Source organism: Suncus etruscus, chromosome 4, assembly GCF_024139225.1.
Source record: "Suncus etruscus isolate mSunEtr1 chromosome 4, mSunEtr1.pri.cur, whole genome shotgun sequence".
NCBI classification, from domain to species: domain Eukaryota; kingdom Metazoa; phylum Chordata; class Mammalia; order Eulipotyphla; family Soricidae; genus Suncus; species Suncus etruscus.
This window is the reverse complement of record NC_064851.1, coordinates 53,094,473-53,166,561: the sequence shown is the minus strand read 5'-3', so window position 1 is coordinate 53,166,561 and position 72,089 is coordinate 53,094,473. Positions and strand designations below refer to the sequence as shown.

Sequence of the window (72,089 nt, the reverse complement as noted above, 5' to 3'; positions counted from 1 at the left end):
CCCAATAAGGGGAGTAATGGTTCTGTTCTAACTTAAGTAAGAAAATGCATATTTACTCAACATCAGACTAAAGGGAAATAAATTGTGACTTAAATAATAAATGTTGGCATATGAATATGCATTAAAATATAAAATAAAAATAACTGGTAGTTTTAAAATTATCTACAAGCATTTTCAGATAGGTTAACCTTAAGATGAAAATGGATAGGTGCAATTGTATTTATAACCATCTTGTAAATCTATAATAATTCCCATTCTCTAAGAACTGATATTTAAAAACCTAAATTATTGTCAAGAGAGTTATATGGAGGGCTTTCTTTTATAATTACATTGAATTATTTTAAAGTATTTTTTAAAGAAATTAAGAATTTTCTGCCATTCTTGTCTCTGACAGGGAAATTGTATTTCTTGTATTTTGTCACCAGGGTCTACTGATTTGACCTGATCTTGAGTATTCTTACTTTTGGCTTCTGAGATATCTTCTTTTTAGAATACAAACTCTCTGGGGTTTTGTTTTCTTCCTGTTTGAGTGTTAGCATTTTCTAAATATAATCTGGAGATGCCAAATCTGAAGTAATCCAGGTATATTGTGAGGCCTAGTTGCAAACTATTCTTTGCAACTGATTTGCTCTTTGGGCTTCAAGCAGTTCATCTCTCTTCCATGTATTCATCTCTGAGGTGGGGATAATAGCAGCATTCTCTCTTACAGAACTGTTTTTTTTTTTTTTTGGACATTAAATATCTATTAAGCTTTCATGCACATGACACAAAGTTGAAAATGGAAAGACTAAAACCAACAGATGCTATCCCTGGCTTTGGAGAACGTCAATGATGCAAAAGTTCTGTGGATTATAGGCACATTAGTACAAGTATGAGTGCAAAATATATGAATGTGTGCTGATAAAAATAAAGTGGCAAAGACATTTAATCTTTTTTACTGTAATCTTATCTTAATTCTAGGTTGTCTTTCTTTAACCATTAATAAATGAAAATATACTTTGCTTTACAAAAATATTGAATCTCTCACTGCAATCCAAGTTGTAGAGAATGGAATTATTTTGTGGTAAAATGTCTTTACCTATGAAGCACCATCCCATCCCATTAGCTTTATAATACTCCATATTATTAGGAGACAATGAAAGCAGTATTGGAAATTTTTTATCTGGGACATAACTTCACTTCTCTTGTTTGAATAATCAAGGTTCTCAGTCTTCCTGAAGATGAAAGGTTGCCATTATAATCTCAGTTCCTCTTTTCCTGTACATTAATTCACCACTGCCTCATTATTTATTAATGTCAAGTTATTTTACCGAATGGAGTAGGGGGTGAAGTCACAACAGTGACAGATATTGCAGCTTATCCACTTATATAATAAGATGTTTGGGCAAATTTGCCTAGAAAAGTGTTTTTTCAAAAAGTACATTCACTTAAAAGAAAGGAGACGTGGCCGGTGCAACATCTACAGAGCAGTGCCAATGGAGGCGAGAGAGTCTGCAGCTAAACTGTATGAATCCTGTGATGACCGGACTTAGCAGTCGAGTGACTGGAACATCTGGACTGCAGCAAGTTGGCCAAAACATTTTCAAAGAGCTCCTACAGTGCCTCAGACTTTGATTTTACAGAAATGTGGGGAAAGAAACATGCTACACTCAAAAGCTCGTGTGTTTCGGCCAACATCCTTTGTCCCAGGGCGACTATGAAACCCTGCTCTTCTGGGAAACTGAAGAGTGCTCTTAGACACTCCTTCTCTGTCTACTCGCTAGCTTTGTTGGGCTGTGCTGGGATTTATAAGTTTATAAGTTATTTTATCTCTAGAAAAGGTTTGCAATTAGAAATGGCCTCTCACTAATCCATGAATGTTACACTTATTCTTTCTCAGCAAGAAACTCACAAGGGATACATTTGTGTAAAAACAACTATCATTTGGTTTTAGGTATACCGGATGCTCGTTGGAAAGTTAAATGGGGATGCGCACAAACATAGAGAGTGAGAAAGTGAGGAGACTATATCCCACAACTGAAAAAAGAATATTTCCATTATCCCAGCATCCATTTCCAGCATAGCAGACACTTAGAAAACTTTCCTCCTTGTCCCTTACTAGAACACCAATTAACAAATGTTATTGTGAAGCTGTCATGTTATGACAAAAGTAGGAAGAGTTCGGATCATAGACAAGACCTGAGTCTGCATGCCAGCTTTCTAGCTGCGAGTTCCACAAGCCTCACTTGTTGCTCAGATAGATGTCTTAAAAAGCATTTATAAAGTTTTCTGGAAACTCTGAAGTCATCAGGAACATAGGTTACAGAATCTCAGTAGATATCTAAAGAACATAATTTCTGAAGTCAGAAATGTTGGGCCCCAATGATTTGGTAATTTAGCAATTGTATGATCTTGAGTATATTACTTAATTTCTTTTTTTACTCTGTCCACATTTATAGAAGCAAGTATTAATTGAAATACTTATTTCAGAAGCACTACTCTTAGGATCAAATGTGTCAACATAAGCTTCATTTAGAATTTTAATTAGCATATAGAATGTATTGCATATGAATTTGCTACCTTAAAAGACACATGTAGATGCACAAGAAAGATGTTATTTTGGAAGTGAACCCATTAGATATGAAAATTAAAACTTTTCTCTCTTATTTCTTTCTTTCTGTTTCAGCCCTCAGTCCTCCTAGACTTCCTTATTATCATATATATATATATATATATATATATATATATATATTTGGCCCACACCCGGTTATGCTCAGGGGTTACTCCTGGCTATGTACTCAGAAATCATTCTCCTGGCTTGGAGGACCATATGGGATGCCAGAGATCAAACCACGGTTCATCCTAGGTTAGTACATACAAGGCAAATGTCCTACCATTTGCACCACCTCTCCAGCCCCTTACCTTATAATTTTAAATGGTGTGTCTTTTAATTAGTTTCAGCTTTCTCTCCTATGTTATCATGTACTTCAAATTTTGGGAGTTTTTTTTTTACTTCTGAAATACAAGTGGCAGTAGAACTCAGAGGATATGTTGTTCATATAAATAAGAAAATGTAAAGAAATTATGGGCATGAAGAGAACACTAATAAGAAGAAGGCACTTGTGTTGAGGAACCCAAAATTTAACTCTTTAACTTGTACCTATTATTATGTAAGAACACTTTTAGAGAAGAAACCAACAAGATAGATCAAAAAGATAAAGTATATGGAGAACATGTTCTAGGCCTTGGATTTCATTCTCCTTGTTCTCATACCCTCAGTGAGTGTAGCCCTGGTGGCCCTGTACTGCAAATACGGAAAGCCATATGACTGAAATAAGCACCCAAGTTTGTACTTGTCAGCAGAGTACTTCCAGAAGTGACTGGAGGCTCTTGAGCACCATTGAGGATCTCTCAACTTTTCTGAAAGAACACTTGATAAAAATGACGTCAGCATGAGCCTAGTCCTGACGGAGTATTCACAAAATGTTTTACTTTGATAAATTATATAACCTTATGTAGTTTTACTTTCAGTATCTACTCAATGAGGATAATATTACTTGTCTCTGAACATACCTACATTGATTGCATGATAAAACCAGATAAAGCTTAACAGCTTTAAGATTATCTAAATCACAGCAAGAGCACAATAAAATGCAATTGTAATTATTATTACTAACTTTCCAGTGGCACCATCATCATTCTATGCTTATCCCTTCTCTTCTTTCTCTTCCTTCCCCTTTCTGATTTAATCTAGTATTCACAGCGGCACAACAAATGTGGCAGTCTTTAATTGACTCACAACTTGACAGAACAGGGAACAGGGTAACAAAATACTGCACTATAAAGAAGGATGATGAAGGCAGAGCTCTCTGCTCTTTGTTATTCTTCATCTTAGACCACAGTTCTTAAAAAACATTTTACTCTTTGTGTTGTAGGAAAGATGACTTCTAAAGAGAAAACTAAAATTTATTTACTTAGAAAGCAGGGACTTATAATGGAATCAACATGAAGACCAAATTTTACTTCAGATTACAATTTATTTTCCTAAAATGTCTATGATTGAAGTGCTTTATTCTGGGTTCAAGATGGTTTAAATAATAATTTAAGATGATTTTACTCTCCATAAGAAACTTGACATGTTCTAAACTATAAAAGTGAGACTTACTCTGGTAAGATCAGTCCAGCTTCCCATATTTCAAGAATATATAAATAATTCAAATTGTGTAAGCCCATAAGTGAGTAATTTTGAGCATACTTTTTTTTGTGTGTGTGTGTGTATGATAAAATCAATTTTTATTTCTCTGGAAGACAACTGGAGGATGGAATTTTTTTCTACATTTTTTTCCTTTTCCTATTTTGTGCCAAATTCATGTATACCTTTCCTTGCCTTCTAATGTAGAAGTCTTTTTTTTTTTTACGTGTTCATGCTGTTTATTATGAGGAAAATACAAGTCAAAACAACAAGAAACCATAGCACACCAGTGACAATAGCATAAATAAAAATGATTACAAACAAAACAACCTATGTTGGTGGGAATATGGTAACAAAAGTAACCCTTTTCACAGTTAGTGACAATATTATCTGGTTCAGACTCCATGGGGAAACTGTATGGAAATTCTTTTTTTTTTTTTTTTTACAAGTACAACAATTTTAACCAATGGGAGCATAAACACATTTTGATGGTGGGAAGGATAAAGAGGAACCTGGCAGGATGGGGGGAGGGGAAGCAAATTCTTAAACAAATAGCTAATTGATATTTACGCAAATACAATTATTTGTTTAGCCTATTTTCCATTTAGATCTATCTTTTGTGCAAGCAATAAGGATCATAATTTAAACTTTACAAAAACATATCTATAACTACATGCTTGAGAGCAGTTACAAAAACAGGTTCCATGGAAAGGTTAAGGCATCTGGTTAAGCCAGATTCTTTGTGCTGAGCTAAATTTATTTGCAGAGTTTTCTGTTGGTTCGGGGCTATGCAAACTTTTGTGGCTTGAATCAGGCAGGCGGTGGAAAATTCATTCAGAGTTCCTTTGATATGTGGGGTGCTCGATCTCCCACATCTCCCCCTGTTTAGTATACAATATGGAAGGGACAGATGTGCCTCGGTGGACTGGCCACACTGGGTGAAGAGGTGTGGGGCTTCCAGTCACCGCATCTGTTGAGCATACTTTTTATCTTAAAAATTTAGTGAACAGAAACAGCTCATATACATATTTTAGAAGCCATGTTGATTACCTTCCTTATTCAGTCTATTTTCTCTTTAATAGGAAAGATGGAGCTTGGAATCAGCAGATTTTTTTTTTAATTTTATGGTGAATCAGCTAAATAGATAGAAAATTCAGCTTTCTCTTTGATAGCTATTTTTCTCCCTCAGCTAATGTCAACTTAATTATGATTTTTATTGCATTTTCATTACTTCAGTATTCTTCGTGGACACTCAGTTTCTGTAACTTACAAATGATGGTAGTTTGGTATCTTGAACATCATTAATTTACTCCTGCATCGTGCAGGCCAGACACATTCTCATTAAAACTTGCTATATTGTCCTTAATTTTAGGTAACTGAACACAGTACCATCTCAGAAATTGAATTAAATCTAAAGCCATGTGGATGAAAAAAAGCCTAAGATGGGCCATCCTGGGAAGACACAAACTATAAATAAAGTGAGAGTAACAAGGGACAGGCTGCACTTGGTACTACACTGTTCACAAATACACACATTTATCTCAATAATTTCATTAGCTTCCTTATCAGTTACCTTACCCTCAGAAAAATAATGAATGTTAACACATCCTTTATATGTATTCCCGTTAAGGCTTCAATAATTTGGAGCTGGAGAGATGGCATGGAGGTAGTGTGTTTGCCTTGCATGATGAAGGACAGTGGTTCGAAACCCGGCATCCCATATGGTCCCCCAAGCCTGCCAGGAGCGATTTCCGAGCATAGAGCCATGAATAACCTCTGAGCACTGCCGGGTGTGACCCCCCCCAAAAAGAAGAAAACATTTAAATAATGAATTCTAGTAATACAAGGTTCTACAATCTATTACTTTTTATAGGAAAGATGCCTTAGAAATATTTATTAGTTAAAAATGTCTCCTTTTAACAAAGAGCAAGGCAGAAATCAGGCCTTGGTGGAGAGAGACAGCCTACCTCTGCTGACTTGCCCTCAATATTCTCTGCTGTCATACCCCCAGGAGCTGTTCTGAGTGGAATGGTTCACGACTACCTCACAGCAGAGCAGAGGCAAAATTTCAAAATGCCTCCCAGGTGCCAAAGCAAAAGGCAGAAATTAGGCTCCATCTTTCATGGGCAGAGACAGGCTACTTCTGTTGACTTGCCCTGAGGAAAACAACTATAAATTTCATGACATTGAGACTAAAGGTATCTTCAAGGAGGAAACATCACTCTCCAAACAAGTGGAAGCAGAGATAAACAGATGGGACTATATTAAGCTAAGAAGCTTCTGCACTTCAAAGGAAATAGTGACTAGACTATAAAGGCCATTCACAGAATGGGAGAAACCATTCACCTAACATCTATCAGATAAGGGGCTAATATCTAAGATATACAAGGTACTGACAGAACTTAAAAAAATTAACATCTAACCCCATCAAAAAAAAATGGGGAGAAGAAATGAACAAATGCTTCCTTAAAGAAGAAATACAAATGGCCAAAAGGCACATGAAAAATGCTCCACATCACTATTCATCAGGGAGAAGCAAATCAAAACAACAATGAGGTACCATCACATGCCACAGAGACTGGCACACATCACAAAGATCAAGAACGATCAGTGCTGGTGAAGATGTGGAGAGAAAGGAACTCTCATTCATTGCTGGTAGGAATGCAGTCTAGTGAAGGATTTATGGAATACAATATGGAGATTCCTCAAAAAACTGAAAATTGAGCTCCCGTAGATACAGCTATACTACTCCTAGGGATGTACCCTTGGAACACAAGAACACAACACAAAAGTGCCTTCTGCACACCTATATTAGTTACAGCACTATTTATAATAGCCAAAATCTGGAAACAGATGAGTGGCTAAAGAAACTGTGGTACATATACACAATGGAATATTATATAGACATCAGGAGAGATGAAGTCATGAAGTTTTCTAAACATGGATAGACATGGAAACTATTATGCTGAGTCAAATAAGTCAGAAAGAAAGAGAGAGACAGAGTAGTCTCACTTATCTATGGGTTTTAAAGAAAAAGACATTATTTAATAATATACAGAAACAATAGAAATGAGAGCTGTAAGGACCAGCCCATGATATGAAGCTTACCACAAAGTGGTAACCAAAGTTCAGTTAGAGAAATAACTACACTAACAACTATCATGACAATGGTAGTAAATGAGAGAAATAGAATGCCTGTCTCAAATATAGGCAAGGGGAGGAAGATGGTGGGAAAGTTGCACTGGTGAAGGAGATTGCTCTTTTTTGTCTTTGGGCCACACTCAATGACACTCAGAGCTTACTTCTTACTCCCTTGTCCCTCCTGGGTGTGCTGCATACCAGGCAAATACCCTACCACTGTGCTACAGCTCAGGCCCCAGGATTGTTCTTTTTTATATCTGTAACCTAACTACAAACATGTTTATAATCGTGGTGCTTAAATAAAAATATTATTAAAAGAGAATAAAATCTTCCAAAAAAATAAAAAGAAAGATATCATTGTTTTAACACCAAGATACCAAGGGTCCTTCCTCCTAGCAGGAACACAATTGGTCATTCTTCTAATTGTTCTAATAATACAAGAATAATACTGAAGAATAAGATAAAATTTACATTTCTAGGGCTGGAATGATAGTGCAGTGGTAGGGCGTTTGCCTTGCATGTGGCTGATCCAGGATGGACTTTGGTTCGATCCCTGGTGTCCCATATGGTTCCTGAAGCCAGGAACAATTTCTGAGAGCATAGCCAGGAGTAATCCCTGAGCATCACTATGTGTGGCCCCCCCAAAAATTACATTTTCACATCATAGAGCTCTGACAACTAGTGAGACCTGACTATTTTGTTATCTGATACGATTGAGCACATGCTTTGTATATTTACAGACTCAACTTCAGTATCTAGTAATTCATGGTCTCCTGAGCACCAATAAGTGTGGCTCTAAAAATTCTTAAGTATTGTTGGGCCTGAGAATCACTGGTTCCAAGCATTGAATCTATTGGCCTATTTGAGTATCACAGTAAACCCTGACTCCTTGAGCACTGCTGAGGAAGTTACTCCCTGCCTAATCAGTGTTAAATATTTTACCCTAAACCTTATTTTATTGTTTTGAAGGACTATTCTAAAAATGTAGCATCCAAAGGTTATATTTTGTTAGTATAAAACAGAAACATATTAAAAGACTTAATAATTCCTCCATCCTCATATATAACATAGTTCATTTACCTTTTTATATAAGTTATATGTGAAAATTATTTTTAGAATATACTTTTTAAATATAACACCTTATTGAGATATTTTATGGTTTCATTTACTAATGTAGTCACTAAATACCTACAAAGATGACAATTTTGTATTTCTATTAGGCAACAATGCTTTATCAAGAATGTAATAAAGTAGAACTATATATATATACATATATATAGGAAAGATATTTGCAAGTTTATGTTTATAAGAGCATTGTAACAGTAGCCAGAATATGGAATCAAAAAGAAGTTCCTTTGGAGATATGGCAGGACAAAGAAGTTGCATATATAGTCAATGGAATGCTACTCTGACATTACAGAATATTAAATGAAACAAAATGGTGATGTTTCTAATTGAAGTAAGCAAGGTGAAAGTGACAAGGGAATAGTTCACAAGGCTGAAACACATGCTTTGTGTAACTTTTTACTCCTACATTCTGTCATTGGCACCACATGATCCTCTGAGCACCATGTTGAGTGATACCTAAGCACTGACCTGAAAGAAGCAGCTGAATACTACTAAGAGTGGACAAAAACAAAAGCCAGAAAATTCAGTGAAAATGACTTGATGGTTTTGCTTTTATATGTAATATGAACAACTGAAGAAAACAAACTAATTTCTAAAATTAAACTAAAGGAAAAACTAATTCTCAGGCTTAATTAAAAAAATAGTGGGATTAACAAAGGGAAAGAAGATGTGAGGTGGAAGAAGAGAGTAAAGGAATATTTTGAGATTTGAGATGGTACTAAAACTTTGATGGTGGAAGTGGTCCAATAAGACCTCTAGGGACAGTGCTAAATAAATGAAAAATAAGCATAAAAGAAAGTTGAGGATGTGGGTTGGTGGAAGCACATGCCTCACATTTGTTTGATTCTGGAACTCCAAAAAGACAGGCAAGAAAAATATCTATACCATAAAATAATAAATAAATGGAACAAAAAGAATATTTTATATTAAAATGGAGATGAATATTAGAAGAGAAAATACTAATTTAACTCATCAATATAATGGTAGAATAATTTAGTATGAAACTAAGTAACTAGCGCATAATTTCCTGTCAAGCTAAATATCTATGCTGTATTTTTAATTAAATTTTATACTGACTACTTTTGTTGATAAAATTGCTCTCTGACACAGATTATTCATTGTCTGAGTACAGTGAATTGTACTTCTCTTCCCTTTATCAAATTTAAAATTGTATAATGAACATACAGCTCACAGCAATAGCATTAAATATTACCCTGCATGGTATGTTTGGTGAAGTTAATTATATGGAAGAGTTACAGGAAAGGTTTGTGTCATACTGATGCTTTAAAGTGAAACCATAGATCAAAGTTTACCACTGCAAATATACAACTTGAGAACAAACTCAAGTGCTGCTATTAATCATGCTTTCTGGAGATTTGATGACACAGATTAAACTGCTGCAAAGAATACTGCTGTGCATCATGTTCTTGCAACTGTCATCAGTGTTTCTGCCAAGTGTTCACAGAGCAGGAAGAAAAGCTGTTCGACATTTACTGTAGGTTCCTCTCCCACAGAGTCTAGTCGAAAATCTGGGCAACAGGTTTAAATTTATGACAACACCTCAAAGGTCTCTGCAAAGCCTCTGCTTTCTTAACAGAAGAAAGCCTCAGAGAGATTGAGAGGTGGAGCATGAGAAGAGCAAGTAAATTAAAATTATAGACCACATTTCATTTCATTTATATTGAACTTTCAATCACATGTAAGACTTTCCATTAATATTTCATAAATTATTATAAATAATGTATAATTGACCATATTTCAAAGATCAGAGGCTATGTAATTTTTCTGTTATATTTTTAACATCTTTCCAACAGTGTGCATCTTAGAATTTATGGCATTTTACTATCACTGTAGTCCAGGCAGCAGCTACAATAAGATTGCTGTCCTGTGTGGACTTTCACTCATGCTAGTGCTATTTTAATCTCTGAGCTCTTTGCAGTGTATTATTACAACAAGGATAGAATTGAACGGCTGAACTAAAAGTAAACAAATGATTATATAAGATACAATATTGAAACAAAAGACTAATGTGCACATAAAATGGTACAACGAGGTCGGCCATAAAAAATGACAAGAGTAAAGTAACTGCAGGGCTGACTTTAAACCCACCTTTTCTTGCATAGCAATAACCATGTACTTTATAGAACTAAAAAAAGTTATTTTAGAGTTTTGTGTAGACAAGTGAAAATGGTTAGACTGTTGTTTGCCAAGCAATGCAAAGGAAGTAAAATAAATTAGAAACTGGTGTGATTGACTCATAGACTGTAGATAATATCTATATTATTTAACATTGTTTCACTTTATAGTAATTAGAAATGACCAAAAAAAAAAAAAAAGAAAAGAAATGACAAACACCTTATAATTCCCTAAATTCAGTACCCAAAGTAGTATATAAATGAAGGGAATTTAAAATATATTTATTTTTAAGTTTTGGCACTCATGGTTTACATGACAGTTTTACAAAGCTGTCAATGATGGAGTTTCATGCATACAGCACTCCAGCTACACATTTCACACCAGAATATCCCATTTTCTTTAAGCTTGTCTGGCTCAGTAAAATCCAAGAGGAAATCAACTCCTGGGCCTTTTTGCATCTCCTCTGATAACTTAGTCTCTTTCTCATTCAAGGTCCTTTGCTACAGATCAGTCCATTACACAAACAAGAACAAGGCAAATACTACAAACTGCAGGCTGCAAGAAGCAGCCTATTGGAAACCAGTAATCCCCACAATGGAACCTTCTCTACTCTATGTCCAAGAATGCTCTTTGCAGCAAGTTTCCTACCATGGACTGGTCCTCATGATCCTCACCTCTATCACATCTAATTATTATTATTATTATATTGTCTTTTATATTTTTCATATTTCACAAATGAGTGATATTATCCTATCTTTATACCTCTCCCACGTACTCATTTTACTCAACTTAATAATCTGCATACCCATCTATGGATAAGGAAATTTCATGACTTCATTTTCCTATTGGCTGTATAATATTCTTCTGTTTCATTTTGTTTTGTCTTGTTTTGGGGGGGCCACACCCGGCGGCGCTCAGGATTACCCCTGGCTTTGGCCTCAGAAATCGCTCCTGGCAGGGATCATATGGGATGCCTGGATTGGAACCACCATTCATCCTGGATCGGCAACTTGCAAGGCAAAAACCCTACTGCTGTGCTATCTCTCCAGGCCCAGTACCCAGTATTCTTGTTTGTTTGTTTTGTTTTGGGGCCACACTCCAGCAATCATTTTTACTTTTATAACTTCTTGAATCGTTGTTGTGGTTTGTTTGGTTTATTCCATGGTTTCTTTGAAAGTTCCTTTAACATTCCCCATGTTTCTTTTCTAAAGATTTCATCAGAAAGCCATATAGGAGGCCTGTACTGTTCAAATATTCAGAACTATCCTACTAATTCTCTGATTTGTTTCCACATTGTCATCTTTGTAGTGTTATTTTTAATGTGTTGTGCTGAGTTTTATTGATCAGAAGAAATGCCTGGCCACAGAAAGGTCTTCTCATAGGACAGGTGTTTGTCTACTGTGCCTTTTCATGTGGATGGGGCCATGCTCAGAGTCTCATATATTCTTATAGTGGGGGCAGTGCTATGCTTGAGTTTCACCTATTGGCACTGGTCTCCATCTTGCTTTGACATGTTACAAGGGCAGAACCATACTCATCCTTCACCAAACACTGGTCTCTGGATGTGAGCCACAATCAAATTTCAGTAGGATATTTCTTTAGACTCGTGACCTTCAAACTTTGACGAGCTACATTTTTACTTCAAGAATAAAAAGTATATTCTTTTCCTAATCTTCACTAACTTAACATGTTTGCTTTTCTTTTAATAGCTGTTTAAAAAATCAGACTGTGGTTTCATTATTAGAATGTATTTCTTACAGAATTCTGTAAGTTTATACACATATCTCTATAGTAAACAGTAGGAAAAGCTTAGCATTGTTTTGTGTTTACTAACCTCTAGTCATATACTTTATTAATTAAATGAGGATGTAATTTAAATGAGGTGTTTTTAATGCTCTTTATACCCTATATAACCACCCCAAAATTTCAGCCAGTAATTGATTCAAGACTACAAAATTAAAACTTGAAGAAGATATAAAAAGTATCAGTAAATAAAGATGCCTTGAGATATAGTCAATCAATAATTATTTTTTCCACCTTTCTCTGTGAAAGTTCCTCCGTATACTACTAAACACTGCCCATTTGGTATACCTAATATGAATACTTCTTGTTCAAATAAACTCTTAAATATTAAATATTCTTTTAATCATTTTAAGTACATTTAATATAATAAAGACATCTCCACTAGATCTACCACAATCCTTAATCCATTAGCTACCCAGTTATTCTAAGACGCTTTCCCAGGAGGCAGGTGGCAAGAAGTGAACTTACTAAAAAATATGTTTATGATTTTTGCCAAAAAGCTGCTACCTAGACAGCAAGAAGCATCTTATTTTCCTCTTTCCTTGCATTTCCTTATCTTTCTCTGCCCATCAGGACTCTGTTCCCAATAACTATGATTGTCCCAATCTCCTTTCTTCTATAGTCTTGGACACCATATAGGCATCAAAGACAGTTTGAGCCCTAACCCCTCACTTGAAGGCCATTTATTCTGGGTAGGTCACTTATCAGTTTACTCACCAATGAGGACAAAACTATCTCACGCTTATTATAAAAACAGTGTAATAATGCACTATGAACTACAAATAATAATGCATATTAAATTAGCAATATGGGCTATAAAATGCTTTTATATGACTTATGAGGATAACTGCATCATTTCCTATAATTTATATGTTTTTTGATGTTTACTATTATTTACATTGGGTAAGTTAAGAGAAACAATCAGATATACTGATAGTATCTTGGCTTGGCTTTAATCTGGTGTAACAAGAGAAGTGATGTTATTACCAGAAAATATTTTTACCTAATAATTAGATTTTGGGACAACTCTAGTTGTTCTTAGGACTCATCCCAGATCAGTGTCAAAGGATCATTCTTGGTGACACTGAGGGAACATATGTGGTTCTGGGGATTGAACTGGTGTTGGCTATATTCAAGGCAATTATTCTATCTACTGTACTCTCTCTATGGATTCCAAACAGAATTTTTGCAACAAGTCAATAGCAGGTAACTCACAGAATGAATGAGAAGTAGAAAGGAACCAAGGAGAAAATAGCCAGAAAAGGAAACAAGAGAAATAAGCCAAAGCATTAAATAAGAAGAAATGAGCAAAAACTAAGCAAAGCCATAATCTCCTTAGTTAAGGTAGTCACTGGTACTACAAATTTTCTCCTGTTTTAGAATAATAACTACTTCTTCCCAAAATAATCTTGTCAGAATAAAGTACAATGTGTAAATTTCCATTAAAAACTCTTGGCTGCTCTAGTGAAGGGGGTTTTCTGTTTATGACTGAAACCCAACTACAAACAAGCTTGTAATCATGGTGCTTAAATAAAGATTTATATACAGAAAACTCTTGGCTTCTAAGCAGAGGAAAATTAAATTAAGGCTTGAGTCATCTCTAGATGATGTAAAAAGAAAAACTGTAGGACAAAAAACATAATTGCTAGATTAAGTTAAGCAGCATGAGTGAGTCACCTGAGTCATATAGAGTAATTAATTTTCAGTGACCAGTCACTTATGATAATAATCCACACAGTTTGTAGGTTTTCAACTAACAACTTTAAATTTTAAAGGACTTATTATTCAAAAATGTTGATTTTCAATTTTTCAAGTGCTTTTCAGTCTAACATTCTAACTAGACATATTAAATTTAAAAATCAAGTAATTAATATATTAAATAGAATTTAAAATTCAGTATTTTAAAGCACTAGGTTCATATTAAAAGCTCAAAAGACACATGTAATATCTATTAAGCAGTTCAGAAAATATTTATATTGATGTAGAATGTTCTATTGCACTACTGGAGTATTCTGCCCTAGATTCTTCATTCTAATTATTGTCTTCACCACTAATACCCTCATAATTGATTTCTCATCTTCCAAACTTTCCTTGATAATTTCCTCTCACCAATAATGTTCCCACATCTCTGATGGAACATTTAAATATTTACTACACTGTTGCATAACTATGTTACATAGATGATACTGTGATATAATTCTTAGAGAACTCTTAAAAGAGTGATCACTTCTTATTCATCTCCACCTCTGGAGTAACATGATCTGTCATGTGAATAGTGCTCAAAAATGTTCAACGAAGAAAGAAATAGAATAAAAATTATTTTATGGGGCCGGAGAGATAGCGTGGAGGTAGGACATTTGCCTTGCATGCAGAAAGATGGTGGTTCAAATCCGGCATCCCATATGGTCCCCCGAGTCTGCCAGGAGCAATTTCTGAGCATAGAACCAGGAGTAACCCCTGAGCACTGCCAGGTGTGACCCAAAAAACAAAAAAAAAATTTTGTGAAACAAATGATTACAGGCATTAAAATATCTGGGTATTAGCCTAAACACCCAGGAAATCTTCCTCATAGTGAGGAAGACAGACAGTGACATCTGAAAGAGGCACCTTGAGACAACAAGAGAAATCATGGTACAGCAGCACAAAACCCCATACAGCCTTGTGGGTGAGGATTACAATCTAGCAGACCAAACCATTACCAACACCTATATACTCTCTCAAAAATAGAGTTCAGAGTTGTAATATTTAAGATGTTCATCCAGCTCAGAGAAACAATGAAATGGCGCTCAGGGCTTACTCATGGCTCTGCACTCAGAATTCGCCCTTGGCAGGTTAGGGGACCATATGGGATGCCAGGAATTGAACGTGCAAGGCAAATGCCCTAGCGCTGTGCTAACTCTCAGGCCTCAAGACTTCATTTTTTCTAAGATGGAGACTATCATGCTGTGTGAAATAAGTCAGAGGGAGAGATATAATTACAGAATAGTCTCACTCATCTGTGGGATTAAAAAAAATAAAATACAGCATAATACCCAGGAAGTATATTATGAAAGGACCATTCCATTGTATAAATCTTATCACCACGAAGAGTGGTAAGTGCAGTTAAAAGAATAACTACACTAACAACTACCATCATAATAGATAAATATAATGTCTGTCTTGAGGACAGACAGTGGATGGGGGAGAAGGAAAATGGGAGACATTGGTGGCAGGAAAGTTGCACTGGTGAAAGAGGGTGTGTATTTTATGACTGAAACCCAATTATAGACATGTTTGAACCCATGGTGCTTAAATAAAGAAATTATTAAATATATATCCCCAAAAAGGCTTATCCCAATAAATATTTAAGTTCTTGAAAAATGATCACTGGTGACATCAGGGACAATAAACTGTGTTACATATACACCAAGGAATAGTATGCAGCTGTCAGGAGAGAAAAAGTCATGAAATTTTCCTATATATGGATATACATGGAATCTATTAGGCTGAGTGAAATAAGCCAGAGAGAGGAAGAGATGCAGAATAGTCTCACTCATCTATGGGTTTTAAGAAAAACAAAAGTCTTTTTTGCAATAATTCTCAGAGACAATAGAGAGGAGGGATGGAAGCTCACGACATGAAGCTCTCCACAAAGAGTGATAAATGCAGTTAGAGAAATAACTACATTGAGAACTATCATAACAATGTGAATAAATGAGGAAAATAGAAAGCCTGCCTAGAGTACGGCAAGGGTGGCGTGGGGAACAGGGAGATTCGGGACTTTGATGATGGGAATGTTGCACTGGTGAAGGGGGTGTTCTTTACATGACTGAAACCAACTACAATCATATTTGTTATCAAGGTGTTTAAATAAAGATATTAATAAAATAAAAACACAAAGAACCATAAAAAAGAAAATATATGTTCAATCTATTTTCTCCTGAGGTTTGTATTGGGGGGATGGGGGGCCACACTTGGCCATGCTCATGGGTTACTCCTGGCTCTGTACTCAGAAATTGCTCCTGGCTCTGGAGACCAAATGGAATGCTGGGGATTGAATTCGCATCTATCCTCTGTCAGCCACTTGTAAGGCAAGTGCCCTACCACTGTGCTACCACTCTGGCTCCAATTTTCTCTTGAGATTTACATAGGCAAATTAAGAAAAAGGAATCTGAAATCTCTTCAACCCACTTCACCAAATACCTTTTGGTATTTAAAAATTGAAAATTCCCAAAACTCATATTCTTCCTTTCTGTTATTGATAGAGATATATAACAATTCTGTAAACATAATGAAACTAAAAAATTGCATTTAAATTATATCAAAGTTTAAAAAAAAAGTTAAGATGATACTACATCACCATTGCACCTAGAATCAAAAGCAAACATTTTGCAGTGAACATAACACCTAATAAGGAAGAGAGCACTAATTCATGAAAGAGTAAAGAGGAAACACTATTTATCCCAACTATATTGGTAAATCACAGTATCACGATTCACCCCACAACTCAGGAAATCAGAATTTTACCTAAAGCAATGAAGACATTAGAGTTTTCTTCTTTGCTGTATTCCAAATGTATAAAGATATGAAAATAATAGTTGCTCAGTAAACATTTATTAACTGAATAAATATTTAACATCCTTTTTCCTATGACAAAAAATGGCATTCTTTTTTATAAAAATTGTCTATTTCGGACACTGAAGGATGTATGCTTAGTTATTCAAAAATTACATTTCAGTACCATTAGGGAAGGGATAATTTGTCAAGTATTTATTAAACTTACACATCCAAAATCACCTTTTCAATGCAATTATTACTGTTGCTTCTATGAAGAAAGTGAAGAGGCACATTAAAGAAATTTGCAAACATTTTGTCCTTATATTATAAAACAGAAAGCATACACAAGAAAAACCTGAACCTCAAGAAATTGCCAATTTTGATGCATTATTGATAAAGAACTGTAAACAACTGCACACAAAACAAAAGAAAATATTTTCACATAAAATGTCTAACAAGGACCTTGAATAAATCAATAACTATATCAACAAAAGAAGGTGATCTAATTAAAAGTAGATGAAAGATCTAAATATAATTCTCTCTACAAAGTATACAAGAGAGGCCAGAGTGGTGGCGCAAGTGGTAAGGCATCTGCACTGGTGAAGAGTGGTGTATATTCAATGACCGAAACTTAACTACAAACATTTTTGTAACCATGGGGCTTAAATAAAACAAATTACAAAAAAAAAGGAAAAGAATATGCAATCATCTTATTCATATAGAAAACACTAACAATGTGAGCACCTAATTTTTAGAATTGGGAGCAATGGATTTAAAACAAAATATAGAGGAGGCAGAGAGATATAACAGTGAGTAAGGTAGATAACTGCTTACAACTTTGCCTTCCAGCTGACCTGGACTTGAACCCCAAAACCCTATTTGGTCTCCTGAGCCCTATCATCAGTGATTACTGATCAGAGAGCAAAAAATAAACCCTTAACACTTCGTGTGTATGCCCTAAAACAAAACAAAAAAAAATTAAGATTAGAACATCAAACACTACATGGTAGTAGTTCTATGAAATAGTTTTCTGAAAAAAAAAAAAGGCAAAGTGGGGACTGCAAAGATAGTGCAGAAGTTTAGGCACTTGGCTTTAAACCAATTAAATGAACCAGATAAATCTTGTGAGAATTGCCAAAAATAATCACTGAGCTAGATCCAGTCTTAAGCCCTGCTCACAGTTGAGTAGGGTCCAAAAATGAAATAATTGTTTAAATGGGTATTAACTCCATCAAAAAATGGGAAAAAAGAAAAAAAAAGACTTCCTTATTAAAGAAGAAATATAGATGACCCCAGGGCACATGAAAAATGCTCCACATCACTAATCATCAGGGCTATGCAAATCAAAATAACTATGAGGTACCATCTCACGCCACAGAGACTGGAACACATCACAAAGTACAAGTACTGGCTGGGATGTGGGGAGAAAGGAACTCTTCATTCACTGTTGACGGGAATGTCATCTAGTCCAACCTTTATGGAAAACAATATGCTCAAAAAACTGGAAATTGAGCTCCCATATGATTTAGCAATACCACTCCTAGTGGTATAGCCTAGGAACATAAAAAAAAAATAGAAAAATGCTCTTTGTGTGCTTATGTTCACTGCAGCACTGTTTACAATAGTAAGAATTTGGAAATGACCTAGTTGTCTGACAACAAATGAGTGGCTAAAGAAACTGTGGTACGGGGCTGGAGAGTTAACACAGCACTATTGTGCTTGCCTTGCATGCAGCTGATCCAGGACAGGCGGTGGTTAGAAACTTGGCATCCCATCTGGTCCCCCGTGCCTGCCAGGAGCGATTTCTGAGCCCAGTGCCAGGAGTAACCTCTGAGTGCCATCGGATGTGACCCCAAAACAACAAACAAACAAACAAACAAAAAACTGGTACATACACACAATGGATTACTATGCAGCTGTCATGAAAATGAAGTCATGGAATTTTCCTATACATGGATGGACACGGAAACTATTATGCTGAGTCAAATAAGTCAGAGGGAGAGAGATAGGTAACAGAATAGTCCCACTCATCTGTGGAATTTAAGAAAAATAAAAGACAGTATGGTAATAATACCCAGAGACAATAGAGATGAGGGCTTGAAAAAACCAGCCCATGATATAAAGCTTACCACAAAGAGTGGTGAGTGCAATTAGAGAAATAACTACATTATCAACTATCATAATAAATGTAGTGAGTGAAAGAAATGGAATTCCTATCTCGAAACAGGCAGAGGGTAAAGGGAGGAAGGAGATGGGGGCATTGGTGGAGGAAAAGTTGCGCTGGTGAAAGGGGGGTATACTTTTTTATGACTGAAACACAACTACAAATGTGTTTGTAATGTGGTGCTTAAATAAATAAATTATAATTAAAAATATAAAAAATAATAATAAAAATAAAAATATGATAATAGATCAGTAAATGAATTTCCAGTGGAAAATTTAAAAACATTTCATGTCGATGGAGCAATAAATTCCATGAAAAAATTCAGCAGTTATGATTTCAAATAAAGACTTTTTTGTAAATCTAATTAGATTGAACATCAGCAATAGCATCCACCAACTATACCATTGTTTATGAATGCTGCTCTGAAACAACTATTTGAAATTGGCTTTGCACTAGATATGCTTAAAATTTTCTTGTTAGCATTTAAGCTCCTCAAATTTCACCCTTCAAATTTTATTCTTTGCTTTGAATCATATTTCTAGCTAACTTCCAAGTTTCTCTGTATCTGTTTTATAAAGTGTACATTTTATATGTATATATAATTTATATTATATATACTTATATATAATATATATTTAGATTTGGGGGCTGATGTCTTGAGTCTTGTAACATTGTGAGTACACATTTTAATCAAAATTTACTAATTATATCTATATATGTAGAAAGACATCATTTGCAATATCAGCAACACTAACCTTATCCAAAAACTACCAAATCTCTTGACCCCCTACATTCCAGAAATCAGGGGTCAGCAACTTTGTGCCCCACTTGTGAAAAGCTATTGACCTCCAGAAAGGAGCTTGTTAGAAGCAAGTGTTAATTTTCAGAATGCGACTGGTTGTATGATAGCAACAACCTCATCCCATCACAATGTCCCTTGGAATGTTTTTGAGTCAAGGGGCCTAGATGTGATCTGTCATCACTGGTCAGTGGTATGAACAGCTCATTCTTGTATCCCTGCCCCAAACAAACCATATCATTCCATCCTTCTCTTCTCACACTAGAATTCTCATGTGTTCAACATTTGTCAGGGTTTCACCTTCAATGACATGATTAGAGCACAAAGAAATTATATTTAACACATAGAAAATGAACACTGACTCATTTCTACTTGCTTAATAATTAAATGTTGTAGAATTTACTTTTGGTGTATGTATGTGAGTGTTTTTTTAAAATAACGTTTATAGACACTTTAAATGATTATCCCCAAAATTGTAAACAGGTTTTATGCACTTTAATATATAATTTCTCAAGCCACTTTAATAAAATACAGATTTATACTTATCAATGCATATATGTAATTTAATAAAATAATAAGACTAATCTTTGAGGTGAATTTATGATTAAAATTTATAGTAAAAACTAAAGTAAATAGATTTGTACATTCTAAATTAAAGGATAAAAAGTTCTACACATACTGCAGTGTCAATTCAAATCACCAAAAGCAAAATGGGAAATTCTCTTCTTATTAACACATACAAGTATAAATCGTTATTTCCATGTTTTTTCTCCAGATAAAGCACTTTTATTTTTCTTCAGTAAAACCAATCACCAAGTCTGGGAGATACTCATGAAGACTATTTCCAATTCTTTGCAGAGCTATCCATTTCATACTTAAATATCTTTTATAGATCTAATGACAAGAAGTATTTCATGTCCCGTCATGCTAATCTTCAATTTACAAATCAAGTTTAATTTTGTGAATTGTTACATAAAACAGAAAATTTGTCAATACTATAAAATTTTCTTTGCAAATAAAATTCCAATATCAATTATTATAATTATCTAACAGCCATGCTTCTTTAAAGTAAAGAATAAAATTGGCAGTTACTCTCCCACCTGGAGATTAATTAAAGAAATTATGTTTATTGATTTAAAAAATCATACAGTTTTCATTTGCAAATATATGAAATGTAAAGAGACAATAGGTAGGCATGTAAATATCTGATATATCATATACTGTTATATTTGATATATCATGTAGTGCCTCAATTGGCATATGTTAATGTTCCTTATACCACACATTCTTTTTTTTATTTGGGGGGAGGGCGGTTGGGCCACACCCAGTGATGCTCAGGGGTTACGGCTGGCTATGCACTCAAAAATCGCTCCTGGCTTGGGGGACCGTATGGGATGCTGGGGGATCAAACCATGGTCCGTCCTAGGTTAGCACACGTAAGGCAGATGCCTTACCACTTGCATTACAGCTCTGGCCCCCACACATTCTTAACCTTTCTAATACATTCACATAATGTCCATCAAAATAACTTGTTTTGAAATCTTAACTTTTATGTTAGGGACTTAAAATAGTATTGTTTTCATTGCCTAGTTTTGAGACGAAGAATATAAAATTAAGGTTAAAAATAGTTCCATTATCATAATTAGTATCTTCCTCCTTAGTTTTCCAAGATTTTTGTAGTAATAGGTCCTTTGTACTACAACCCAAAAGACAGATTTTTAGAGATAATCTCCTGAAATTCCTTACATCATTATTTAACACCAAAAAGACCTAGAATCTGTGTTGGGAAAGACTGATTGAGAAACAAGGTGAAGAGGCAAGAGATTTCAATTTTTAGGTGTTGTGAGAGATAAATATGTTACATAAATGCCATAGGCCAACAATTTTGAACAAGATGAATAAAGTATACTGAATGATAAGACATGATATAAAAACCTAAGATATGTTAAAAAATAGTATTCCTTTCAATTTTAAAAAAATACACATTTCTCATTTGAAGAGAATTAGTGGTAGATTTATTTTCTTACTACCATTCCTCTCATGTTATATATTATTTTACTGGTGAGAAGTTGATTTTAAAATGTTTACATAACATGTTTATTGTTTATTTGATAAACAAATGAAATGAATAAAGATACAACAACTGGTAATCTATTATTTCTCAAATGTTTAAATAACTTTCTTATGATCCAAGGAAAAATGAGAAATCTCAAGCACTCCTCGAACTTTCTTTAGAGAATAATCTACATAAGATATGAATTTTTACAGGGCCAATGCCATCTAATATATGTGGAAATACAAACAAATAGGAACACATAGCTTACCATTCAAAATTACTAATACCTCAGAACTATTACAAGACTTCAATAGGACTTTACATTTTAGGTTTTCACAGTGCCCAAGAATAAGAAAAATCAAAAGATTATATATTCTGATGATTGCTGGTTATCAATACTCAAGTATGAAACATCATAGAGCATTTCTATGATAAATTAAGATATTTTTTCTTCTACTTAATAAAATTAACAAATTTTAATCTTGTCCTTTGGCTTTATAAAGAAATAGAACTTTGGTTAAACATAGAACATTTATGCCAATACTCTGTGTAACTAAAAGCACTAGGGGGAAAGATAAGGGAGAATATGGTGTTGGCAAACAGAAAAACTTCATGTACTGTAACTATCCATATATACCATTGATAATTACAGTCTTGCCTTAAAGAAGCCAAAACATTCAGTGAGCTTTAATTTTCTACAATAGGTATTTTTTTTCAAGATACTGATAGTTTCTTTACATATTGACTTTAAAAGAAAAAGAAAACAAAGGAAAAATAGAGTAGACTAATTCAAAGATGATTTCACTTAAAGGCTTCATCAAACCATATGTGCAGACACTTGAGATGATGACAGCGTTAAACTTCCTAGGGTCCTAGAGTCAAAGAAACTCTGCTGACCCCCACTGCTAAGAAGGTGCACTCCTTCAACAGGGGGCAACATCTGACGATCAGTCATGGTTCCACTTGGTGAAGACCCCAAGAAACTTCCCTGGGAAGAAACAATTTTCTCAGGACTGGTAGCGAGTTTAGGGGATGTGGAGAAGTTATATCCATACAAGGCACAGGGGCTATGCAACCTGAAAGTGTTATAGGAACTCTGATGTGTCTGATTAGTGGCAAAGGCATTGCTGGAGGGCGAAGGCATAATGTATTGGAGCTGGGGTGACATCCCAGAAATCTGCATGGACAAGCTGGTCGGAGGGCAGTTGAAGGTGTCCCCATCAGTGGTGCCCATTGACATGTTCACAGAGGCACTGCTGCTCACACCCACATAGGAGGGAGTCCTGGGTGGGGCAAAGGTCTCATTGGTCTGACTGGTGAGTCTATTGTATGTCTCAGCCAAAGAGGTGCTGTAACGATTAAGGGCGAGGCCAGAGCGGGCACAGGAAGAGTAGTCAGCTGGAGCCAGACTGCATAGTGGTGTGGTATTGGGTCCGAGGTGGAAGGCAGGGGAGGAGCAAGGAGAGCCAGACAAAAGGTGAGGGTGGGTGGCAGGAATACCATTTCCAGAACCTTGGAGTAAAGAAGAGGTGCCTGTATTTCCTACAAAAGAAGTTGAAATATAAATTACAATAGTTTCATGGCCACTTTCTCAATTTTGTAATCATGAGTTAGGCATAAACTGTTAGAAGTACAGGAAAGGGGCTAAATAATGAAAAGGAGATTGCCTCAACATTTAGTAATTCACGATTTAAAATAATTCAGACTAGAATAGTTTAATTTATGAATTCCATTTCAATATTTTCAAAGCAAAGTATCTTCCCAAAAAATTATTTACTTTTTTTTTCAGAATATGTGGATACTAACATATAGAATTTTTATATTTTATCCCTATATATCTACCGACTTTACAATTTTATATTTTGTGTCTTATTCCAAAAGTATGACCTTTACCTCTCTGATAGTCTGATAGTCACCTTTTACCTTTCCTTTATTTATGGTAAGCAGAGCTTACTCAGGTCAATTTACTGTCTTACAAAATAAAAAAGAAAAAAAAGAAAAGAAATAAAAAGAAGAAAGTTATCAAGGCCACAACCAAAGTAATTTCTTGATATATCTACAATGCCTCACCATAGGCCTCTAAGATCAATAATGATGCCATGTAGGGTTTAGTCATAACAATATAAGAAATGTCAGAAATATTTTCCAATATTAAAACAAGCTGGTGAATCAAATACTAACATTAGAGCAGAAACCCTGCAAATAAAGAGTGTCATGAAACAGAAAGGGGTCATTGACCCCTTTCTGGATTTGCTGGCAGATTAATGCTTGCAAACTTTACAAAATTTAAGGAAATTGCAAGGTTCTGGCCAGATTGTAAAACCTTCATGGTTCTAGAAACAAACAGCGTTTTGTGTTGTTTCTCAAAATAATCTCAAAGTCCAATTCAATCAATGATAATTATCTAAAACTTAACAGCTAAATTCGCTCTAGGAAGCTGGTCAGGATCAAGCATAAAAGTCTGTTGATGAAAAAGTCCTATTGTCCTGCCAATAAATCAGGGAGTCATCCTATTTCACAAAGTTCCTCTCAGTAAATAGGGTAAATCCAGGGAAGTATTTCTAATATGCTAACCTGCTTATCCTAAATTGACAGGAGAAAATTCACTGACAGACCAATTCTGCTAGAGGAAAAGAATGAAGCTAGCAAGAAAGGTAAGTTGAGACAGGTGTCAGCAATCTTCTGTAAAGTTCACTGGCACCTAAACTTATTGGTTCACTTCTCTTTTTAATAAGATTTAATTTGAAGATCAAAAATGGTGATGAAATACGTAAGTAGCCCCAAGCATCCAATACATAATTTATAGCTACAATAACCATTTTTCCTAGCCTGGAAAATCCACACAGAGAACAGATGAAACTGTTGGTGATGAGTTTGACATTTAAACAATCATTTGTGCAATTTTCAACTCCTAGGCAGGGATGACTATATAGATGCTCTGGGAAACTGATTTACCTTGCTTGGGAATTCCAGGGATATCTTCAAAGGTGAGAGTTCGCAGTGAAGGTCTCCAAAATGCATATGATTCCACAAGGGCTTCCAAACCCATTCTAAATAGGAACATCAGGTAAGGGGGTGAACAGAAGAAGCCTCATTAGGAGAAGCTGGAAATTTCACAAGTAATAAGTAGTTCAGATATTAGATCTACTGTGACATGGAACCTATCTTCTCTCTATGTAGGATTCTCCTTCTGGTGAGAATAGTTTTACCTATGATGATGAAACAATACCACAAAAAATATGACCCCTTAAAGTCATCTCTTTTCTAAAACGGATTTGTGCCCCTTCCTTTGGACCTCAGTAGCAGCTCAAAGAGCACTCATCCAAGGACAATTGACTTCTCTCAAGAACATAAGGTCCACAACTCCCAGGTACAGGGACTGTTCCTCCAGAATGGGGATAGCACTAACCCTTCAATGTTTTTCCTTACAGTGATCTCATGGGGTAGAGGAAAATACAGAATTAACATTATTATCTAATCTTTATTTTTATTTATTTATTTATTTATTTATTTATTTATTTATTTATTTATTTATTTATTTATTTATGTCACACTGGCAGCGCTTATTATTTACTCCTGGCTCTAAGCTCAGAAATCGCTCCTGGCAGGCTCAGAGGACCGGGATGCCGGGATTCGAACAACCGTACATCTGCATGCAAGGCATGCAACTATACCTCCATACTATCTATCCGGTCCCATCATCTAATCATATTTTAAAGTCCCTACGTACCTCTGTGCTCAATAAATATATAATCCAAGAGATTATATACAATGAGGGGCTGGAGTGATAGCACAGGGGTAGAACATTTGTCTTGCACTCAGCAGACTTGGGATAAACCCAGGTTTAATTCCTGGCATCCCATCTGACCTCCCGAGTCTGCCAGAAGCAGACTAATGGCGCTCAGAAGTCGGTCATTCCTGGATTTGCGCACCAGGAACGATTTCTGAACTCAGAGCCAGTAGTAACCCCCAAGCCTCAAGAAGTTTTGTGGAATGGCATAGTGCCTTTTTGTTGCTAAATACAAATAAATTATACTTAATGAAAATCATATGCCAGTCATATTTTATTTACATTAAAATATTGATTTAATGAAGGTTGGAAATTCTGGGCTCAAACCTCATGTAGTCTACAGGTTGTAGCTAATATTCAACCAATGAATTCTGTGTAGTTTGGCTGATGATCCTATATTTATCTTATACTATTTTTATATTTTTATAATTCTATAAACAGGCTTTATAAAAATTAGAAAATATTAGGTCACATTTTTTGATAAAATAACTTTTATTAAACTTTAAGGATATCAAAATGGTTATTGAGTTATCTCAGGGTGATTTACACATTTACTGAACATAGAACCATACTGACTACAGAGTGAGATATATTGCATTGTTTTAGCAATCTAAACTCTAAATACAAATCCTTAAAACAAATTCCTGGGGAGACATTATTCATTATCACAAATCTATAAACTCAAACTTTAAAGATAAGGTGAAAAAGTGACATATAAAAGGGATCTGACTTAAAAATTATCAATGTTATTCTTGAGCCTGCAACTTCACACTGCAAGTTCCAAAAAGGATTTCAGATATTTTTCAGGAAACAGTTATAAAATATTTATTAGCTAAATCTGGATGCTTTTAAAAAGCCTTAATTTTCCCCAGTAATGGAGACTTTTCCTGTCTAAAACAACAGATAAAAGGCACTTCCTGCAGGAGTGTAGTTGAGGTGATAATTTATACAAGATGCCTTTGAACAATATCCACATTTTATCACCACCCTAATTTATTCTATTAAATGGTGAAGTTTATTTACCAAAATGGTTATATTTTTCCTGAAGTATTTAAAGAGATGAAAATCTTGTACCTTCCTGAGTAAAAAGTTTTATAGGGTCAAACTGAAGAATTTAACTATTGTCAACACATAAATTCTCTTTCACATAGCAACTGTCTTACAGAAGAACGTTTAATGACTGATGCTACTGATTTCTACGTAATAAGCTATAGAACCATAAATGTACAGGAATAGAAATAGATTTAATTAAAAATTATATAATAACATTTTTAAAAATCTCAAGTTTTTGTTTTTATATAGCTCAATACATTTACTTTATACAAAGGGAGAATTAAAATAGCATTTATTTTTTAAAGTAATTGTGCTAATTCAGTACAACAGAACCAAATATAATAAAAATGTAATATTTTTCATGGGTTTTCTTATCTATTAATAATTAAGTTGTATCACCCCTACTCAAGATATATTTATTACTGATTTTAAGAAAATAATATGTAAATTATAAATTTATAAAATCAACCAAATTCTCTCCCTCATTAAAAGAATTTTTAAATTTAGCAATGGAAAATTCTATCATAAGATTTTTTAAAATATGGAATTCTAATTTATAGATATTTAAATTCAGGAGAGCAGTAAAGAGAACATATCCATAATAAGCACAGGTATTCAAGAGAAAAAAACTTCATTTTACTAACAAAAACCATACTTAAGCTCACCACATTCTGCCTTTAAGAAAACACTGTTTAGTATGCCTGTCTGAGAGACAGGCAGAGGGGTGGAGTTAGAGAGGGAAATGGGGGAGACTTTGGTGGTGGGAAAATACTCATTGGTGTACATTCTATGACTGAAAACTCAGTATAAAAATGTTTGTAAACATGGTGATTAAATAAAAAAATAAAAAAATAAAAAATGCTGTTTAAACATTTTGAGTAATTTATAAAGATCAAGCTTAAAAAAACATTTAAGTGTTGAACATAATTTTTTCCAGTAAATTTATTTAAAAAAATTTACAAGGTTTAGAGTTTGAGAAAGAGTAGCAAGCAGCATGGATTTCATGCCTATGTATTTCTAAAAAGAGTCAAAGGCCAAGAAAAATTTATATCAAACCTAGAATTTTGACCATAGTCAACTGAACATGAAACTTCATAATTTATTTTTTACTATTATAACTGACTTATTTCATTAACAAAAAATTTTAAAACTCGTTGTCATTTTTTGGTGCCGAATACCCAAATGCCACGTGTCTCATTGTCTGTCTTTTACTCAGAGGTTTATTCACTATTAAATCACTCAACATATATTTCACAAATATCTATATATTAATTTCTCAAATACTTTTTAAAATATTTAAATCAGTGCAGCCAGAACGATAGTGCAGCAGAATGGGCATTTGTCTTGCACATTGCCAACACAAGTGTTATATACTCCAATATCCCATCTGTTTCCATGAGCCCACCAACAGTGATTACCGAGTGCAGAGTCAGGAGTAGCCCCTGAGCACCTCCAGATGTGGCTCCCCACAAAAGAAAAATACTTAGACCATAAATTGCTAAACAGATATTTTTAAAATGTAGTTTATGATTACTTTGTTACTACGAATGATAATTTTAGAAAGGTGTTTCTCTTATTATTAGCAGGATAGCATTGGAACTTTGGTTATGTGGTGATAATTACACACAACAGCCCATACAAAAAGCTAAATCTATGAAATTATGTAATGTTGAAAAGTCAATAAGTCTATGAAAAACATAAAAATGAAGAATTAGAACAGAAACTTTTCAACAGCTTAAAAAAACTCTTGGCCTACTAACTCCTAGGTGATCGGCTTTTTAAAAAAGAATAGGGTAAAATTAATTATAGCAGCTCTCCCATTTATAACAAATACATAAAACACAAGTTAGGAAAAGTAAACAAGTGTGTGACTGTCAGCAGACGCAAGACAAAGTTGGAAACTAAAGAACATCCTTTCTCTTGGCAATGGAAAGTAGTTTCATACTCTAGCTAGAAGTCTGTGAAAACAGGGGATCCATCAAATGAATAGTTTTGTTCTTATAAAGCCAATTCCAAAGAATAAATACAAGTATCATAGGAAACTAGGTGTTTTAAGCTTTTGAGCCTAAGGACATGTTTCCTTAAGGTTCTTTCAGAGATACTATGAACTTCAGACCCTGAGAACTTCTGTTTTCCCCATCCATCCACATTGAAATTCCACCTTAGAAGTAAGGCCACCTTGTGATGCTCCAAATAGCCCAAAATTATTAAATTCATTTGGTATTTTGTTTTCTTAAGTATTTAAAGCTTTGTCACATGTGATTTAAAGAACAGGTCAGTAAATTAAAGTGCTTATAATAAAATTCACAATGAAAATTATCTACTAAACACAGCAAGATGTCTTTCTTGACTTACCTGTTTCGGCCAGAATCTCTGAAGCCTTTGGCAAATGGATTCCTATCTATCTTTAGACGAGTGATCTATATACAAGAAAAAAATGTTGCATAAGACCATATATAATTGCTAAATGGAATGGGTTTTAAAACTATCCCTTTTTTTGCAGATCTGGAGAAGAGGTACGTGAATTAAATGCTACTGACCCTCGTTCAATCCCTGGCATCATCTTTTTCCCAAAGTACCCCCTGAAGCAACACCAAAGCATGGATATAGGAGTAGATCCTGGTAACAATTGGCTATGCCTCCAATCCCATACCAATATATTTACTCCCCACCTTTTCTGTCTGTTGATGTAACTAATATAAATGACCAGAAACTGCATATACACTTTTTAGCATAACTTAAAGAAAATCTAAAACATTGATTATTCTCAAGAAGCTTCCTAATCAAGTTGTAAATAGATTTAAATTTCTCTTACTTTTAGTATTCCCAGGAAAGAATTAACATAAGATTCTTAATCAGTATCTTGCTCTCTGCTTTATAAGTTCTCTACACTAATTTTCCCTTTAACTTAATCACATGCTTTAATGCAATTTATTATTTGTATATTTATTACTGTGGATGGGAAAGAGCTAATATGCAATTTCTTTAAATAAAAAACTTATATTTAATATCTATTAATATATGAAATGATGTTAAGGTCATACACAACCTTCTCTTATAAATAGTTAATGTACAGTCATTTTACTTTTCTGCTTCTGTATTTTTCTTTGCCTAATGTTAATTGTATTTTTGCTTTCATCTGAAAATACCATTTTTGGATGGATTTATAGTACAATCTACTTTATTATTTTATTTTTCTTATCTTCACTTTTTTGGCCACACTTGCTGTACTCAGGGCTTACTCCTGGCACAAATGGATCACTCCTGATGGGGTCGAGGGACATATGGAGTGACAGGATTCAAACCCTGGTTGGCCATATACAAGGAAAGTTCCCTACCTGTTGTACTATCATTTAAAATAGTAATTTTTAAAAGTACAAGATTGAACATATTCCTATGCTAATCTCTCCTTACATAGGACATTTCTTCTCCTCACTCCTCTATTTTCCAATAAACTTTCAGCCTTCTAAAAATGAAAAATAAATACGAGTTAGATAGTGTTTCCTTGTTCAAAAATGAATGTCTCATAGTTACTTAACCCATTATTTAATTAATATCATACCATTTGATCATATATTGTTATGCTTTTATCAATATTAAATCATTTAATGCTAATAATAACACAAGTGTTTCTGTTCATTTTGTTTTCTTATAAACTGAGATTCACAACAATCTTAAAGTCATTAAGTTGTAGAGCTGGGCTATGACACTAATCTTCAGAGCCAATGTTTGCCAATTATAGGCTGCTTACCAAATTTTCCATAAAGTATTCAATATAGTGGTTAAAATTTATAGAAATTAACATAATTTTATTAAGCAATTATTTATTTTTCTTCCACTAATATGACATTCTCTAAATTGATTATACGATTTGCTAATTTGTATTATTATTCATCATTATATATCTAAAGATCCCACTGCAATTTATTGCTGGAAAAAATACAAATTAAAACAGATATATAACATCGTTATTTGTGTGTGTGCTTGTGAGAGAGAAGGGGGAGAAGAAAAAGGGGGGAGAGAAGGGAAAGGAGAAAAGAAAGGAGGAGGAGAGAGGGTGGAAACTAGAAGAGAAGAGAAAGAGAGGAGGAAAGAGATAAAAAATTGACTGTTAAAAGTACTAATTGCCTCTGCACTTTTTCCTTCATACATTCTTTTTTGTTAAAGTATTTTATATATACCTATTATATTTTCAGAAGGTTTTTATTACTCCTGGCTATGCACTCAGAAATTGGAAAACTAAAATAATTTTGCTACCAAAATAATTTTTGAGATAATATTAGATTAAATAAATGCTTCTGTTTTAGAAATAAAATTTGACAACTTCTCAAAATATATGTGATCATAATCACTACAAGTACAATTATGGCCACTGAAATATAAACGTTTTAATTTTATATTATACTTTGAATTTAAATTTAGTTAATTAAAAATAAGATATATCAATCTCAATTTTGGCTATTTCTATGAAAACTAGCTGGATTTGTAGGAATTAGGTAATTGCCTCTAAATCAATGCTCTTCTAATGTTACAAGGTTATGTAAAATTGAGGCAAAAATAATAAAAATAATACTATCAAATAGAACAAAAAAGAAATAAATGTAAAATGACATTTTTAGTTCATATATTCATACTACTTATTTTTTTCATACTATTCTACATTTTTAGTAAAGAAAAATGATATTTTGTAAAATAAATTCACTTAGATGTAAAGGGAGAGAAAGGGACAAATATTCAAGAGGAGAACAAAATGAGTGGGAAAAAAAGCAGAGGAGAGAAATATTTGGACAAAAGAGAAAACAGGCTTATAAAAGTGAGTCAACTCTTTTCCACTTTTATGAAAGTACTATTCTACAATTGATCTCTTACATTAAAACATATAATCACATTTTATCACAATTTAAGCAGATCTTGAAAGAAATTTTATTTTATATATAAAAATAATAACATTCTGAAATATTTCTGATAATACTTCAACTATAGTTTATAAACAAAGTCAGCTGCCAAACCTCATGGCCTGTGAACCAATTCACGGTTCATACATTCAGTTTTCTAGGTGATACACTTGCTTTCTAATTTTGATCATAACTCAACATTTAAGAATAAAAAGTAAACTTATACTATGAACTGAGACATAATTCTTGTCTAAATCTTTATTAGAACTATATTGGTGAGTCACTGATCAAAATTTTTATAAAAATATATATACACTCTATATATCATCATATTTTTGATAAATATTTAAGCACCATATAAAGGCTATCTAACTTTCTATTTATAGCTGAAAAGTCTAGGAAAACACCAATTCTGAAAACAATTTCTGCCTACCTGTTGATTCTGATAAGCAGTAACAGTGGTGAACACAGTTTCTGGGAAGGAAAATGCCTTCACTCCATCCCCAGATGGAACAGGCTTAATGGGAGAAAGATCATCTCCACAGTTCTTACTGATGACATGAACTTGGGGTTGGTATTTGTGCATAGAATGAAGAATTATCTAGATTAAGAAAAGAAAAATAAACAAACATATCAGAAATCTCAATAATGTGATGAAGTATTTAATGTGTAGAAGAAATCCTAGTGTGGAAATAAACATTTCCATGGGTGCTAAGTAAAATATATAAAGATTGGAGATGAAACATGAGGCAGTTAGTTTTCAAAAACGTTTATAATATAAAAGAAAATCATTACTTTTGTGAAATGCTATGTACCATAAAAGCTTAGTATCAGAAACCAGACATATAGTACAAAAGTTAAGGTGCTTGCCTTGATGCAGCCAACCCTGATTTAATCCACATGGTCTCATATTGATCAGCAGGAGTGACCCTACATAAGAGCCAAAGGTAGCCCCTGAGCATCACTAGGTATTGTCCCCAAATCATAGAAGTTTAGAAACTTTAATAACAAATCTTTATGCTGAAAATGGAGCAATAAATTAATAATCATTTACAGAGCTCAAGCCTGTAAAAACTAAAAAGATTGAACTTATTAAATTTTACCAACATCATCATCTAAAAATTTTTTTCATAGTTTTTTTTTTCTGCACAGATATTTTTATTGTTAACTGCTATACATCTATTAGAGGGAAAAAGGAATTTACACGGCTGCCTGGTTGTGGTTCACGAAATCTAGTTTGTTAGATGACAACAGTACCCATGACTCTTTTCCAGTCTTCTAAAACACAGATACACAGAGAACAAAACCAGCTCTCTTGACTTTACTAAGGGCATCTGAAAATATGGTTCGCTATCTTTTATTCACTTCTAAGAATTTATCCCAAGGAAATATGCCAATTGCAAAAGAGTATTTCATGTACAATAATGTGCCTCAAACAATTTATAATATTGGAAAATCTATAAATAATTTAAATGAGTTGACTACTTAACTAAATGAAAGTCAATAAAATGCAACATTATTCAGTCATTACTAGTGAGGTTTAGGACATTTTTTTGGCTAAGGATATTTTTAACCACATAATAAAATATTCCTTTATAAATATTCAATCATAAAAATGCAATGTATAAACTTGTCACAACGACATAAAATAGATATAAAAAAGAGTCTATGCAAGTAAAAAGGCTCTATGTTAAGGCTCAACTCTGGATGATATATGCTAAAATAATTTACATACTTAATAATTTTCCTTAAAGGTTCTGGCTTTACTGCTGGGTAAATAAAGAGTCTTTCCCACAGTAATTTTCAATGTGCTGTTAAGATTCACATTTATATTTTATTAACAATCTAACAAACCTCAGTTTGTTTTGTTAGCAAATTATTAATTTTTTAAATTTAGTTCCAGATCTAAATTTTTATTTGGAGATATTGGAAGTTTGCAGGAGAATCATTTTATAAAATTAATGGGGATAAAATAATGAAAAAGCAAAGATAGCAATCCTCCTTGTTTTCAAAGATTATGTCTATCACAGAAACTCATATAATAACACATTATTTACAGGGTCAACCTCTGTTCTATTTAACACATTTTTCTCCTTTACATCACCTATTAACTATTAGCTAATTTCATGGACCAATATCTATAAATATAACCTTTTTTTCAACATTCTGACAAATTGTCGTGTTTCCCATATGAAGGCAATAGATTTGTATCAAAAGAAGCATAATTTTATTTCATCTTTAATGGGCCAAAGTGTCTGCAGTTCAACATTTACTTCCACAACTACTTTCATTCACATAAAGCATGTTCAATGCTTTTCTGACTTTGGACACTTTCTAGATAAATAATTTTCAATTTATTCCTGAAAACCAGCATTGATCTGAGCACCAGTGGTGAAAATCCACATTTTACATATCCTAAATAGCCATGTAGAAACAAGTGGAGCAAAGGGCAAAGAAGAGCAAATAAAATAGAAGAGTCAATGAAGTAACATTAGGTTGCATCTGCTGTGGCCTTGGCTTTGTTTTAAATAAGACAGTGTATACTTGCTAAATGTATTTAATTCTTCAGTGAAATGCTGATCTAAATTTGTCTTTCCAGCAGAAAATTCTGGATAAGTAAGAGAATTTCTATACTGAAAGAAATGATCTATCCAAGAATGCTACTTGCTTGCTGTGTGCACTATCAATGTAAATCTGGCTACAGATTTGCCACGAAGGGGAAAAAGTTCCTTTCTAGATCCTTTGCAATCTCTCTCTCTAATATTTCTAATATTTGGAAAATTGAAAGTCATTTTGAAGAAAATGCATGGTATATACTTTCATGTATCATGTTATGCTAGAATGATGTTATAATAGCTTCATGAATATATGACTCCTACAATCATTCTGTGTTAATAAAAGTACCCAATCTAATACTGGAGAGAAAGTATAGCAGCAAAGGTGCTTGCCTTGCTTGCAGCCAATCCAAATTTTGTCCAGGAGCACGTAAGGTTCCCATGAACCCTACAAGGAATAATCCTTGGGTGCTGTTTTAATATAAATTAAATAGTTCTAGAGTTGGTGTGGGGTTGATGAAGCCTTTCTCAGCTAGGCCTGGCTCCTACAGCCCCTAAAGCCTGGCAGGTCTGAAGGTTGCAGGATGAAGGTTGAGAGATTCACAAAGCAGTCCGATAAGTTCCAGGAGTCAGCAGTAGCATCACCAAAGGCAGTTAGCCAGCTAGGAAGCCTGGAAAAAGCAGCTGAAAGGGAGACAGAAGCCGAGAGAGCCAGAAGGAGTAGAGAAGTGGGTGCTAGGAAAAGGCTTAGCATAGAAACCATGTGAGGAAATGTACATGGCAGTTAGGATTGTGAAATTAAAGCTGGCTGACTCCTGGAATTTCATCTGACTGCTTTGTGAGTTTCTCTGCCGTACCCTGCAGCTTTCAGACCGTTGGGCATAAGGGTCAATAGGAGCCAGGCCGAGCCGAGAAAGGCCTCACCAGTCCCCTACCAACACTAGGACTCTTTATTTTATATTAAAACAACTGACACACAAACCTTGGACTGACTTGAACCCTCTCCCAACTTCTTATTTATCCCACCTGAATGATCAGAACTGCCCACACCTGGAATGGGCAGGTAAAGGAGGCTGACTTTGAGGGAGAGAAGGATTAAGAAGAATTAGTGACAGAAGCGGGTGGCAGAATTGAGTGGCAGAAGCGAAAAAGGACAGAAGTGAGAATCAACAGCAAGATTCAACAGAGATTAGGCATCAGATTCAGCAGTTCAGCATCAGATTCAGCATCAGCAAATGAACATCATCAAAGCAGCAGCAGCAGCAGCAGCTTTAGCAAAGGGAGTTAGCTAGGAAGCCCAGAAAAAGTGGCTGAGAGAGCCAGAAGGAATAGAGAAGTAGCTGCTAGGAAAAGGCTTAGTGTAGAGATCGTGTGAGGCTGTAGAAACTGTGAAATAAAGCTGGCTGACTCCTGGAACTTCACCTGTCTGCTTTGTGAATCTTTCCACCCTCACCTTAAACCTTCAGACCTGCCAGGCTGTAGGGGCTGCAGGAGCAGGGTCAAGTCCAGAAGGACCGCATCATTCCCCTCACCAACTGTAGGACTCATTAGTTTATATTAAGACAACACTTAGGCACAAAACCAGGGGTAAACCCTGAGCACTAGTGATTTAGGGTGTGGCCTAAATCAAATCAAAACCAAAGCAACAAAAGTCTCCAGTCTTAAAACACCCAGACATCTTTAGCAGAATATAACTGAAAATTTAGGGGACAAAATAATCTGAGAGCAATTTAGAATACAACCTTTTATTTTATTCAATATCTTAATGGGTTGCATACTACTGTCACATCCTTTAGAACTGAGAGTTGGAATCTCAACTATATGAGGACATAGGGTGTGTCTCTGAGTGGCTGCTTCAAGAAACTGAATCAAAGACGATTGAGTCATCAAGTTTCAGCACAATAATACTACTCTCTTAGACTCAGAGTCACAAAAGAAACAAAATTTGCAGCTCTAATTTAACCTCATTTAGGGTCATTAAACAGAAAATAAATACAACCGAAGTCTTCAAGGTGTCTCCCTCCTATATCCTGCTAAAACAATAGGCATCCACACTTTCGTCAGTAGATGCCACAGTTATCTTGATTTTCTCTCCCTATCTAGGCCAGAACTTATCAAATACAGAGACCAATGCTTATATTTTAAGATATTCTTCAAGGGCACATTTTAATAAGGGAAAAGAGCATTTCCTTCTCGCATCCTCTCCTAGTACTAAAATCTATATAAATTTAAATTAACATTTTCAGAGATAATTTTTGTTCCAAGTTGTACAGATATGTCTTTCTCTGCCATTTAATTTTATTCATTACCTTTATTTAAGTATATATCTTACCATAAATTTAAAATAAATACTTTACTGATAGATGACATGTTTTCCTATATTTTATCAACATTCTTCTATGTTTCTATATTTCTAATGGTGAAATAATTAATGAGGTTTACAAAAAATATTTAATCTTTTCTATAATTTAGGTAGTTTGTTCTTAATTTTGTGCCATACCCAGTCAAGATCAAGACTTATTCCTAGCTTTGTGCTCAGGGATCACTCCTATTTATATTTAAGGGACCATAGGTGATTCTAAGGATCATACCTATATTAGTATGCAAAGCAAGTATCTTAAACTCTGTATTCTCTCTGGCCCATCTTCTGTGTTTCAAACAATTGCCTTATGGCTAGTTAACTTTATATCAACATGGCTTCACCATTATATCTAGACATGTTATAAAATTCTATTAGTCTAGATGTTGCTGTAATATTTTTAGATAATATTAACATTTAACATGGACTCTGAGGCTGGAAATGTAGCTCAGATGTAGAGAGCATGTCTCATAGGTTTCAAAATTGAGTTCAATTCCTAGCACACTGGATAGACAGACAATAAATCAGTATATGCTAAATAAAGCAAGTTCTCTTCCCATTATTTATGCAATTTATCCAGTCAGCTGAAAGCCTCATAAGAAAATGGAGGTCCCCCAAGGAAATGAATGCTACCACCAGTAGACAGTCTTTAGGTTTGAACTGCATCATTCACTCTTCACTGGATCTTCAGTCTGACCCTTCTACAGATTTCAAAACTGCCAGCCTCACAATTACATGAACTGAATTCTTTTATTTTTTGTTTGTTTTTTGGGGCCACACCCGTTTGATGCTCACGGGTTACTCCTGGCTAAATGCTCAGAAATCGCCCCTGGCTTGGGAAGACCATATGGGACGCCGGGGGATCGAACCGTGGTCCTTCCTTGGCTAGTGCTTGCAAGGCAGACACCTTACCTCTAGCGCCACCTCACCGGCCCCATGAACTGAATTTTTATAAACAAATCCACCTCTCTGCATGTGTTTATACATATTTAAATACTTATATTTATGTTATCTAGAGAACACTAAATAAAATTTAGAGAAAGTGCAAAGTATACCAACACAAACTATTAGGCCTTAAAAATTATATATGCCAGTAATATATATAAAGCCCATAATCTGAATTAGTTTAGAATCATAAAATGGCCATATTCATTTAAATTATCAAAAAGTTGTTGTACCTCATATAAGACAATGTGGGTTTCAGTCACAATTTTCTATTTTTATTTATTTATTTTTGGAAGAATCTGTAAGAATTTAGTATTTCCTCCTAACTCGATGTTTAAATATTATTTAGGGTTGTATTCATGGGATCATCTGCAGTTCCTGGGATTGAACATGGAGTGGCTACATGCAATGAAACACCTTAAATTCTGTACTATCTAAATTCACAATCTTTCAAGGATAGAATATCAAACTGTAGAACTCATAAAGCTGGAATATTCTTAAGGTTGTGAAAACATGTTATACCCATTGGTATCAATCTAAGATGTTCTACTAAAAGAAAAACAGAACACTACCTCAATGGACTAGGTGAGGATATTTCAGTCATCTGTCAATGTAACAGAAGAAACTACTTCACTGCAGTCAAATGAAAAATAATTGTTTTAACAACTGTAAATAGGAATAAATATAGGAAAAATGAGCATGAAGTTAATTCAAGAATAAAAGCTATTATGCAACTTTTCTGACTGTTTTTAGTCAGAAAGGACAAGCAAACAAGAGTGCTAGCACTGTGAGTGAGATCTTCCTGGCTATTTCTTAAAAATCTAAATGTTACATTTGCATTACAATATAATTTGTACGTGAATATTTTTATTAGGACAAAAGGACTAAAATGTTTGTCCAGCAACTTGGGTAATCATAGTCTGCACTATTATGATTCTATAAGAGTTTACATTTAATTTTTTCTCACAATATTCTATATTTCTGAAATCAATGCCACTTTCATCCCCTTTTAGAAATGAAGAAGTTGGTATTCCTTTTATCTGTGATACGCTCTTCAAAATGCATTTAAAATGGTCAAAGAAATAGTATAGCAGGTAAGGTATTTTGCCCGCACATTGGCTAACTGAGTTTTGGTTTGCAGAACCAAATATAATCCCTTTAGCCTTGCTAGCAATGATTTCTGAGCATTAAGTAAGAGTTAAAGCAGCTAGAAATAAGCTCCTAGCACTGCTGGGTGAAGCTCCAAAACTAAATATAAACAAACAAAAGCCATTTCAATCCTGTCCTCAAATAAAACTATCTCAAATTTTAAAGAAAACTAGCAAAATGTATAGCTTCATCATAAATCAGAATGTCTCCATATTCCTTATCTATTAAAATAATGATGTAAAAATCTTTCCAAAAATAAAAAGGTGTTAAACCTGACTATATTACTAGAGTGACTTATTTGGACTTATATATCATAGTTCAGCATTTTAAGACTAAAAAAAAATAGTACTGTAACATTTGACACATTAGAAGTCATTCCAGAACAATTAGGAGCTTACAGATGGAAAATGCAAACAGCCTTTTGCTTGAGCCATTACTCAGAACCAATGAGCCTCAACTGGGAAAAGAACTGGACACAGTTAAGACACAATAAATCAAAGTCAGTTAAAATAATTCCCTAGTATTCATATTTAGAATAAAACAGCTAGGACCTTATGATATTTCAAACAAATGTTTTGGCAAACAGTGTCTGCTTGAAGTTCCTTTATTCCATTACAATCAGTTTTCTAGTTTTAACTTTTTAAATGCTTCACAGGGCACTTGGGTCAAAGGTATGACTGCTAATAAAAATAAAGCCTTGATTTTTGTACACAGTATATGCACATGTCGATCAATCAGGAAAGAAATTTGATGTTCATAAAAAAGGTCCTCAGTCAGGCACCGAGTAGAACTGTTGTTGTTCTACTCAAAGTAGTGCCTTTGGTTGACTGCCTACTTACATGGCCTTGGTCATCCAATTCATTGTTGGTAAGCTTCAGCTTGTCAAAGCTAATCACTTGCCTCATCCAAGTCTCCCCTGAGGCAGGTGAATCTGGATGAATGTACACCCGAGGGGGTACTGGGGAGTCAGCATTTCCTGCCACCATCCATTTAGAACTGTGGTACACATACCTAGATACAAAAACAAGAATCAGAATGTTGACTATTTCTTCACCTTAGACTATTCAACTCAGTAAAAAATCAGATAAAATATTTATCTTATTTGTTAAGTCTAAAATTTGTTTTTTCTTTATACCTACTACATATAAAAATAGAATTTCAGGGGCCGGTGAGGTGGCGCTAACCACGGAAGAACTGCGGTTTGATCCCCTGGTGTCTCATATGGCCCCCGCAAGCCAGGGGTGATTTCTGAGCGCTTAGCCAGGAGTAACCCCTGAGCATCAAATGGGTGTGGCCCCAAAAAACAAAAAAAAAATAGAATTTCAAACATTTTAAAGGGGCAACAGTGATCTGTTGACCACACAAGTAATGTGTAGCAACATATATGCACACAATCACCAACATAAACACCAGTATTTGCATTCTTACAAATTACATGTATGCATGTTACACATTCTGAATGCATTTAGATATTTGTATTCTTCATCTAGATGTTCAATTGATACGAAGAATCTATTAGTTGTCAACCTCACATTTATGTTAATTTCAAAAATAATTGAGAACAAAATCCAGTAGTACCCCATATCCTCTAAGATGACTTCCCATTTTTGGTTTATGGGCATAATAATGAAGAGATTTCAGAAGTTCTAGTAGTTTTGACTTTGAAAACAGAAAAAGGTTTTTTTAATTTTTTTTTTGCTAGTCACTTAAGGATATTTTATATTACATTTTAAACTGAGGTAAATTTAGTTTAAGTCAAAAAATTTGTATAATAATAAAACATTACCTTTAGCTACAGCATTTCTCCTTTAAATTTGTAACTAAACTATTTAATTTTATACTACTTAATAAAAAATGTATATATATTACCAATTTTAAAATTTTCAGCCTTAAAATTATTGGTATCTTTAGTTAGTATTACTTTCCTGATACTATTTTTTTAAACAACATCTTCTTTCTTTTTTATGAATGTCAAACATTACTTCATGACTTAATGTATTTAAGTAAAACATTTTAAGTGACTAATAAAATCATATTTAATTCCACATCCAGATTATAGTCTACTGTTATATTAAATTTTATTCAGCTATTAAAAACCAGTAGATAAACTAACTTAAAAAATAGTATGAAATAAAATTATCTGAGGCTGGAGAAATAGCACTGAGGTAAGGCGTTTGCATTGCATGCAGAAGGTCGGTGGTTCGAATCCCAGCCATCTCAAATGGTCCCACGAGCCTGCTAGGAGCGATTTCTGAGCATAAAGCCAGGAATAACCCCTGAGCACTGCCGGGTGTGACCCAAAAACCAAAAAAATAAAAACTAAAAATAAATTAAAAAAAATAAAATTATCTTAGCAATTGTTTTTACCATTTGTTTTTTCACCTCTTATTAACACAAATGACATACAATTTAAAGCAATAATTAGTTTCTGTGAATTCTTCCTGAGTTTTGTCTTATGCAAACTTCTTTAAAAAATCACAAGAAACATTTTTATTGTATCACTTTATTTCTGTGGCTAGGTATTTTATTCTCTTTTGAACACAACATGGCTCCTATTCATTAATTTTCTTCTGTGTGAGAAATACATAATCAGAAAACAAAGAGTAATTTAAAAAAAATTCTCTTAATACAGTATATATAATTTTATCAAATAAGCTCCTGTTTTGTAAACATTTGTGACTATAATAAATTATAATTATTTTAATTAACTATTACTCTCTGATGACAGAAAAACAAAAAATCTTTGCAGCAAAGTTTGAAAAATTTGAAAATAAATGCAATTTTTAGAAATGCAAATTGAAAACTACTCTCTAGATACAGGTGATGTTATTATCAAAATGAAAGGTAGTAAAATTTACCTAAGTCTTCAAATATGCACATTGAATAGTCCCAATAGTTCCAAATATCTATAGGCACAGAGAAAATATGCTACATGTCACACTTTCTTCGTGAACATTTAAAGATTGATGCTTAAAAAAATTTCTGCTAAGGTGGCAATATATGTGAATGCAAATCTATGGTTTACAATTTTATCTTTTAAAATCTTGTTACTTAATACTTTTCTTGTTTAGTGAAGGTAATAAAAAAGAAAATATATGCCAAGATTATAGGAAGATGCTTGGAGATAAATTAAAAACATTGAAGAGAGAATTTATTTCTAAACTCATTAAAAATCACTGTCTTCCTCAGCACAGGACCCAAACTGAAAATAAGAATTTTAAGCCAAATCTATTAAAATAATTAATTTCTTGCTAATTCTTAAAGTATGTAATGTTAGCAAGAGTCCAAGTTAATTAAAATAAGCAATATAAGTTACACAACAAAAAATGTTCTTTTTGTTACCTATTTTTTAGTATTTCATGTATAATTGTATTAATATATCAATACTATTAACACCTACAACTTTTGAAAACTACTGACTAAATTTTTAAGTTCATCAATAAAAATTACTTAAGTTTTAGCTGTTTCTGAAAATTAAAAAAGAAACAAACACTAAACTTTAAGACTATCTCCTGAAAGAGTATAGGTTACTTTCTTATAGCTGAAGAATATATTTTCCAAATTTACAGATTATCTAGACAAATAGATTGCTTTTCAAAATTAAAATATTACTGTGTGCTTATTTTTCATATTACTGTTAACTACCAACCAAAAAACATTGGACAGAGAAATGCATAGTCTGTTAAAAGTGTCTATATATCAGATGAATTATGAGATTTTATTTTTCCTCATTATTTATTTTCCTTATTATTTATTTTTCCTCATTAAAAGGTCAATGACTTTTTCAAATTAAAGGAAAAAGCTTGTAAGCTGTTGTTTTAACTTTAAATCTATTTATAGAAGAAAGTGTCACAAAGAAAGTGAAACATTTTATTTCCCACCATGTTTATCTACAAATAGAGCATTTTCTCCCAAAATTCTATAATCAAAAAGCAAATCAATACAAAAGGCACATTTGTTTCAGCAACACTAAACTGGCCTCAATTTAAAATCTTCAATATTTAAAATTTTATTAATTTTAAAGCAAAAATTAATAAAATCCCATATTTATTGTAGGAGAGGGCATACTACCTGGAGAACAAGAAAGATAAGAAGAGTTGGGTTATGGACCTGGAAACTTTATAGACTTTTAGGAACAAGCAAAATAATCCTAACAAATGAAGCAGGCATTATCTTTTAAATCCTAGCATTTTCTTTTCCTGTACCCATCTGATCACTATACCTGTATCTTTTATTGTCCACTGGCACAATATCCATGGCAATGTAATACTGCTGATGAGGATCTAATCCTGAGATCTTGACTCTCATTGCTGGAAACATGCGCCTAAATATAAAGGAAGGGAGGGGAAAAGTTTCCATTTTGTTTTGTTTCTGATTATGCATGAAGAAAGAAAAGAGTAAGAAAGGATACCTCTGGAATCTCAATTTTTCAAAGGTATACCTTTACAATATTCACTTTGCTCAAAGATAAAGCACAGCCCATAACAAATTTCTAAGTAATTTTTTTAGAGTGTGGATGCATTGTGTTTACTGAGATGACAGTAAATTTAAAGTAAAAGAGTTGTATACTGATGAAATAATGGCACATATATATATATATATATATATATATATATATATATATATATATATATATGAAACAAAACTCAAGAAACATAATCTATAATAGCATAAATGATAAAATATTCCAAATGTGAGAAGTGGAAATTTGAATTTCTGAAAGTGATCAAATATGATGTGAAGTTTAAAGGGGCTATTAACTACACACACACACACACACACGCACACACACACACACACACACACACACACACGGACCCAATGTGCTATGCCATAACCAAACAATATGTTCTTTATTGAGACAGGACTTTCAGTCTGCAGCATGGTAAAGGTGAAGTGCAAAACTTGCTCTAAATTTGAAAGGTATAGTAAAACTTCTTTATTAAAAGCAGAAACTAAACACAATAGTGTATATTTACCAAATCACTCCTGCTCTGTAACACTTCGAAAAAACTTTCTTGTTTAGCCATGAATATTTAAAATGCTTGCTGATTGTAAAAATTTAAATTTGCATTTTACTAGGCTTCACAGCTATACTTAACAAAGGAGATATTCAAACACTCTTTTAAAAAAGACAGCAGTAACAAGAAATGTAACACGAATGAATGCATTGAAAGCACAACTATAGTCATTCTTATATTTTCAAAAAGCATTCATCAAATGATTTATATGAAGAATTCTCTGTTATTTTTTTTTGTTAATTTGGTCCTATAAAATAAGTTTTAGTGTTCCATTTAACAAAGTTTTCTTTAACAATAATATCATGAAAACTGTTTCCAAAGAAAGAAAGCTCATTATTTCTAACCAGGCATGAAAACAATTTAATATGTTGCCTGGTTTAGTGTTAGTTCAGTGCACCTGTAAGATAAAGAGTAAAGGTCTTTAACTACATCCTTTATAAGACAACTATTGCTTTGTGGTGTTTAAGACTGAATTTGGATCATTAATAAAAGCTCTGTGAAACGTAGAAGGTTGCATATGGATTCAATAAAATATGTTTTTGTAATTTCAAATAAGTTTGGATACTTTTTATTCTATCCAGGTTTTTCCCATGTGTACTCAATGAAAGAGTTCTGAGCTATTTAGAACTCCTTTTAAGGAAAATATTATCTTAGATTTCACTGCATTAAATAAATAGAACATTTTAAATTATAAAAGTTTTCATGTTTATTCTAAATTAATATGAAGTGGATAACAAATCTATTATTAACATAGATGTGCAAATCTCACACTTTCCAACTTACAGATATAATTTCTTACACAATTTTAAGTTCTTCAGCAAATCTAGCTTAATGTGCTGAATTGTCTTTAGAAAATATCTATCATGTAACTGTTGATCTACAACGTTTTTAATTCAAGTCATTGTTTTTGCAGGTATTAATCATGTAATCAGAGATTCTAGCAACTTTTGAACCTTTCCCAATACCAAAATAATACAACAACATCACGTCTTCACATTACAAAAAAATTTTGACAAAGAACCAAGCTGAAAGTTCCAATCAGAAAAAGCAATAAGCAGTTGTTAAACTACTTTTTTTTAAGTGTGGAATAAGGGTGGAATAGCGATCCCAGGAGTAACTAAATAGAGCCCAAATATATGACTTTATGACGTTAATGCTGGGGCAGGCATTAGTAAAATCACACATCTATAATGTGCCCTGGGTGAAGAAAAAACGGAGGCTGTAGATCTGATCCCTAGCCACAGCTATTCTCCCTCCAGCATCCAAGCAGAGGACCGACGGTCTGGCGATGCCCCAAAGGTCTGCACTGTGGGCTGGGGAGGCAATCTTTCCACACTGACTTCCTACAACTCTCAGGGAAGGCAAGGCCAGGGGCCACGGGAGAGGGGGCGGGGTGGGTGAGCTCCAGGGAGGACCGCGAATTACCTGCCCGCCTTGGTGATGATCATCTCGGTGCCAATCTCATGAAATCGCTTCCAGAGCTCAGCTCCCTGCAGATCCACCCGCGGGGCCGGTGGCGAGGACAGCGGGCTTCCGGGCCTAGCTTGGGCAGCGGCCGGAGAGCCCTTCGGGGAGCCTCCAGGGCTCTCTAGTTGGGACGTGCCCTGCTGGAAGCCTTCATCGCAGCCTGCTGGGCAGCAAAAAGCAGAGAGATTACTGGAGAGTGCTTCGAGAGGAGCTGGCAGGACTCAGTGGTTCCGGGATGGGGGAGCATGACGGAGAAAGGAAAAGGACCAGGGGAAAGAGCAAAGTTGCGCCCTGGGCTCTTCAATCTAACCAGATCAACCGATAAACCTTCTTTCTTTCCGTGAAGCGCAGAAGCTGGAGAGATAAGAACGAGGGCATCCACCCCAAAAGAACCTCTTCTGGGTTTTAGCACAAGTGGTCCCAAAGAGTCATAGTCAGGTCCTAGTGCAAATTGCCCGTCCGAGCTCCTCGGAATCCTACAGACCCAGCTCGGAGACTAAAACATTCCTGCCTCTTTTTGCGAAGTGTCCTGGCTATAAGGGCCGGCCAGAGGCATCTTCTGGAAAAGCGATTCAGATTCAGCTCCTGCCAAACTGCCCTGCTGCTTAGGGTCGTCAGCGAAACAGCCAAGAACGAGGCGAATGTTCTCGGTGGCCCTCGGCGTTGGCAGAAGGCAGGAAGCCGGAGACAACTGCGAGCCCCCGGGAAACTGTGCCGCCCACTTGCAGCTCTGCCTACCTGGTTTAGGGCGTTCCTTCCGATTTCGGGGACTTAATAAGCACTAGCTTAGCAAAGTTAAGAAAGAAAGAAAGAAAGCAAGAAAGAAAATAAAAGCACCCTTTGGCTTAAAACCACCAAGGCGGCACACGTCTTCGCCCAGACAGCGTTGCCAACCGCTCCGAGGGCGCGGCTCAGAGAAGAGGCCTTCTTCGACCGTGGGGCTGGCTGGGGTGGCAAGCTGCGACCTTACGGTCCGAGATGCAGGCGACTGACACACGGGCGGCGGCAAACTGGGCGCCTGACACCCCTGGTTGCCTCGCTAGGAGGGCAGGAACTGCTTCCCGCACCGTTCCCGAGGCTGGGCGCGACACTTACTCGGTAGCGGTTCTGGGGTTCGGTCGCCTGCGGGCCCGTGGCAGGGGAGCGGCCGGGGAAGAAGTAGGCAAAGTAGGCCGACTCACCCGAGGTTTCTCCCGAAGTGCAACCGGGTTCCGAACTGGCTCCGCCGCGGGTGGGCCGGGATGCCGCCGCCCCCGGAGGTGTCGGGAGCGCTGAAACTCTGTCTCCCTCGGAAGACCTTTTCTCGCCAGCGCCCGACCCCCGCTCCGGCTGCAGCCTCCGTCGCTCTCCGGGGCCGTCCCGGCTTCTCCCGCGACCAGCCTTCGCCGCTTCTTCTGAAGCTGTTGCTGCTTCTCGGCGCCGATGAGCGCCTCCACGGAGAAGGCGTGAGCCCTGAGGCTCAGCATGCTGCACGGAGAGCCCCTCCGCTTCTCCGCCATCCCCGCGACCCTGCGGCCGCACGCCCCGGGCTCATAGACACCCCGGCCGGCGAGTTCGCCGACACTCGCTTTCGCCGTCCCCTTGCCTGCACCCCCACGGAATCGGAGCCGGGACCCGGACCTACCCTAAACCGAGATTGGCTCCCCTTTTCCCCTTCCGCGGGCCAAAGCAACTTGGGGTTTCCCCCTGGTTTTTTTGGCTCGAGCTTGCGATCCGAGGAATTTAGCTACGCGCCCGCCAAGTTTCCTTCTTTTGGTCTCTGGCGCGCGCTCCTCTCTCTCTCTCACTCACTCACTTCTGCACGCCTTCGCTCCCACCCCCTCCACATCCTCCTGCCGCTCCAAGATCTGCCCCGACTGAGGAGCCAGAGAGAACTAGCGTGGGTACAAAACACTCTGTGGACACAAATTAGGGATTGTAATTGAAATTTGTTGCCTTGATCTGTCAGCACTTCCAGGCAGGAGAGCGATGGGAAGAATTTGCTCATTAGACGCAATAAAGCGGCGGGGGCGGAGTCTGGGGCCTTGTCGATCAAGGGGAGGGACAGCCAATAAAGAAGCGTCGACCCCGTGCAGCTCGCGCCCACTTCTTTACAAGATTGGGGAAGAAAAACAAAACAGAACAAAACAAAGCAAAACACTAACGGAAGAGTGGAAGCGCCGCCGTCAGGCTTGGAAGTGCCAGGCGTAGGTTCTGAACCCGAGCACTCAGGCTAGCCTCCCAGACCGCATTGAATTCTCTGCAGTCTCCGGCATTCTTCATCAGGACTTGCAAAGAGGAGGCTACAGGCTTTACATTAACAAGACGATGGCCAGTTTAGAAGACAATCAAGATTCTTTCAAGAAACTCTAAATTTCTCCCGACTCCCAACTCCCAACAGTTTGGAAATTGGCTATACTTACAGCACAGGCCAACACTTCTTATTTAAATGACGTTTCTCTCTTTAGGAGCGCCCACTCTTGTGCAAAGCTTGGCGCGGGGTTTATTTGTTTGATTTCTAGGGAAGGACGGAAAATTCACGACATATTATGTTCTCTTTTTTTAGGAGACTAAGTTTTACATTGCTGCTTACTCTCTCACAAGAACCAATCAGAAACAGCTCGCTCTTTCCAGAGCCTTCCTCTTCTTTCAAAGCACGGGAATTAATTTAAAACGTGGGTTGTGAGATCTTAATTCGGCGTGTCTTTAATGTTCAGGGCTTAACTTTAAAACCTCTTAAAACTTCGCAAAGTTTTAAAGATGCCATAAAATTCCCCGCTGCAGTTTTTTAAAGAAAATAAGTCTATGATTCTTGTGACAACTCTCCACTTTTCTTGAGCTTTTATATACGCAATTGTTATTTTTAAGACTTCAAAGAATATTATTTTAAAGCTTGAGTTTAAAAAATTAGTAATTCTAAAACCGTGTCTTTTGTTTTGGTAGTTTCGACTCAATTTCTTGTCAGTGTTAAGCCCCAGTAAGTATGGTGTAAACAGAATAAAAAATAAAATATTTTTCACAATGAAACTCATAATTCATTTTCTATTCGTGATTTTTCATTCGAAATACAGCACACGGTTTTTTTTTTTTTCCTCTCCCTGTTCAACTCAGCCTCCACTTTCAAGCCTATTGACTAACTTCTCTCTTTTACAGTAGGATAGTTGGTGTGGAAAGCAGCTTATCATTGTATGTTTGAGCCCTAGAGAAGGCAATGCAGTTTACCCCAAAAACAAGAGAACCAGCTAGAACCTAGGCAGACCAAGCCGGTAGGCATCCGAGTGCTCTCTGCCTGGTTTGATCTGCAGGAAATAAAGACTACCTGGTAACCCTCTGAGGCAGGAGGCCTCTTTCAAACCTTTGAAAATCTCTAGAAAAATGGGTTGATTTGCATTTGAGAAATAAAGACCCTGGCAAAAGTCCGGAGCTGTCCACATCCCTGCAAGTCGCCCGGTGCCTCCACAACCAGGCAGGAAGTACGGACTGGAAAATCAATTCACAAGGGTTTCGAAAGACTCGCAGTGGGCAGAAGCTGACCTGGAATTACAAGATGGCCATCTTCAGGGCTTGAGTCAGAAGGGAGTTTCTCTCTCTCTCTCTCTCTCTCTCTCTCTCTCTCTCTCTCTCTCTCTCTCTCTCTCTCTCTCTCTCTCTCTCTCTCTCTCTCTCTCTCCCTCTCTCTCTCCCTCTCTCTCTCTCCCTCTCTCTCTATCTCTCTCTCTCTCCCTCTCCCTCTCCCTCTCGAGCGCGCTCTTCTCGCTCTCTCGCTTTCCTCTTGCTCACTTACTATACGGAGGGAAGGGGCTGGGGATGGATAGCGGAATTGAGGGGAAAGGGAGATGGTTAGGGACCTGGCAGGATCTCAGAGCACGGTTAGGGATACGGTTCATTCCCAAGGACTGGACACCAGGCCCAAGCTCCAGGTGATCTAGAGAAGTCTTTATGGCTGTCCCAGAGACTTGGAGGCGCTAGACTCAGGAATGAAATGGCCTGAGCCTTCGGGACTCCCAGTCCCTACAGCTGGGGAAAGAGGAGCGGCCTGCCTGGACGAACTAGGGCCTCCTGGGAGCCAGAGCAGTTTCCAGATGGATGCCTGCTTTGACGTTCTGGTCCTTTTATAAAGTACCAGAGCATAAGCTGATTTAGAAAATCTACCAAATCCCAAGGCTCTCTCTATCCCACCCACGTTTTTTTTCACCTTCATCTGACTTGACAAGAGCTGTAGTCCTGGGATCTAGGCTGTGCTGTCTGCTGGATTCTGTTCACACTGTAAAGGCAGGCTGGAAAACCGGGTCTCGGCTAACCATTGGACCGAAGAAAAGTACAAGAACCCTAAAAACCCAGGAGTTAGCGAGGATCACTCTGGACAGGACTAAAGATGAAACCGCAGGTTTCCTTAGTCCAGGTCCTTTCTGTGTTTAGAAATTTTGACTTTATTATAAAAGCCCAAGTGCAGTTCGCTAGTTTCTCGTATTGAAAGCACTTGGATAGTTTAAACTTTTGATTCTACATCTGGATCGCTCTTGGATCAATACAACAAGCTGTCAGGGATGTAGTAAAAGCAGTGAGTCACAGATCTCAATGCCCTGTGCCAGCTTCTGCCACAAACAGCAACGGAAAGTTGGCAAGCACTCTTTGGGTTGATATCATGAGAAGGGTCCTTCAGAAGGTGTTTTCTTGGATCATAGAACCTAATTACCAGGGTCAATCCCTGTCTTTGGAATTGGAAATCCCAGTCTAAATCATTTAGACACCAAAAGTTGGGGGAGAAGCCCCGCCAGCAGCATTGCAGGGTGTGCATGTGTCTTTGGATGCACCTAGGTGGGTGTGAGTGTGCGAACCTGCAGAGGTCTGCAGGTTATGAGGTATGTTGTACAGAATAGGAGCTCTTGCTTCGCTTTGGAAGAAAAAAATGTTTTTGTCCAGTACACTGAATTTAGATTTAAAAGAAATTAAACCACCAGACATCTAAAGAGATTAATTTGACTCTTTAAAAATTTTTTTTAAAATCATTCATAGAGCTTTGTCTAGTCGTTCTTTCTCAGTGAAGTGACTTGGATCTAGAGGCTGTGAAGGAGAGAGCGCATCTTTTGTCTGGCATGGGGAAAAAAAGGTCCCTAGTAAAATCCAGATCCAATCAGAGAGCAAAGCTTAAGGGAGCTTTGAAAACCGCATCCAATTTCTCTTTTTTTATTTATTTTTTCTTTTAAGTTTTAAATTGGACGATTCCAAAAGCTGGTTTCCAAAAATGCCGATTTTCTGCTTTCATTTCTAGTTGTGTTTTTTACTTTGTTCCTGTTTGTTTGCTTGTTTTGATTTTGCAGTGTCGACTCCAGACCCTAACTGTGTTCACACTTTTGTATGTGTTGAGAAAACGTTCTAGCTCATACTATCTGGCATAGGATTCTTGGGGTTTGTGGCTTTTTAAAAAATAAAAATCTATTTTCAGTTCTACTTTTCAAACTCCTGTGAGTTGCAATTTTATCTTTAGACATTTTTCTTTTACATTGACAATAACCATAAATGTTTCTTAACTACACCTTTTGAAGCTGAAGAGATAGTAGAGTGGGTAAGGCCTTTGCCTTGAACATGACCCAGGTTTTACCTCCAGCATTCAGGACCACTCCCAGGTGTGACTGCATAAGACCCCTAAAATGTGTTTCTTAAACCTTTTATTTGATTCCCCAGACTCAAAAATTGAAATGGAGAAAATCCTGTCATATATGAGATTTTTTATTTTTAAGTTTTATTCTTGCCACAGAATTCCAAGAGCATAAAGTAGATTTGGATTTTCAAACAGACAGGGTCTTATTTCTTAAATTAACAGGAAAAGATAAACATTTGTTATTAGTTAAAGAATTAACAAAAAAAAAAAAACAAATTCAGAGATAGATGGAAGAATGAGGGTGAGCAAGGCCCCAGCCTAGATTGACAGTGAGCCTAGATCTGCAGAGCTAATCAGGGAATGGCAATAGGCCCTCTGAACATTTGTTAGAAGTGGCTGGAGCCAGGCAGATCCACAGAAAGACTGTGCTCTCTTCTCCTCTCCTCCCTTTTTCCCCTTTCCTTCCAATCTCTCTTCTTTCTCATTGCAAATGTTTTTCTTGTCTCTCCCTTCTACTCAGAAAATAATATAGTTTTTTATTATTATTCAGCTTCTATAATTTTATGGAGGCTATAAGAGTAAATGCTGTACATCAGGGTCCAGTTGGGGAAGGGTGTATGGGGCTCTAATGCTAAGTTCTTGAGGATCCTTTTATTCTGGTTTATACCAGCAGCTGGTGCAGAAAGTCATCCAGAGCCAAAATTTCTTGTTATTAGCTTCTATTGTGCATTTGCACATAGAGACAACACCCTCCCCATGTATTATGACTGTGAATAATATTCTTTAAAACTCAATGTTTCCTATTCCATTCAGTTGAGATTAAATCTACTGAGGGGAATTTATTTTAATAAAAGTAACTTAAAAATATTGCAGCCCAACAAAGAGTTCCTAACTTATCCAGAAAGCCCGAATTTTATCCTTGTACCAGAGAGTTACTTTTCTAGGATTGTTTTTCAATGAATACCCAACTCTACTTAGGAAATGTGTGAAACTTTGAGTCACTTTTTTGCATTCTGATGGTATACTGGTCTTCTTTTCCTGACACACTTCTACAAATTTTACAGTTTGGGGAATGGGGGAAAGAACCTCTGTAAGGCTGGTCATGTATAAAAACCTGAGACTGTCCAATATAAAACTCACATATGATGGATTTATTCATAAACTGAGACAATGAATTGGGAAAATAAATAGTATTCCCCAAACAGTGGATATTTTATGTCTATTTTGTGTTATTTATATCATATATTTAAAATATGCAATGCCATATTCTTTGAATTAAATATTTAATGCTACTTAGGTAGAAAGGCTACATTGATTCTGGTTTAATAAAATGAATTGAAAATGGAACTGATATCCTATATATGTTTTGCTTAAGAATCACTATGTGTATTTTGTATTTACCCCTAATAATTAGTGTACCTCCAAATTGGCTGTAAATTAGATCTGCTCTCATATTTCATATTTGTGGATTCTAACATTTCTTAATGAAAATTTGGTATACATTTATATAATCTAATCAAAATTTAAACAATGGAGAATGTGCTTGGAATTTACTCTTACTTGTGCATTGACAAATAAGGTATTTCCGTTTTAACAGATCAAAAGTATTATTACTAAATTAATTTATAGTTAGCACTAGTATTATATAAAAAAGATGAGATACTGGAAAACATAATTAGAATTGGGAATAACACTGATTCAAATAGTGAAAACAAACAAACAAAAACTATTGCCAACAAATTTCTACTGGACTGTGGGTTTGGTTTAATTTCCACTTTCAATTTTGTAAGGTCTCCACACTTTAAAAGAAGTATATCATGAACAGTTAAGATATGTAGGGCCGGAGAGATAGCATGGAGGTAAGGCGTTTGCCTTTCATGCAGGAGGTCGTCGGTTCGAATCCCGGCGTCCCATATGGTCCCCCGTGCCTGCCAGGAACAATTTCTGAGCCTGGAGCCAGGAATAATCCCTGAGCACTGCCGGGTGTGACCCAAAAACCACAAAAAAAAAAAAAAAAAAAAAGATATGTAAAAGTTTAGAGTCCTCCTTTTTTCTTTTTTAGAATAAAATATTAAGCTTTGTCTTGTATAAAATATATTTACTAGAATTCCTAAAACTAAATTTATATTTTCAGAAAGAAGAACCAAGTAACAATCTTTAAACAAAATGCTAAACAAAAAAAATAAATGTTTTTCTAACAAAACATTGAAATGTTTTGGAACTGTTGTTGCTTGTAAAAAAAAAATCCTCAGCATATGCAACATTGTATTTCCAAATTAATTTTGAAATTCCGTCTCTAAAAGAAGGTGGAGAAAGTAAAACCTAATTTGTGTTATTCATAATAGGTAATATAAATTTAGTATAACTAGCCATTCTAGAAAGACTTCTGCTTTTTTATGTTAACCTTTAGTCTTTGGTGGGGGTTGCTTCTCAAATTACTTAAAATGTACTTTAAGAAGCACTCACTACCTGCTACAGATGTCCAGGAAAAACTGAATTATGAAAGTCGGAAACATATGGCAATTGCCTATTGCAAAAGGAAGGTACATATGAAAGTTATAAATTTCTTTCTTTAAGTCAGCATTGTAAACGCATTTTATAGGGTTTGCAGTATGTATTACATCTGTAGGTTTAATTTTTTAAATATATGTTTTTGGAGATATTTTTGGTTTGGGATTCTAAGAGAAAGAACTAATCTTGATGTGACAGAAAGAAACAACAAATAAAACCAAATATGTGGAGAAACATTTTTCTTTCAATTTTCCTGCTGGCTAGACTAAAAGGGACACCACGCCATCGTTTTTGGCAAAGGATTACTCATAGTCCAGGAGTTGTGCATCAGTAGAGTAGGCAGTTTTTATTGAGTACCGCCCTGAAAGAGCAACTTGAGGCCATAATATAAAAGCACTAAGAATTGATTCACAGAGGCTAGAGTGATAATAAAGCGGATAGGGCATTTGCCTTGCTGGAGGCCAACCAGGGTTCCATCCTTGACATCCCATATGGTCCCTTGAGCCTGCCAGGCATAACTTCTGAGCACATAACCAGAAGTAACCCCTGAGCGCTGCTGGGTGTGACCCCAAAACAAACAAAAAAATAGATGAATTGACTCACACAAATATCAAAATAGGATCAATTCAAATTACTCTTGACAAAAAAATCCCAACTACATGAGGACCATTTCCTCATCAAAATATTAGTTTTAACCTTGTTTTATTAAACACCTTCAAAATTACATGCTATAATTGCAATCAAAATTTTATTATATATTCAGTATTATGAATGGGTACCAAATACTAGTGATTACTAAGATATCTTCTAAAACCCTCCAGAGTTATTTTTAATAATAATCCTTCCAACTTCCACTTGAAGCCCCCTATGTTACTTTAAATTTAATTTTAATTAGTAGATTTTAAGAGCCATAGGTCTCTTGTTATAATTTATTTGGAGAAATGATAGAAGCAAATTGTATAATGGGCTTTGTTTTGTTTTGTTTTTTTCCTTAAAGGCAAAGATGGAGGTTTTTGAGCTAGACAGGTGCTTACAGGTAAGGAAGGTCACTGGGGGTACAAGTCTAAAGTATCATCGTCAGCTCTAGATTGTGTAAGTATATAGAATTCCTGCTGACTTCAGCCTAAGTGAAATTTACTTAGGGCAACGGGAAGAAATAATCTGAAATAATAGCAGATATTTTATATAGATCCAAGTAATAGAGATGTTTTAATGCCCTGTATCTTTCTTTTGTCTACCCCTCTCAAGTCTTTCCCTTACTGCAGGCACTTCTTGGTTAGACTTTTGACATCTTGGACTCTGTGATGTGAGTAGGCAGTCAATGGAGAGGGTAGGATATTGAGCATTGTTAATATATCTTTCATAATTGTGAGTAGACGAGGGAGAATAGCTAAGGTGCTAAAATGATTATTACTTTATTTGATATCACAGAAATTTCCAAACATAATTCTAAGAAGTGTTCTAATTTCCTAAAGTTTTAAACAAGATTTTGGCTATCTACAGAGCTCCCAGAACTATTTGCGTCCCTCATTAATATTTATATTTAGAGCTCTTCAATGGAACCCTCAGAACAGCGTTATGATTGTTTAACAACAAAACAGCAATAACAGTAAAAAGAAATCGAAAAGTCCCCAAGGATACCCTCAGATGTAGGCAGATCCAGCTGGTAAAACATTCAGGAATTGTATCCTGAAGTTTGCACTCCTAAAATTAATACAGTATGGAATTCTGAAAATCATTTTCCTTTGGTCAATATCTGCGTTTTGTTTCATTTTGTTTCCTTTTCCTTCTGGAATAGGTACTTATTTTTTCTATTACCGAAGACAATCTGATTTACAGTTTGACTGAGGGTTGCATTTCTATTTAGAAGGTGAAACGTCTAAGTCGGTTAGCCAAATTATTCCCGGACGGCTCCAATATTGCGCCAGAGTCCCAGAGTCAGTTATTTTTATGTCGGACCGTATTTCAAGTGTTCCGAGTGAAAAATAAAACACACTTCAGGCTGCAAACTATCTCAGTACAAGGAGGAACAATTAACAAAAACTAACCCAGCCAAAATCACTGGCGTTCTCCAGAGCTGCCCAAACACGAACCAGGGTCGCTGCGGCTTCGGGAAACAGTTCGGAGCTGCTAGCGCTGCAGCAACTGAGCTCGCTGGGCTGGGGCTCCGCGGTGGGGATCCGAGCGGGCCGTTCTCTCCCTGGGAGGCGGCACGATTGTAGTGGCGGAGGATGGGGTATTCCTTAAGAGTAACAGCTGCCAACTCTCTGGCTTCCTCGGGGAGTTTCTCTGACTGATTGCTCAAGTCACTTGAAAGAGATTCGTCCCAGTTAACAATCAAACTCTGTTTTGCGGGAACTCGGGCAAAGCGCGGTGGAAGCGCTCTGCAGCGGCGCGGTCAGAGCTCGGAAGCAGCCTGCACGTTCACTCCCCTAACGCACTTTCCCTTATGGGGGTCGCAGCATCCGTGACCCCCACCCGGCCCCAGCACCGAGTAGAAGACAGGGTGAGGTGCGGACATCAGGACCAATTGTTGCAGACCTCGCCGGCCGCGGAAGGACAGCACCGGGCACAGATGGACACTGCGACCCGGGGAGTCGGAGCCACGGGTTTCTGTTGATGCCCTGGGTGCTGAACAGTAAGTGGTAGAAAGGAACGCCTCCGAACCCCGAGCGCCAACCTGGAAAAGGACCTCCAAGTCCCCGATATCCGCACCCAGCAGAAGGCTATTAATAAGTGCGTCTGCGCCTCCCCCAGCAGGCTGAGAAACCTGCACCGCCTCCGCTGCGCGCACCGCTGCGGGACCCGCTGCTCTGCCAGCTCCGTACCAAACTCTTTATAATCAAGACTCCTTCAAACTCGCATAAATCCTCGCAGACCCCCCAAAGACTGCGCACTGTCTCTGCCTCGCTGCCACCGGCCATCCTGCAGGGAGGTTTTGGAAACCTCGCAGATCTCAGTTATTTGCCCGCTGCTGGGGAGCTGCGGTCTTAGAATGCCTTGTTTACTCCGATTTAGTGCAAAGTATTCCCCCACGCCGTGGCTTTAGGGCCACACTTGAACGAATTGCTGTGCTCATGCCTTATTCTTGGCTCTGTGCTCAGGGATTAAGTGGGGACTTTGGGGGGTATGGGACCCCAACTTGTGTAGGCAAGCAAAGCAAGGTCCCTATCCTTTGTACTGTTGCTCCAGAACCATGCATTTTCCATAAAGATCGAAGATAATGAATGCCCAAGCTGATTTATACCCCTACAGTCTCGCTGCTACCTGTTGGAAGCTTTAGGACAGGTCATGAGCCCCGTTTTCCGCAGACTGCTGTCAGGCTACGGAGATCTGAGGGACTCCTGGGCTTTGGGTGGCATCCAGGGCTCTGCTTGGCTCTGTAGCAGGACCTCATGGACTTTGCAAATTTGTTTGTGCCGGGATTTGTTCTTCCTGGTGTCCAGCTTCCTCCCCCGCCTATGGCCTAAGCTCAACAAGATCCGGGGCCCAAGCAGAGCTATTATTTCGAACAGTTCAGCATCTGCACATTATTTGTTTTCATAACCCTGACCAAGTTCCCCAAACTCCTTCACTTTATAATAAGTGAGATAATCCCTGCCAGGCTTGCCTGTTGATAGAGATTGGAAGGTGTTATCTGTAGTGGGAGTGGCTTGAGAGATGAGACCATGCAGTTTATCCCCAGATTTGGCTGGGCCTCATTCAGTATCAGCCTGAGAACATTCAAAAGAAAGGGGTGTTTTTGGTGCCTTGCTTTGCAGGCTATTTCCACATATGTGGAATTCGATCTGCATCCACACTCAAGGACTCTAAGGGGCCTTTGATCACCCTGCCAGGAGCCTGCCCTGAGAGTCTCGCCTGCCCTCTTGCAAAGTTGGGCTGGACTAGTGCCTCACCTGCAACACCAAATAAGCCAGAGATAGCTGAAGCTGGAGGCAAGAGAGACCCCAGGCCTAAAGTCCTATAGTTGTTCTGATATGCAAATTCATTGAACCAGAAGTATCCCAGGAAAGCCAGCCACTAGATGGATTTTGTGTAGGAGACCCACACATGGAGCGAGCGAGCAAGCAGTTTTAAAGCATGATGTGAGATGCTTACATGCATCACGGAATCCCTTCACTAACAGTAGTGCAAATGACAGTATGAAGAAGAACGAGAGAGAGAGAGTGTGTGTGAGAGAGTGAGTGAGAGAGAGAGAGAGAGAGAGAGAGAGAGAGAGAGAGAGAGAGAGAGAGAGAGAGAGAGAGAATAATGCCTCCTCCAGAGGCAGGTGGGTGGGAGGGAAACTGGGGACATCCATGAAAAGAAATGTGCACTGGTGATGTATATTCTATGACTGAAACTTAATCATGAATAACTTGTATCTCAGTCCTTAAATAAAGTAACCATAACAAAAAATAAAGCACAATTCTAGGTAAAAATATAGGAATATCTGAAAAAAAGATACATCCCCACGGATGGAAGGACAATAAATGAGTAATTAGAAAGGGGAAGTCTAACTGAAAAGTCAAATAATAAATGTTTTCTTTGAACTTAATTGCAGGTTAACCAACTCCCAAATTTAAAAAAAAATTAAATTTCCCCAAGTCCTAGATAAATTGGCAGATATTTTCCAGTCAAGTTCCCAAGATGTGTTGCCATTGTTATTGTTCTAGAGAGTGGGTGACATATGAACTTCCCTTCAGTGACCATTTTCATTTTAAAATCCCAAGACATGCCACCTAATAACTTTCTTGACTATTATCAAATTTTTCTTTGATTTGTTTTGTTATTTAAGCAGGCACATTTCCCAAGATTTTTAAGTAGGTCAACTGACTCAGAACTGTTCTGATTTTGAATCAGAACATAATAGGATAAAGCAAAATAACCTGTGTATGGGGTAGTGGTTAAGATGACCATGTCCATATAGTAACTTTTAAGAAGACTTATTTAAAAAACATTAAAAATACATTTCGGGGCAATTTCAGTTATATTAGTGCACGTTGAGGAAATAAGCTTGGAGTTTGAAAAAATATTAGAAACAGCTGTGATGTCAATGTTTCAAAATCCTAAGTACTTCATGTGTGCAATATCTACTTTTCATCATATTTTTTCTTGTGCATTCACATAATGCACCACTCTCTGTGTAATATAAGACACTTATTTAATAAACCAAATGATTGTGTCTCTCTTTCCATGTGTTCAACAGATCAAAGACTTGAATTACTTCTGTCTTTCCAAAGGCAGCCAGATGATGTCTTGAAGTTTCTTCAGATTTCTCTGCAATAGAATTCAAAGAACTCAAGAATTCCTGTGATACTATGGATGACAGCTCTAGTCAGGTAATTAAAAATATTAATATCATGCCTACTTCTCCTTTTTCCACTGAAGTTTTGAGGAATCTCGAGACTATTATAAATCCACTTGTAACTGGAAAGTAAAGGAAGAGAACCAAGTAAATTAGAAGTTACAATTACAATTCTGGGTCAAAATAAAAATCATGTATGAATTCTGAAAGAGAAGTTAAGTACTAGATAATTCTTAAAATGGGGATTAAATATCTCCTCCACCCCCAGCTTCCTAGCAGCAAAAGTAAAATAAAATAAAATGAAATAAATGCTGCTTTCCATACAGCACAAGATGGTGATGATGGCGTCATTAATATTAAAGGAATGGCTTCTTACATACTGGTTCATTTGAGATCAGCTGCCCTTGCCAAAGCTTAAACACACTGAGGTACTCTTCCTGGGTTATTATCATTTGGTTACAGTCAAAGTAAAGCTGTTTCATTATATAGAGGCATTTTGGTTTCTGGAAAGATCAGTGCAATTAGAGAGCCCTCCATTTATTGCTGGCCTCTTCAAAAAGAATCTGCAAGTACCTTTGGTGGCTGGCTAAACTATATGTTTGTAGAAAGACTATTCCAAGGTCACAGAGATAGTACAGAGATAATGGGCCTACCAGCATATGGCTGACCCTGGTCAAATTCATTGCGTTACATATAGTCCCTCAAGTTTCTCAAGGAGTGATCCCTGAATACAAAACCAAAGTAAAGCTTTACTCCATCTATGTGTGGCTCCAATCTCCCTATGACATTTCTAATAATAGGATATTCTAGAGATTAACACTGGAATTTTAGATTGCTTGCAAATGTTATTATTATTATTATTATAATTATCATAAACTTTGTTTCCATTATTTCTTTTCAAAGCTACATAGAATTCAAAGATTCTTTCATTTGGGGGTCTCAAAGCAGATAAGAATGCCATGCATGGTTTGTCAGTACAGAGAGATGGTCAAGGTCTCTGAACTGCTCTTCACAATATGCCCATGGTGGTGACATTTCTGGAGAGATATGAGGAACAGTAATTTTGTCTTAAGACTTCAGGTTCAGTGTTAGATCTGCAAAGCTCTACTTATGGTCACTGGTGATTGTGGCGATTATCTGGAACATCTTGATATCATGTTGAGACTCAGTACTAATGCTTTTTTTTTTTTGAAATGTAGATTTATTGAGTATTACTTTGGAGGGGAATGAGGCCATTGAAGTTTCTTTCTGTAATTTATTAAGTCTGTATTCTGGTTAGCAGGTTTGGAGAGTAGTACTCCTTTTGCCTCTCCCCCATATTTGCCCTCACCCTGACTTGTACTGTGTTGATCTTTTATTTTATTTTATCTTGTTTTATTTTTGCTGCTTATTTTTTGGTTTTGTTGTTGTTTAGGGGCCACATCAAGCTGTGTTCAGGCCTTACTCTTAGCTCTTCACTCAGGGATTACTGCACAAGGTTGTAGGGGACCATCTGATATGTCATATGATAAGTTCAGTGCATTCAGGTACTACTCACTATTCTATTGCTCCAGCCCTTCTGAAGAGCTTTTGAAATGAGTAAATACAGGGATAGTATGTAGGAGTGGTTATATACACTATAGGCATGGTTTGCTTACAATTTAGGTTTGGATCTCATAGAGAAGTCCTCTCCTTATGTATTCATGCTCACATAAAGACATATGTTAGTGATTTATTCTTTTTTATCCCCATTTTTCTTTATTTAAACATCTTGATTACATAAATGATTGTGATTAGGTTTCAGTCATGTAAAGAACAACCCCTTCACCAGTGCAACATTCCCAATACCAATGTCCAAATCTCCCTCCATCCCACCCCACCCCCACCTGTACTCCAGACAGGTTTTCCATTTTCCTCATTCATTCACATGATTATGGTAGTCCTCTGTGTAGTTATTTCTATAGCTGCACTCACCACTCTTTGTGGTGAGCTTCATGAAGTGAGCTGAAAGTTCCAGCCCTCCTCTCATATCTCTGAGGATTATTACAAAAATGACTTTTATTTTTCTTAAAACCCATAGATGAGTGAGACTATTCTGCATCACTCTCTCTCCCTCTGACTTATTTCACTCAGCATGATAGATTCCATGTACATCCATGTATAGAAAAATTTCATGACTTCATCTCTCCTGATGGCTGCATAATATTCCATTGTGTATATGTACCAGAGTTTCTTTAGCCATTCGTCTGTTGAAGGGCATCTTGGTTGTTTCCAGAGCCTGGCTATTGTGAATAGTGCTGCAATAAATATAGGTGTGAGGAAGGGGTTTTTCTATTGTGTTCTTGTGTTCTTAAGGTATATCCCTAGGAGTGGAATAGCTGGGTCAAATGGGAGCTCAATTTCCAGATTTTGGAGGAATCTTCATATCGCTTTCCATAGAGGTTGGACTAGAGGGCATTCCCACCAGCAGTGGATAAGAGTTCCTTTCTCTCCACATTCCCACCAGCACTGATTGTTCTCATTCTTTGTGATATGCGCCAATCTCTGTGGTGTGAGGTGGTATTTCATTGTTGTTTTGATTTGCATCTCCCTGATGATTAGTGATGAGGAGCATTTTTTATGTGCTTTTTGTATTTCTTTTCTATTAGTGTGTATTCATTTCTTCTCCCCAATTTTTGATGGGATTAGATGTTTTTTCTTGTAAAGTTATGTCAGTGCCCTGTATATTTTGGATATTAGCCCCATATCTGATGGGTGTTGGGTGAATAGTTTCTCCCACTCGGTGGTGACTCTTGTATCATGGACACTAATTTTTTTGAGGTGCAGAAGCTTCTCAGTTTAATGTATTCCCATCTGTTGATCTCTGCTTCCACTTGTTTGGAAAGTGCAGTTTCCTCCTTGAAGATGCCTATAGTCTCAATGTCATGGAGTGTTTTACCTACGTGTTGTTCTATATACCTTATGGTGTCAGGTCTGATATCAAGGTCTTTAATCCATTTGGATTTTACCTTCGTACATGATGTTAACTGGGGATCTGTGTTTGCTTTTTTGAAAGTGGCTAACCAGTTCTGCCAGTACCACTTATTGAAGAGATTTTTCCTGCTCCACTTAGGATTTCTTGCTTCTTTGTCAAAAATTAGGTAATTGTATGTCTGGGGGACAATGTCTGAGATCTCAAGCCTATTCCACTGATCTGAGGGTTTGTCTTTATTCCAATATCATGATGTTTTGATAACTATTGCTTTGTAGTACAGTTTAAAGTTAAGTAAAGTAATGCCTCCCATTTTTTCCTTTTCCCTAGGAGTGCTTTAGCTATTCGAGGGTCTTTATTGTTCCAGATGAACTTCATAAGTGTTTGATCCACTTCTTTGAAGAATGTCATGGGTATTTTTAAGGGGATCACATTAAATCTGTATAATGCTTTGGGGAGTATTGCCATCTTAATGATGCTAATCCTGCCAATCCATGAGCAGGGTATGTGTTTCCATTTCCGTGTGTCCTCTCTTATTTCTTAAAGCAGGGCTTTATAGTTTTCTTTGTATAGGTCCTTCACGTCTTTGGTCAAGTTCAATCCAAGATATTTGAGTTTGTGTGGCACTATGTACATTGGAAAAGAATGTGTATCCAGGTTTTTTGGGATGGAGTGTCCTGTATATATCTACTAGTCCTCTTTCTTCTATAACTCTTTTCAGGCCTAGTATGTTTTTGTTGGGTTTCAATCTGGTTGACCTATCAAGTATTGATAGGGCCGTGTAGAGGTCTTCCACAATTATTGTGTTATTATTGATTTTTTCTTTCAGATTTGTCAGTAATTGTATTAGATAATTTGCTGGTCTCTCATTGGGTGCATATATGTTTAATATTCTGATTTCTTCCTGTTGCACATATCCCTTGATTAGTACATAGTGTCCATCTTTGTTCCTTACCACTTTTTCTGAGTAGAAAGTTGGTGTCATCAGATATTAATATGGCTACCCCAGCTTTTTTGAGGGTGTTGTTTGCTTGGATGATTTTATTCCAGCCTTTGGTTTGAGTCTATGATTGTTCTGACTATTCAGATGTGTTTCTTGTAGGCAGCAGAAAGTTGGATTCATCTTTTTGACCCATTTTGCCACTCTGTGTCTTTTAATTGGTGAATGTAGTCCATTAACATTGAGGGAGATGATTGTCAGAGGATTTAATGTCATCTTTGTAGATAAGTTTGCTGTGTTTGTTGGTCTCTCTTGTCTTACAGTAGACCTGTCAGTTTTTCCTTTAAGGCTGTTTTATCATCTGTGAAGTTTCTGAGCTGCTATTTATCCATGAAGCTATGTATCCTTCCTTCAAACCTGAACGTGAGTCGGGGTAGGTGCAGAATTCTCAGCATTCATTTCATTCAGTCTTGTCACAATATCCCACCACTGTCTTCTGGCCTTGAGAGTTTCTTGTGACATGTCTGCTGTAAGTCTTAGGGATGCTCCTTTGAATGTAATTTCCCTTTTGGATCTTGCTGCTTTCAGTATTCTATCTCTATCTATGGGATTTGTCATTGTAATGAGGATGTGTCTTGGGGTGTTTTTCTTTGGGTCTCTTTTAGCTGGCACTCTTCGTGCATGCAGGATTTGATTGCATGTAGTCTTTAACTCTGGGAGTATCTCTTTGATGATGTCTTTGACAGTTGATTCTTCCTGGAGATCACCTTCCTGGGTTTCTGAGACTCCAACGATTCACATGTTTTTTCTGTTGAGTTTATTAAAGACTTCTATTTTCATCTGTTTGCATTCCTTGAGTACTTTTTTCATTGTCTGTTTGTTAGTCTTAAGGTTCTTTTCCAATTTCTTCTGTTGTGTTGAGTTTTTCTGCATCACAACTTCCAGTACTCTGATTCTATCCTCAGTTGCTGATACCCTGTTGGCAAGGCTATCCATTGAGGTTTTCAGTTGAGCTACCATGTTTTTCAGATCTGTTATTTCATTTTGGAGTTTTCTGATTTCTGTCTTTGTGTTCTGTTCAGATCGATCTATGCTTTTTTTTTGAGTTCTATGAACATCTTCCATATTTCTATTCTAAACTCCTTATCTGAGAGGTTAATCAGGTGGTTGGAATTTACTAGGTCATCCGAGCTTTCTTCTTCATTCTCTGTGGATGGTGTTTGCCTGCGAGGTTTCCCCATTTTCACAATTGTAGTGTGGTTTTTCCTGCGTGTTGTGGTGGGGTTCATTGGTTAGAAAGAGTGCCCGGCCACGAAGTGAATCAGTGGTACTATTCTGCTACGTCTAGTTGACAGTCCTCAGAGTGAACAAAGACACAGCAGGGCGGAGCCTGCACAGGTCAGAGATTCCAGCTTATTAGACAGCGACCCCCACAGCCAGAATGTTCTTACTGGGCAGCTTCAAAATGCAGTTTTTTGGGGGTGTGCTCCCTAGGCCTCTGAGGAAACCTTCAGGGATTCAGAAATACAGGCAGACAGGTGCAGAAGTTTCCGTTGAAGTCCTCAGATTTAGTGATTTATTCTTAAGGTGTTGTTAGAGGACTGACCCTAATGATGAGTCTGAGTTCTTATGGACTGGTTGAATTAAGGTAAATAATTAGCTTATGCATATCTTAAGACAGAGAGGGAGAGCAAAAAATGAGAGAGGAGAACAGAAAGATAGGTAAATATAATAAAAATAAGTTTAAATTTTTTAATAAATCAAATTAAAGAGATTGGTTAGTGTGGCAGAGTTGGGAGGTTTTTCCATTTTATAGGCATTTCTTCAGTGATGGGGTTGGGTCTTGCTAACTGAAGGTTTCAGGGTTAGATAATGGCTGGAGTAGTTAAGGAAAACCATAGGTTTAGCATCTCGAGTACTAAAAAATGTGCTAAATAGGTCTACCTATGTAGGTGGCTATCCTGTCTGCTGCATCTTATGTATCAAAGTTCCTTTCCTAAAGAGAAACTATCTGTGTGGGTTTTATTTGACATAGATTGAATTGATGATGATGAGGAAAAAGAGGAAGTAGAAGAAAGGGGGGAGGAAAAAAGTAGGGAGAAGAGAGAAAGGAAATGTTAATTTGCCCAAATGTGTTCAATGAGTAGATCCTGTAATTTAAGTCTCACTTATCTATGGGTTTTAAGAAAAATAAAAGATATTTTTGCAATAATTCTCAGAGACAAAAGAGAAGGTCCAGCTCATGACATGAAGCTCACCATAAAGAGTGATGAGTACAGTTAGAGAAATAACTACATTGAGAACTATCATAACATATTGAATGAATGAGGGAAGGAGCAGGGAAAACCTCTTCAACAACTGGTGCTGGCAGAACTGGTTAGCCACCTGCAAAAAAGCGAGAAGCTTCTGCACCTCAAAAGAAATAGTGACCAGGATACAAAAGCCACCCACCAAGTGGGAGAAATATTCACCCAATACCCATCAGATAAGGGGCTAATCTCCAAAATATACAGGTCAATGACAGAACTTTACAAGAAAAAAACATCTAATCCCATCAAAAAATGGGGAGAAGATATGAACAGACACTTTGATAAAAAGAAATACAAATGGCCATAAGGCACATGAAAAAATGCTCCTCATCACTAATCATCAGGGAGATGAAATCAAAACAACAATGAGATACCATCTCACCACAGAGATTGGCACACATCACAAAGAATGAGAACAATCAGTGCTGGCAGGGATGTGGAGAGAAAGGAACTCTTATCCACTGCTGGTGGGAATGCCCCCTAGTCCAACCTCTATGGAAAGCGATATGGAGATTCCTCCAAAATCTGGAAATTCAGCTCCCATTCGACCCAGCTATTCCACTCCTAGGGATATATACCCCAAGAACACAAAAATACAATACAAAAACCACTTCCTCACACCTATATTTATTACAGTACTATTCACAATATCCAGGCTCTGGAAACAACCAAGATGCCCTTCAACAGACGAATGGCTAAAGAAACTCTGGTACATATACACAATGGAATATTATGCAGCCATCAGGAGAGATGAAGTCATGAAATTTTTCTATACATGGATGTACATGGAATCTATCATGCTGAGTGAAATAAGTCAGAGGGAAAGAGAGAGATGCAGAATAGTCTCACTCATCTATGGGTTTTAAGAAAAATAAAAGTCATTTTTTGCAACAATCCTCAGAGACAATGAGAGAAGGGCTGGAGCTTCCAGCTCACTTCATGAAGCTCACCACAAAGAGTGGTGAGTGCAGCTATAGAAATAACTACACAGAGGACTACCATAATCATGTGAATGAATGAGGGAACTGGAAAGCCTGTCTGGAGTACAGGTTGGGGTGGGGCGGGATGGAGGGAAATTTGGGACATTGGTGGTGGGAATGCTGCACTGGTGAGGGGGGGTGTTCTTTACATGACTGAAACCTAATCGCATTCATATTTGTAATCAAGATGGTTAGAGAAAAAAGAAATTAAATCCAGAATAAAAATAAAAGCCTGTCTAGAGCACAGGCGGGGATGGGATGGGAAGAAGGGGGATTTGGGACATTGGTGATGGGAATGTTGCACTGATGAAGGGGGCTGTGCTTTACATGACTGAAACCCAACTACAATCATATTTGTAATCAAGGTGTTTAAATAAAGATATTCATAAAAACATCTGGCCATTATGTTCAAATTGATAGCTGAACAAATGATTCAAATCTTTGAAAATAATTTTATTTATAAGTCAGGTATGGCCAAAGAAAAACCAATGATGATACCTAAAGGAAATATAGAAAGAATTATTTAGATGATTTTATTTTTGCCAAAAATATATAAATAATTTAAATAGATATAACTAAGAAAATTTATAAGTGCTGAAGGATCGATAATGATGCAGTTCTTTTACTGCATGAATAACTTAAAAAATTTTTTTGAATTTACCTGTTGATGCTCAGAAAATCTCCTAGCTATGCTCTCAGATATTGCTACTGGCTTGGGGGACCATATGGGAAGCCTGGGTATTGAGCTGTGGTCCGTTCTAGGTTAGTGCACACAAGGCAAACTTCTTACCACTTGTGCCATTGCTCCAGCCTCTGAATTTATATTTTTGACTTACATTCGTTATTGTATTTTTATTGGTACCATTGCGAATTACAAGTCTTTCACAGTTGTATTTCAGGCATTTAGTGACAGTGAATTAGAGCCATTCATACTACCATTGTTGACCTTCCTCCACCATAGTTCCCCGCATGCATCCTAACCCTCTACCTCTAGCTTACAGAACTACTAGTGTAACAAATCCATTTTGTGTTTAGCTTGTTATAGTTTGGGTTTCTTGATTATATTGTAGCTATTTATAACAGACTAATTAGTCAAATCTAATTAGTCAGATCTTTATGGTCCCAGAAAAAGTTCTGTTCAATTGCAGTTGTCGAAGTCAATATTCTGTAATTAGAGATCTTTGTTTTTGCACTGGTACTAGGATGAAACCTAGGATAAAGTCTTTTATTTCAGTCCCAGGACAAATTCTGCTAAGTTGTGTTGTTGTACTCAGTCTTCTCTAATTATAGATATTGGTTCTTGCACAGATCTTAAGATGGAGCATTTTCTGATTTCATCTCACATTGGTTGGCAAGGTAAAACAGTCTTCCCTTATGGACCTACCCTGGGCCAGGTTCATGTCAGGGCAGCATTTAGGCCTGCTCCAAGAGGATTTTTTTATTCATGGTCCTAGTACCACACACTGTGCCACTACCAACGTTGAGTACAATCCTGAAATTCAGAGTTGGATGGTCAGTATCCTATCATTGAGGCCTAAGTCAAGTGTTCATGACAAATGTTCAGAGTGAAACTTTAAATTTTATGTACTATAAAATTTATGAGTCCCTATCTCTTCCTCTATGTAATATGTTCCCATTTTAGTGTGCCTATGATAAAAGGAACAATGCTACATGATACTCCTTCTTGATGCATATGGGTAAAAATAATAAGCTAAATAATCTGTATAAACTGATTTTTAATATATAATTTTATTTTGACCATATTAGTTTACATATCTTTCAGAATAATATTTTAGGTACATATTAACATTGAATCAGGGGAATTCCCATCACCAAGTTTGTCCTCCCTCCCCTGTTCCCATCCTGTCTCCCATATCCCCCCCCCCCCGGGCCGCCAGAACAGGTGGTCCCCTCTGTGTCCAGTTTACTACTTATTGATAATATATCTGTTTGGTCCTGCTATCATCCCTTATTTCCCTCTCTATTTGAGAAGCCGGACTAGATAGTTCAACTTATATGGTTTTGTTTAAAGAAAAGAATAACAAAAAAGTGGGGTAAAAATCAGATAAGCTGAAAATGGGTGTAGTCCTTCTAGAGGCTCTCAACCTTGGTTTGAGAGAGGGCAAGAAAAAAGGAATTGAAGTACCACAATTCAAAAAGAAATATCAAATTAAATATCCAGTGAGCACTACAGCACTAAAGGCAAGTGCCACATAATAATCTCGGTCCTGCAATAAGACCATGCCAGAGCGCAAAAATAAAGAGAATGATAAAATAACAGATAAAATAGGAGACATCAACTTCAATATCTACAGTGAAACACAGAAATCAAAAAAGATAGAATAAAAATAAAAAATAAATAAATAGATAAAAAAGAAAAGAAGAAAAAAGGAAAAAAAAGAAAGAGAAAAACAAAAACAAAAAAGAAAAAGAAAAAAAGATTTTTCCCCCCAGCATAGGCATAGTAAATGTTGGGGTCATTAGGGAGGGAATTCCCTCAGCCTAGGATACACAAGGTTTCTCCCTGCTTGAAGTATGCTGTCATGGGACTGTCGGTAGATTTCTTGTCTGTTCATTTAACCTTACATCATAATCCAACCAAGAATTTTCTATAAGAATTTGCTGTTGTGGCCAGAGAGATAGCATAGATGTAGGGTGTTTGCCTTGTGTTTGGCTTCCTTTGATGTTGGGTATTCAGAAATTTAACGTGTCCCTTTAGGTTGTTGTTTTTGTCATTTTCTTCTTTCCTAACATAGACTTGTATTGCCATGAGTTTCCATGTAATTGCTGCTTTTGCTGTGTCCCATAGATTTTGGTGATTTGTTTCTTCATTGTAATTTTCTCAAGGAATCATTTTATTTTATTTTTTCCTTGATTTCCTCTCTTATCTAGCTGTTGTTGAGCAGCATGTTGCTTATTCTCCACATTTTAGATGTTCTTCACATCTTTTCATAGTCAATATTAATGTCTATTGTCTTGTGGTTTGATAGGGTTCTTGGTATAATTTTTACATTTATGGCTATATGTAAGTTAGATTTGTATCCTAAGGCATGGCTTATTCTAGAGAAGGTTCCATGTACACTTGAGAAGAATGTGCATTCCACTTTCTGAGGATGGTACTGTGTAAATCCGATAGTCCTAGTTCTTCTAGTTTCTCCTTTAGTGTTCTTGTGCCTTTGTTAGTGTTCTGCCTAGCGGATCTGTCTACTGGTAATAATGGTGTGTTGATGTTTCCTACTACTATGACATTTCCAACCATATATTTCTCTAGATTTGAAAGCAAAAGCCTTATATACTATGCTGGGTCTACATTAGGGGCATAAATGTTGATCAGCATTAGTACTTCTTGCTCTAATGTTCCCCTGATCAATAAGTAGTGTCCATCTTTTTCTCTGAGTACTTTCTTGAGATTGAATGTAATTTGGTCTGATATAAGTATGGCTGTCCCAGCTTTCCCCCCGCCCCAGTGGCTTGAATACTTGATTTCCATCCTTTTATTTTAAGCCTGTGTCTATACTTTAACTTTTATTTGTGTTTCCTGCAGGCAGTAGATACCCGTTTTTTGTTTCCTGATCCAACCCTCTATTCTATATCATATTTTTATTTTTTGGCTTTTTGGGCCACACCCTGTGACAATCAGGGGTTACTCCTGGCTATGCGCTCAGAAATCTCTCCTGGCTTAGGGGACCATATGGAATGCTGGGGGATCGAATCAAGGTCCATTCTAGATAGGTTGCATATAAGGCAAATGCCACTACTCTGTGTCCTTTAATGGGGGAGGTTAGTTCTTTGACATTTAAGAGGATTTTTGACAGAGAAAGTTGTACTGTTATATTGTGTAATGTGGTAGTTGTTACTATTGAGTGTTGATTTGTGTAATTTATCTCTGAGTAATTTTTTTAAGGTCGGTTTTGTTAGTGCAAATATTGCAAGTTCTTTTTTGTCTGAGAATGTTTTTAGTTTTCCCTCCCATTTAAATAAAAGTTTTGCCTGGTAGTAGACTTTAAATTTGAAGTTTCTTTCATTCAGTCGTTTAAACATGTCATTACACTGTCTTCTTGCCTAGATTGTTTCAAATGAGAGATCTGGTTCAATTCCTATGTTCCTTCTTTTGTACTTGAAGGTTTTTTTCTTCACTTACTGCTTTGAAGAGTTCATATCTCTCTCTTTTTTAATTTTTGACATTTGGATTACTTTATCTCTTGTTGTTGATCTATCAGGGTCTATTTTATTCAGAACTTTTTTTACCTCTTAGATTTGTATAGCAGCCTTTTCCAGTAAGTGGGGGAAATTCTCTGCTATTTTTTCCTTACTACTTGTTCTTCTCCTTTCCCCTTTTCCTCCCTTCTGGTATTCCTATAAGTTGTAGATTATTTCTTTTGTTCTTGTTCATTAAGTAATGAGAGTAGTATTAGCTTCATAAAAAAAAAATTAGGGAAAATTTCTGTTTTTTTAATATTTTAGAAGAGTCTAAAAATTAATTATAGTAACTTTTCTCTGAATATTCAATAGAATTAATCTGTACAGCCATCTGGTCCTAAACTTTTATTTTTGAGAGTTTTATAATTACTGTCTCAATTTTCTTAATTGTTATTGGTCTGTTTAGGCTTTCTACTTCTACTTTATTAAGCATTGGGAGGTGACATTTTTCAGAAATCTGTCCATTTCTTCTAGATTATTTAGCTTAACTGAGTATAGTTGTTCATAATAGGTCTTTATGATGTCTTTGATTTCTTGGGGTTCTGTTGTAATCTCTCCCTGTCATTTCTGATTCTATTTATGTGAGTTTATGTGAGTTTTTCTCCTTTTTTCCTTATGAGTCTTGTCAGCAGTTTTTCTATCTTGTTGATTCTTTCAAAAAAAAAAAAAACAGTTCCTGGTCTCACTTATTCTTTTTTTTAATGATATTTATTTAGACACCGTGATTACAGACATGATTGTAGTTGGATTTCAATCATAAAGAGAACACCCCCCCCCTTCATCAGTGCAACCTTTCCATAAAGGTCAAACTAGATGGCATTCCCACCAGCAGTGGATAAGAGTTCCTTTCTCTCTACATCCTGCCAACACTGTTTGTTCTTATTCTTTGTGATAAATACCTCCATATTCTTAATTTTAACACCACACCCATCACTAGTGTATCCAGTTTACTCCACCAATAACCCTAATTCCCTTCCCTTTAAATCCACCACCCAACTCAATTGGGTGGACTAGTTCTCCCATTATCTTGCTTTTGAATGCCATTGTTGCTAGCTAGATGGTCCCACATATAAGGGACCATTCTATATCTTTCTTTGACTTTCTTTTCTTTCTTTGACTTCACTCAATATGATATACTATAATTCTATTTGTTGCTGCAAACTACATGATTTTGTTCTTTTGATGCATAGTTTATCATTATGTATATATTTCTCTTTATTCATACATCCATATTTGGGTTATTTCCAAATATTGACTATTTTACTAAGTGTAGCAATGAATATAGATGTTTATATATATTTTAAAATTATTTTTTATTTTTGTTATAAATGTCTAAAAGCTGTGCTACTTATTTTCTTGATTTTAGAAACAATCAAATTGTGTCCCAAAATATGATAACTCCTAGGAGTATGATTGTGTCATGTAAACTGTAGGGCTCTCTATACATTTTTAAATCCCAGTTCTTCAAAGTCTTCATTTTTGTTGTTCTATTTGATTTATCTATCCAGACTGAGATGTTCAAGTCTTATAATATTTAAAAATAATATTTTAATATTATTAATTAATAATTATATTGCTTAAGTGTATTATATTGCTTTAAGTGTATCTCTTCAGTTTTGATAGCAGTTGCTTGATAAAAATAATTAATCCTTTTTGATTTATTGATCTTTAAACCAGTATGTAATGTCCACTTATGTCGCTATGTTTTTTTATTTTAAATGCCATTATTTATGATACAAGCATGGTCATTTCTGATATTTTTAGTCTTTCATTACTTCTTCCACATTCCCTAATTATTCACTCTGATCTGTGTTTATTGTGAAAATTTATATGGTTCTCTTGTAAGCAGCAGGAAATTTGATGCTGTCTCTTGATCTACACTAGGTACTCTTTAATGGGAGATTTCGGTTGGCTTATCTTTGAAAACTTATTGTTCTGAAAAAATTTGTTTCCTTTTCTTTAAAAGATTTTTGTACATATTGCCATTTGACCATTACTCTGTATACAACTGGCTATTCAGTATCTCTAGCAGAATGATCGAGATGCACAAAATACTTTCATGTTTTGTTTATTTGAAATAATTTTAATCACTCTTTAAACTTTGAGTGATTACCTGGCAGTTAGAGGATTCTTGTTTTAATTTTTTTCAACTAGTACTATGAA

The 72,089-nt window shown here is 36.2% G+C and overlaps 1 protein-coding gene across 1 annotated transcript; it reads right to left on the bottom strand.

The window, feature by feature from the left end:
- Positions 1 to 22,643: 22,643 nt before the first annotated feature.
- TBX18 (T-box transcription factor 18) lies at positions 22,644 to 46,667 on the bottom strand. The gene is given in 9 exon segments (XM_049772221.1): positions 22,644 to 23,476; positions 24,890 to 24,984; positions 29,133 to 29,197; positions 32,106 to 32,273; positions 39,520 to 39,691; positions 42,903 to 43,004; positions 45,127 to 45,331; positions 46,350 to 46,494; positions 46,497 to 46,667. Coding segments are annotated over 9 exon segments (1,848 nt in total). The 3' UTR covers positions 22,644 to 22,751.
- Between the last annotated feature and the right edge of the window lie 25,422 nt (positions 46,668 to 72,089).